The 72089-nt window shown below is 38.5% G+C and overlaps 4 protein-coding genes across 4 annotated transcripts; 2 read left to right on the forward strand and 2 right to left on the reverse strand.

Annotated features, from left to right (window-relative positions):
• The first annotated feature begins 2938 nt into the window (after positions 1 to 2938).
• On the forward strand, positions 2939 to 3812 carry LOC133793835 (uncharacterized). Its single transcript, XM_062231093.1, has 2 exons — positions 2939 to 3382; positions 3470 to 3812. Exons 1-2 carry the CDS (start codon positions 2961 to 2963, stop codon positions 3636 to 3638), a joined length of 591 nt encoding a protein of 196 aa, XP_062087077.1. The 5' UTR covers positions 2939 to 2960; the 3' UTR covers positions 3639 to 3812.
• A 14614-nt stretch (positions 3813 to 18426) lies between these two features.
• LOC133797515 (trehalose-phosphate phosphatase A-like) lies at positions 18427 to 21149 on the forward strand. Its single transcript, XM_062235435.1, has 9 exons — positions 18427 to 19080; positions 19184 to 19324; positions 19408 to 19479; positions 19571 to 19696; positions 19816 to 19872; positions 19958 to 20062; positions 20163 to 20240; positions 20344 to 20484; positions 20570 to 21149. Exons 1-9 carry the CDS (start codon positions 18991 to 18993, stop codon positions 20708 to 20710), a joined length of 951 nt encoding a protein of 316 aa, XP_062091419.1. The 5' UTR covers positions 18427 to 18990; the 3' UTR covers positions 20711 to 21149.
• A 19377-nt stretch (positions 21150 to 40526) lies between these two features.
• LOC133795505 (uncharacterized) lies at positions 40527 to 57116 on the reverse strand. Its single transcript, XM_062232954.1, has 10 exons — positions 56407 to 57116; positions 56002 to 56061; positions 55430 to 55536; positions 55157 to 55296; positions 54893 to 54961; positions 54747 to 54788; positions 53970 to 54150; positions 53610 to 53658; positions 53189 to 53268; positions 40527 to 40562 (listed from the first exon to the last, which is right to left on the reverse strand). The coding sequence occupies exons 5-10, from the start codon at positions 54946 to 54948 to the stop codon at positions 40527 to 40529; spliced, it is 444 nt and encodes a 147-aa protein (XP_062088938.1). The 5' UTR covers positions 54949 to 54961; positions 55157 to 55296; positions 55430 to 55536; positions 56002 to 56061; positions 56407 to 57116.
• A 9749-nt stretch (positions 57117 to 66865) lies between these two features.
• LOC133797516 (large ribosomal subunit protein mL43) lies at positions 66866 to 68731 on the reverse strand. Its single transcript, XM_062235437.1, has 4 exons — positions 68454 to 68731; positions 68126 to 68205; positions 67434 to 67540; positions 66866 to 67319 (listed from the first exon to the last, which is right to left on the reverse strand). The coding sequence occupies exons 2-4, from the start codon at positions 68203 to 68205 to the stop codon at positions 67147 to 67149; spliced, it is 360 nt and encodes a 119-aa protein (XP_062091421.1). The 5' UTR covers positions 68454 to 68731; the 3' UTR covers positions 66866 to 67146.
• Positions 68732 to 72089: the final 3358 nt, after the last annotated feature.

Raw genomic sequence — 72089 nt, forward strand, 5'->3', positions numbered from 1 at the left:
AAGTAAATAATCCAATACAAATTGAAGAATTTAATAAAAAATTACAAAATGGAGATTAATGTATAATTAAATTAATTTTAAATTAAAAGTAATAAATAAGTAAATGTTAAAGTAGACTAGTCAACGGACACGTGGCAGTACATGATTGATCTACATTGTTATTATTCTTAAAATAATTTTTAATTTATTTTTTATTTTAACAAAAAAGTAAAATTTACATTTTTTTTAAAAAAATTCAAAATTTTTGTCAACTTAAGATTAAGTATGAAAAATACATGTTTTTTTAAATTTAATTTTATATTGTTAATATCATCAAATTTTTTAATTTATTATTATTATTATTATTATTAAAATCTTCCTATTTATCATTTTGTCTACTTGTTTGCAATTAAAGATTAAGTAATTTTGTTTAAAATCTAAGCAATAATTTAAGATTAAATATTTTTTTTACTTAATCCTAAATAATTGATTAAAAGCAGCAAATTTGATTTTTTTTTTTTTTTGTAAAAAATGAAAAAAATAATAATTTTTTGTTACCTTTAAATTGGAAAACAATAAATTGGATTTTTTAAAAAAAATAAAAATATAAAATGATTTTTTTATGAAAAATTATTTAAAATAATAATAATAATGTGTACCAATCATGTGGTGTCACGTGTCATATAAGTGTTAGTAAGTTGTAAGTTTGAGTAATTTAGCCGCAAATATCTCTATAAATAATTATTTTTGCCAGGGATAGGATATTATTATCAGTTAGTGATAATTAGGGAGACAAACAGTCATGAAATACTTTGACTATCATTTCCCTCATTTTAAGACAATTATTAATATTTTCTTAATTATTTCGCTTAAAGATGGCGAGCGACAGGAGCTGGATGAGTGCGAGGAATCGTTGGTCTCTGGAGTATAGAAATGGTGTTAAGGAGTTCTTCGATATCGCCAAAAATCAGTTGAACGATCGGGGTTTGGTTCGCTGTCCGTGCAAGAAATGTGGGAATGTTAAGTTCCAGCCTATAAATGCAATTTCGATGCATTTATTCAACAATGGCATCGTACAGTCCTACAAAGTGTGGCATTACCATGGAGAGGCGCTGCCGTCGCCACCAGCTGTGGTACGATATCATGATAGAGATGAGATAGCGGATATCTTGGAGGATGTTTACGCTGAAGATGACGTTCCCGTTGGAAACTATAATGATCCTCCCCAAGATGATCCTCAACATCGCGACAAGTATGACAATTTATTTAAGGAGATGTCAAGTGAACTGTACCCGGGTTGCCGAAAGTATTCCGCGTTGAACTTCTTGGTGAAGCTGATGCATCTCAAAGTAATTAACAAGTGCAACAATCATTACTTTGATGGTTTGCTGGAATTGTTAGTCGACGCTATGACTGACGGAACAATTTTACCTAAGTCTAACTATGAGGCGAAGGCAAAGTTGCGGAGTATTGGATTGGGATATGAGTCCATCGATGCTTGCAAGCATGACTGTGCACTGTTTTGGAAGGAGAATGCGAATTTGGAATTCTGTCCGGTTTGTGGTGAGTGTCGCTGGCAAGATAATCGTGGGAACGGGAAGAAAGTGGCCCATAAGGTCATGCGGTACTTTCCGTTGGCGCCGAGATTGAAAAGGCTGTACAGTTCCAGATATACTGCAGAGGATATGAGATGGCACTATTCTAAAAGGCCAAGGGAAGATGGTGTGATGAGGCACCTCGCTGACAGTAAGGCGTGGAAGCACCTTGATGAGCTGTACCCATCTTTCGCAGCCGAACCTCGAAATGTTAGGCTTGGGTTGGCTACAGATGGTTTCAATCTTTTTGGGAACATGAGAAACTCTTACAGCATGTGGCCTGTGATACTTGTCCCATACAACTTGCCGCCGTGGAAGTGCATGTAACCACAGTCATTAATGTTGTCTATTCTTATTCCAGGTCCTTCTTCACCTGGAAAAGATATCGATGTCTATATGAGACCTTTGGTTGACGAGTTGAAGGAGTTATGGATGAATGGTGTCGAGACAAGAGATGCATACAATAGTACCTTGTTCAATATGCGTGCAGCAATCTTGTGGACCATTAACGATTACCCAGCTTATGCTATGATGTCTGGGTGGAGCACAAAAGGGTACAAGGCGTGTCCCACATGCAATGAAGAAACTCCCTCTGTAGGGATTAGAAGTAAAATTGCATACATTGGCCATAGGAGATTTCTTGATATGGATCATGAATGGAGGAGCAAACGAGCACTATTCGACGGTAACAAGGAACTCGGGCCACCATCGAAACATTACTCCGGTGATGATGTGTTGAAGCAATTAGAGAATTTACTGATTAGACATCCTGGGAAACACAAAGAATTTGGTGGTGTGAAACGCAAAAGGGCTCCGATTGAACTTAATTGGTCGAAGAAGAGCATATTTTTCGAGCTTGATTATTGGAAGGAGTTATTGTTGAGGCATAATTTGGACGTAATGCACATTGAGAAGAATGTTTGCGACAGTGTCTTGGGAACTTTGTTGAACTTAGAGGGAAAATCTAAAGACACTGACAATGCAAAACTTGATCTAGCAGACATGAAAATTATGAAAAAACTCCACCTCCGCAAAGAGGGAAACAAGTGGAAGAAACCGCACGCCAGTTACACCCTCAGTGTCCCGGAGCGTCGAGTTTTCTGTGAATTTGTGAAGTCAGTTGAATTCCCGAACGGTTTTGCTGCAAACCTTTCGAAGAATGTCAATGTCAATGATGGCAAGATAAGTGGGTTGAAATCACACGATTGCCACGTGTTGTTTCAGCAGTTGTTGCTCGCCGCAATTATGTCGTTTTTGGTTCCGGAAGTTCGGAAGCCAATTATTGAGTTGTGCGGTTTTTTAAAAAAACTTTGTGCACGGACTTTGAATGTGAAAGATCTTGAGAAGATGGAGACAGACATTATCACCATTTTATGCAAGTTGGAAATGATATTTCCTCCAGCATTTTTCGACATTATGGTGCATTTGGTTTTGCACCTTCCGAAAGAGGCAATTCTTGGCGGTCTCGTGCACTTTAGGTGGATGTATCCCATTGAACGTTCAATGGGAGTTTATAAACAGTATGTAAGAAATCGTGCACGTCCAGAAGGTTCAATCGCAGAAGCTTACGTGGTGAACGAGGCTTTAACCTTTTGCTCAATGTACCTGCGGGGGGTTGAGACTCGATTCAATCGACCTGAGAGGAATGACGATCGCGTTGAATCCCAACCAAATCGGGAATATTCTATTTATAAGGCTGTTGGTCGTCCATTTGGTAAGAAATCAAGTATGCTCCTCAATCCGCAGTTAAAGCAAAAGGCTGAGTGGTATATCTTGAACAATTGTGCCGAAATTAAGGAGTACCTTAGGTGTGTTTTCTAGTATTTTTTCAATAATGATGTTTGGTTTATATACCGAGTAAATGCCAAAATCATAGTTTTTTTGTTCATTTGTAGTGAGCATATGGATGAATTAAGAAGACGGGGGGGCTCGAATCTTGAAGTTCAACAAGAAACTGATTTTCCTCAGTGGTTCAAAGAAAGAGTATGTATATTAGTCAATTCTTTTCTGAAACCCCACTTAGTCAATCCAAAACTAACTTTCAATGTTAATGTTGATAGGTGAACGGTTTGCATGAGTCAACACCTACTGAAGTGAATAATGAATTGTATGCTCTCGCAAACAAATCAAGCGGCACCGTGTATTCATATCCAGGGATGATAGTGAATGGTGTGAAATTTGTGACTCGTGGTCGTGATATGAAGCTTAAAACACAAAATTGCGGTGTAATGGTGCCAAGTGAGGAAGGAGTGAACTACTATGGAGTTTTGGAAGAAGTAATTGAATTGTCCTACTTGATGGGTTACAGTGTTGTCCTATTCAAGTGTAGATGGTTCAATACAAGTAGAATTAAAGTGGAATCCAATTTTACGAGCGTATATGTGAAAGAAGAATGTTATAAAGATGATCCTTTCGTTCTCGCATCTCAAGCGAAGTTGGTGTATTATCTTCGAGATGTGGATGATTGGAGGCTCGTTAATGAATACATTCCAAGGAATGTATGGGATTTCTTAAATTCTGATGTTGATGATACTGAGACCACAAATGATATACCAATATTGCAAGAAGTTAATTCTTCTTCATTTCAGTTGTGGGTAGAACTTCCAATTTTTGATAATCTTCAGTATGATCGGGTTGATGTCAATGCCACTGAAGTGCACAACGTTGATGATTTGGTTGGCGAAGGCTCAGATGAATTTGTTGTCGATGATGAAGTTGAATTTGAAGAGGACACGTTGGCCGAGTATGAAGACGATGAGGATGACGATAATGTTCTAGTTGATAGTGATAGTGATAGTGATGTTCGTAATGATGGTGTAGTTAGTGATGATGAGGACAGTGATATGTAATTTAAACAAGTGTATGTAACTTTTTATTTAATTCAATGAAAACTTTATTTATTATCATTAATTAATGATAGTATCAGATATAGGTACACACGCACCTATTGGATGCTTTGGGGATAGTCAATGTATTCATGTACTGGTACTCATTTTTTCAATATATTTGATGAAATATGTTGAAAAAATGGGTAGTCGCACATGTCTGCTTACTATCTCTAAGGGATCTATTAGGTCGGAATAGGGTAGGTTGGGAAAGACAATGAGTAATAAAATGTTAATTCAATAACAAAAAACAATAGTGATGCACCTAGTGGATGCCTTGGGGATAGTCAATGTATTCATGTACTGGTACTCATTTTTTCAATATATTTGATGAAATATGTTGAAAAAATGGGTAGTCGCACATGTCTGCTTACTATCTCCAAGGGATCTATTAGGTCGGAATAGGGTAGGTTGGGAAAGACAATGAGTAATAAAATGTTAATTCAATAACAAAAAACAATAGTGATGCACCTAGTGGATGCCTTGGGGATAGTCAATGTATTCATGTACTGGTACTCATTTTTTCAATATATTTGATGAAATATGTTGAAAAAATGGGTAGTCGCACATGTCTGCTTACTATCTCCAAGGGATCTATTAGGTCGGAATAGGGTAGGTTGGGAAAGACAATGAGTAATAAAATGTTAATTCAATAACAAAAGCACCTAGTGGATGCCTTGGGGATAGTCAATGTATTCATGTACTGGTACTCATTTTTTCAATATATTTGATGAAATATATTGAAAAAATGGGTAGTCGCACATGTCTGCTTACTATCTCCAAGGGATCTATTAGGTCGGAATAGGGTAGGTTGGGAAAGACAATAAGTAATAAAATGTTAATTCAATAACAAAAAACAATAGTGATGCACCTAGTGGATGCCTTGGGGATAGATAATGTATTCATGTACTGCTCCTCATTTTTTAAAAATGTTTGAGAAACATTTTAAAAAACTGAGGAGAAGTACATGACTCCTTACTATCTCCAAGGGATCCACTAGGTCGGAATAGGGTAGGTTTGGAAATACCATAATGAATAAATGTTAATTTTATAACAAAAAACAACAGACATACATAATTTGAATTAGTTAATTAATGAATATTTTAATGTAGAATGGCCGAAACAAGTAATGATATAGGTGGTGGCTCCAAGAGAGGCAGGGGAGCTTATTACGGTGCCAATATCGAGAAGGAGCTGGCCATAAAAAAAGTTAGTCATTTGAAAGTAGAGTTTGATAAAGAAACTGGAAAAGCTATTCAAAAGTACGGCAAGTGGTTCAACAATTCCATGGCTCGTTATTTGCGTAGCACCGTACCCCCAACTACACTAGCTTGGGAACAAGTAAAACCAGCTGATATCGAAGTTATTCGAAAGAGACTATCTGTAAGCATTCTTTAAACCTTTAATAACTCGTTATTAATTTTGTCTATCTTCATAATATTTTAACAAATTCCAATTTTAATTGTGATTTTAGGAAAAATTCATTTATCCAGAAGACAATCTAGTAATCAACGATGCCATGGTAAGACAAATGCAAAAACATCTGACTGATTGGCGCCACACGATGAAGAAACACTGGGTAGATGTTGGAGGAGAGGTGGACAATGAGAGAGCGAAGTCAAAACCTTTTGTGTCGATTACTTCTTCTGATTGGGCAATTTTGTGTGATTTTTGGACTTCTAATTCTCACCAGGTATGTCGTAGATTTTACATTAATTTTTAATTATAAAATTACAATTTAGATTAATGAGTACTGTTTTCTTTTTGAAGCGTATATCGAAGAAAAATAAAGAAGCTCGAGCTAAAATAACCATACCAGGAGGACACGGTTCCAAATCCATCGTTGCCCATGTTTATGATCACGTAAATTATAATACCTTATATCCTTACATTTACGAAAATATTATAAATGTCACAAAGTTTAAATAATTTGTTTTTTTAGATGGACCCATCTACTGGCCAGCTCCCGAGCATGATCGACACATTCGAGCACCTGCACAAGAAGAAGGATAAGTGGATTAGTGATGCAGCGGCGACAAAACATGTAAGTTGCATAACCTTAACTAATTTATGATCATTTAACTTTAAAAAAGTTTAGTAAATAATTATTAAATATTAATTATTAATTGGTTGTTGTCAATTAGTAATTATTTATTAATTATTAATTAAATTTTTAACAATGAAATCTTTATAATCTATGTGCCAATATTTTTATGATTAATGATTGTGGACTAAGATAAAAAAAGAATGTAACTAATGTTGTCCCCGTATCAGGGAGCTTGCGGGCTAAAGTAAATTTGGTCATGAAAATCCATTTCTGATTGAAAAACATGCAAATGTAGTTGATGTATATGTTTGGAGACGTAAATTCCCCATTAATGGAATTAACTGCACCTACCGTATATATCAATAATATCTTCATGATTTTCAATCAGAAATGGATTTTCATGACCAAATTTACTTTAGCCCACTTGCTCCCTGATACGGGAACAAAATTAATTACATTCTTTTTCAATCACTGGTCTGCAGTCATTAATGACAGGATGTTGGCAAATAGATAATAAAGTTATATTTTATATGTTGTTATATTAAAAATTTATAAGTTAGGTTTTCAAATAATGTTATATTGGAATTCGAAATACGTGCTTTTTATTATGCAGAATGAGATGACCGAACGTCGAGCATCGCAGAGTACGGCCCCTGCATCATCTGCTGCTTCTTGTGTCGGCGATAATGTCGACGGTCATTTCCCGCCTGATATGGATATTGTCACGGATGTCCTTGGACCCCGCTCGCGTTATAAGAAAGGGTTTGGGGGGTTGCCTAGGTTGAAGGCAATTGGCGCAAAGAGGACAGCATCTTCGTCAACTTCTCAAATGTCCGGGCAATTGCCACCTGAAGTGGACACCATTTTGCAGCAAAATCAGGACATTATGCTAGAAAATCAGAACCTAAAGAAGCATGCGACTAAACTTGAGAGTCGTCAACGGCGTCAAGATCTCCTGCTCAGTGCTTTGTTGAAGCAGGTTGGTCAATTGGCTCCTGGTTTTACTGTTGACTTACCAGACCAGGATTCGGACGAGGACGATGATGCTGACGGGGGCGGGAATGATGAGGCGGCCAGTACTCATTAGTAGAACTTTTTTCTATTTATTTAAAATTTAATTTATGAGACATTTATTTTACTAAATTACTTTTATATTTTAATGTTTGGTGGAGACAATAAATATTAATAGTTGTAATTTTTTATTTATTAATTTATAAAATTTTAATTTTAATTTTATTTCTAATTAAATAATATTACTAAAAAATTAAATAATTATTAATATATTAAAATTGAAAATTATTAATTAATATTAATATATTGAAAATAATATTAGTAATTTAATCAAAATTATTATTTTAAAAATACTTTTACCGGCGCAAAATTACGTCGGCAAAAAGTTTCAATCTTAACTTCACATATACATCTTTACCGGCGCAAAAATGTGCCACTAAAAAATTAAACTATTGCCAGCGCATTATTTCGCCGCTAAAAGTGTTTTCCACAATATCGTGACAGATTTTTTTACTGGCGCATTAATATTTTTACCGGCGTATTTTTTCGTTGCCAAAAAAGGCCATTGCCGGCGCAAAACTGCGTCGGCAAAAACTCCATGGGTTTTGCCGGCGCAAAACCATACTTTTGCCGACGCAAATTTGCGCCGGCAAAAGTCTCCTTTTTTGTAGTGTTTAGAAAGGACAACCACATATTTTTTTTGTCTTTTGATAATACATTTTTATAAAACCACATTACAAATATATATATATATATATATTTATATTTATAGATACATATATTATATGGATAAAGACCTCGTCTATATATATAAAAGAAGTGAAAAGTGTGGAATACACATGCATGAGTGAGTCTCTCATAGTGTTTTATGCCACGTAATATTGCTCTTCAAAATTATGTGAGATTGAATTTTATAAATTGTTTTTATCAATTTTCAATTATAGCTAATAAAATACAGACATATATGCGCATAACTAACTTAATTATTGCTCACAAAATATTATAAGTTTTAATATATTATATAAATATATATTATGTTATATATATAGCAACATATACCAAAACTAAGAAAGCCATCGCCTCATGATCAGCTAACCACGTTGCTTTATCTACATGTCTTCAAACAAGCAAGGGCAAGTCACAATTATTTTTATTTTTTTGACAAACACAAATTCTTCTTATTTAACTTCAAAGAAAATATAAAACAACGATTAAAATAAAGAAAAACAAGATCATCTTATAAAGATGAAATCATACCTAAATTTACAAATTCTTTAACATATCTATATTTTTCTTGAGGGTACACCACTAGTAGTAAAAAAAAAAGTATTATCTAAGAACCAAGGAGCAAGGAGAAAGACAGTGAAGAAATAAAGCCAAATAAGAGAAAGATAAGGTGGATATGTAAGGTCTTCAAATTATTGAATATAATTGATTGAACCATGTTATTATTAATTTTTTTTATCATATCTTTAAATAAAAAATAATTAAAAAAAAAAGTAGAATTCTTCAACACTGTTAATTAGTATAAGGCCTTGAGGGATTCTTACAGTTTGGTTAGCTGAACTTTTGTTTTAATTTTTAGCTTTCTGTAAAGTTGATGAGATTAGCTTATTTAAAAAAAAAAAATAGAACTAAAACCAAAATGCATTGAAAACCAAACCAGTGTGAAAAATATTTTTAGCATTTCAAAAGCCAAAGAGTGGTATTTTAAAGCCCAATCAACCAACCCCTAATCATCTCAAAGATCAAATATGTTGTTTAAAAGAACACATCGCAATAAGTGCGAGATTTACGTATCTTTTCCTTTGCTCTTTGATGCTTGATGACTTAAAGCTTGAAGCAGGGTGACCAGAGAGGAATGAATACTAAGACCTTGGCGAGTAAAAATTATGTTAACAAAATCTTCTCACACATCATATATTTGATAAAGTTAGTAAAAACTACTCTACAAAATTTTGCTAGTTAATCATGCTATTAAATAAAATTATCTTTGCCCCCTTTATGATTAAAAATTATTTTTAGTTTGGTCCAACAATGGACTTGTACAAAATATTACTCACTATGGAATTGTCGTTTTTATAATAAAAAGCATGCAAAGGACGTTTTGAAAAGGTCGTGGCTTCTGTCCCACTTACTTATTACAATTCATTAACCCATCTCCATATGCACCCACCATGAATAAATAAAAAAAATACAAGCCAAGGTCGGATTAATTAAAGAGTAGTAAGTGATTTGATCGTTCAACTACCATTGTTATACTATTTTTATATACATACATATATAATAAAATATACTACCACTATATTATATATATGTGTTCTTTAAAGTTATTTGAGCACATATGGATACCTTGGAAAGATCATAAACAATTTTGCATGGTTATGGTTGTGGGTTCATAGAATTTTTTGCTTTTGAATTGGCTAGAAAGTTCAATAATATTATTATAAGGAAAAAAGTACGTGTGCTTATAATTATAAGAATAACCTGAGAGATCGGTGGTGACTGGTGATAGGGGTAGTTCAAGTGCTTTTTATGTGTTCTTTGAGTTTAGTATATATTGTAAGAATCATGTCTATAATATATATTAGGTAGAAGCAACTTGCAATGCACGTTTGCCTAGTTTTAAAATTGTAAACATTATCTATAATGTTAATATAAAAACTAATTCACTGTTTTTAATGTATATATATATATATTAGAATGAATTATAGTTCTATAGTATATATAAATATTTATATCAATAATCTTTACATATATGACATCTAATATAGATATATATTTACACAGTTAAATGACATAAATAAAATACAATAATATTTAAAAAGAGATTAATAATAGAAATAAAATAATAATAGAAAAAGTCATAGTAGGGTAAACAATAATATACATGCATAAACTATTTTTAGTTTCTAATGTATCTTACAATATCTTTTGGTGTGAATTTGATGAGGAAGAAGATATCAAATCACTTGATAAAAAACAAATTATCATACAAATTTATAAGATAAAAAAATGATGTTGGCCTTTATTATTTTTAAATAAATATGATTTAATTATTTAAATTATCATAAAATATTTTTAAAATATCCTATTTTAATTAATTAATTTATTTTTGTTTAAATTTATATTTGTTCTAGTTTTTTTATTTGACAGGGACAACAAAAGATTATATATTATATGTTTAATATAATATTAAGTTTAAATTTAATTAAATTTTATTTAAGTTATAGAATATATGGTTTTATTATTTTTAAGTAATTATTATTGTAAAATATCTCAAAAATATCATATTTTAATTTGTTTAATTATTTATTTATTTAAGTTTAAGTCGTGTTTACAATCTACCGTTAAATATAAGAATATTATGTTAAATATAAGAATATTCCGTTAAAATTAACAGAAAAAAAAACCGTTAAAAGCAAGAATTTATGTTATCTACACATTTTTTATATAGAAGATATATATTTTTATATATATATATATATTTGGAAGGATCAAGTGTTGAGAGCACTATATAACTTATTGGGATATTTGCGGCAAAATCTTCTATTATTTTACAAAAGTTGCGATAAACCCCCCAATAAAAAAATTTGGTGGCAAAACCCTCTTCTGTTAATGGTTTGTTGCAAATTACTATTTTAGTGTTAAATGACATGTAAACAAGTTAAGTGTCAACTAAGATATATGTAGTAACATTTTATAGGGTCACATGTCAAAAAATAAATAATTATTATTTTTTAAAAAATAAATTTAATTAATAAAAAAATAGAAAAATAAATTTTAATTATGTATTATTATTTTTAAACACTAAAATATTAGAAAAAATAATTAAAATACTAAAGCAACTTAAAATTAAAAAAATTAAGAATTTTTTTCAAATAAATTTAAATTTTGAAGGGAATAAATTTAAAAACTTTTTTCAAACAAATTTAAGTTTCGAAAAAAAATTAATTAATTTTTTGTATTTTAAATTTTGTTCTAGTGTTTTAATTATTATTTTCTATTATTTCAATATTTTAAAATAATAATAATAACAATAATAATACATAATTAAAAGTAACCATAACTTAAAATTGAAAAAAAAATATTTTTTATATGATTTTATTAGTTAAATCTATTTATTTTAAAAATAATAATTTATTATTTTTTGACATGCGACCCTATAACGTATTGCCACGGGTATCTTAACTGACGCTTAATTTGCTTACCTAATTTTTAATACCTAAAAGAGGTAACTTATAACAAACCGGAAGTCAGTTTTTCCACCAAAATTTTGGATTGAGGGGTTTGTCACAACTTTTGTAAAAAAATAAAGAGATTTGCTGCAAATATCCCTAACTTATTCTAGGGTTTTGCCGGATATAATATATATACTAATTGACATGAATTTGTACAACTTTTAGAATTATGTATATAATATAGTTTATTTGAGATGGAATTTGTTATATAATTTTAGTTTGTGTATCATGCATCCTTATAAATTGGCCACTAATTAGGTACCAACATCGATGATACACATTTTAATTTATTTTATATATAGATCTTGCCTTGGAACACTGATGGTCGGTTAGTGCACAAGCAAGAAGCTACCAGTTCTTTTAGTAATAGCTCCATTATTTAGTATAGGTTTATATATATATATATATATATTTATATATATAAATGCTATTGGAGCTCCCACAATGATCAGTGTCGTTGTACTTGGTAATGAATATATTTTTCTTTGAATGAATTACAAAAAGACAAATAGATAAATATATGAAGTAGTGGAATCTCTATAAGCATACATTTGATAGGTTATTTTTATTGAGTACTATATTGAAAGAGGCCCAACACAGATGAATAAAACTACTCATATAATAAGTAGAAGAATCATGAGTAGTAGTAGTCAACTTTCTCACTGTCAACCATGTGCATGGGATCAATTTTTGAAAGGGATATGATATATATATTTATAGACGTGACATTACATCTTTTAAATACTTTCATTCATAATTAATTATGAATAAATCTACACAAATAGTATTGTATATTAGTATAAAATTGGTTCTGAAAGGAACTACATTGAATAAAGACTAATTATATTAAGCAATATAAAAAGTATGGAAAATGATATATATTGTAGGTAATAATGCATATATATGTATAGTAATATTTTCAGCTGGTCCCTGATATGAAAATTCTTTTGGAACTTTACCCTAATAATTGAGGCAGCTTAATACTATTATATATATATATATTCCTATTAGCTAGGATTTATTGGATTATTATCAAATCTTCTATACTGATCAAAAGAAGCTTCATCATATATATGCTATAAAAGTGCTATAAATTATAGAATTTGAAATTGAATTACCAAAATCTTCTAAACCAAAACTTAATTAATGCCCAAAAATAAGTACTACCAATAAGTATTTATATATGTATGTTTTTACGAGATTACTTTTTTATATATTGTTTATTAGTGATTGTGATTGCAACTCTGTTGTGCTTGAGAAACATAAATAAAAGAAGACTGCGTAGGAGGAGGAAGAAACCATGGCCAGGAGCAGGAGCTGGAGCTGGAATGTTCATGTGGCCAAGTACTATTCCTCTCTCTGGGAATGAAATAAAAAGGAGAAGGAGGGACCACGCTGACTATATATATATATATATATATATCAACCCCACTATCATATCTGCAGGTTAATTATTGGGCTGACCAACTTAATAAAGTCGCTATATATAGTAGTGCACCCCACCCATCCATGGCCATGGCCATCCCATCCATGGCAATGACCCTGGCCCATCCAATTTTCTTACCCTTAACCCACTTACCACGATGCCTTTCTCCATTATCACTATCACCTTTTTTTTTAACTCTCAAGCGTTTAAAGAAGCTTAGTTAAACAGGGTTTTATTATTATTATTATTATTATTATATATGGTGAATGAAAAACAAAAATTTAAATAGAAAGCAAGAAAAAGATATTCTAACTATTACTTATGCTGATTAGGATATTATTATTATTATTTAATATTGGAAAATCAAGTAATAATTAGAATATTATGTATCCATGGGATATATATCTTTTTCTTGTTTTCTATTTAATTTTTTGTTTTTCATTCACCATATATAATAATAGGGAAATTTGAGTTTTTATGCCTATTAAGGTGTATTAAATCAAAAAAATGCTAGGCCTTCTAATTATTTTTAAAAAATACCAAATTTTTTACAATGCCCAAAATACTCCTTCCATAATTTTTCCATCAACTTCCTTTTCTCTCTTCCCTCTCTCTTCCTCAACCCACTCCTCTCAACTCTCTCTCTAGAAAAAAATTCATGGGTAAGGTAAAATATAATAGAACTGAATGTAATAGCAAGTATTCCTTACTTAGAACGCTAAAATATTGCATTTCGAACAGATCTGGATATGATTTTTGAGTTTCTTTTGCGATTTTATTTCAGATCTGAAACTTTGAAATCTACAAAAAATCAACGTGGTTCGATGGTGCTCGATGCCAGCTCAATGGGGCCTTCAAAATCAAGATTTTCATGAAGAAATCGATGTTGCTCGATGGTGGTTCGATAGAGGTTCGATGGTGTTCGATGCGATTCTTGCAAGATACGTAATTTTTCACTCGGGTATCCGTTTTGGGTGATTTTTTTTTTATTGTGAGTATTTTTTCAAGATCTACATATTTTAGATGTGTATATACACATTTGGGAAATATAAATCTTGAAAAAATGACAAAGGCAAAACATACCTCATGTTCAAGATATGTTTTGGTATGTTTTCAAGTTCTAAACTTTAAAAATGTGTATGTGAACATCTAAAACGTGTAGATCTAAAAAAATTCCCAAAATAAAAAAAAAATATCCCAAACGGACACCCGAGTGAAAAATTATGTCTCTTACAAGAATCGCATCGAACCACCATCGAGCAACCATCGAGCAACGTCGATTTTTTCATGAAAATATTGATTTTCAAGGCTCCATTAAGGTAGCATCGAACACCATCGAGCAACCATCGAGTTGGGCATGATTTTTGAGTTATTTTTCATATCTGAAACTCTGAAATATGTAGAAAATTGACTTTGCTCGATTGTTGCTCGATACCAGCTCGATGGGGCCTTCAAAATCAATATTTTCATGAAAAAAATGTCGTTGCTAGATGGTGGTTCGATGGTTGCTCGATGGTGGTTCAATAGTGGTTCGATGCAATTCTTGTAAGAGACATAATTTTTCACTCAGGTGTCCGTTTGGGATGATTTTTTTTATTTTGGGTATTTTTTTGAGATCTACACATTTTAGATGTTCACATACACATTTTCAAAGTTTAGAACTTGAAAACATACCAAAACATATCTTGAACATGAGGTATGTTTTGCATTTGTCATTTTTTTCAAGATTTACATTTCTCAAATGTGTATATACACATCTTAAACGTGTAGATCTTGAAAAAATACAAACAAAAAAAAATCACCTCAAACAGACACCCGAGTGAAAAATTACGTATCTTGCAAGAATCGCATCGAACACTATCGAACTACTATCGAGCAACATCGATTTTTTCATGAAAATCATGATTTTGAAGGCCCCATCGAGCTGGCATCGAGCACCCTCGAACCACCATTAAACCACGTCGATTTTCTGCAGATTCCAAAGTTTCAGATCTGAAAAAAATCGCAAAAAAAACTCACAAAACATGCCCAGATCTGTTCGAAATGTAGTATTTTAGTATCATAAGTGATGAATATTTGTTGCTACATTGAGTTCTATTATATTTTACCTTACTCATGAATTTTTTTTCTAGAAAGGGAGTTGAGAGGAATGGGTAGAAGGAGAGAGAGGGAAGAGAGAATGGGAGATGGATGAGAAAAATTATGAAAATGATATTTTTGGTATTGTCAAAAGAATTTACATTTATTTTAAATGATGTAAATGTCTAGCATTTTTTTTTATTTAAATAACCTTAAGCATAAAAACTCAAATAATAATAATAATAATAATGTCAGTAGTATATAAAGACACTTTATATCATGTGTATTTTTATTGAAATAAAAACGAACACTTGTCAGTAATATGTATCCATTGTCTACGAGGATATAATAAATAATAATAATTTTTTAAAATAGAAAGTGTGCATTTTATTATATTTTTCGAAAACAAAAGTGTCTTTTTTCTTCTTCTTCTTCTTCTTATTTTTTTTTTATTATTATTATCGGGCGAGACAATTGTGGAAGATAATAATTGGATAAGATATTCCTAGAATCCATCAATATATTGGAAAGAAGATAATTATATCAGTAATATGGGAAGGGGAAACAGTCAGAGAATATGTATATTAATTATCCTTTACGACAGGTAAGTAATCTTAATAAATATAAAAACGCAATGTGTAAAAGGTTGTTTACATACCATATATATATATATAAAAATATATATAATTCGATATTACATTCATTTTTAGTGGCCGTACGACGTGGACACCGGTTATAAATATATGATTTCATTGAATATCTTTTATTACCCTTCTTGTCAGTGTACACATAACATCTATCGTTTCTTTTAGTACTATTATTCGTTTCTTTTGTTGGAGATTTTGAATCATAAAAGGAATTATGAGTGAGTGGATTGGCCCTTTACATTTTCATTTGCCAAGAAAGTAATTAGACTTTCCTTCGTCTCTCTCTATATATATAAATATATGAATTTGATCATAATCAAATTTACATATTAATTATATATGTCTATATATAATAACGTACACTTATTTATCCCTTATTGCAAGCAAATTAAGTACATACATTAACTATTCGAATTTACGTCTAAATACATTATTGCAATAATCAAACGCAAAGTTCAAACTTTGAATTGGTAAACCAAAAAGGGCTATATAACTAATTAACTATAACATTGCTATAAAAAAAAAGATCGTCGCTATAATATATTAGTGCAACGCGAATTTAATGTTTTATTTTTATTTTAACTAATTCTATATAGTACCACATTCATATCGATTATATATCATCAAGCCAAAAATATATGTTAATAATTAGATGAACATATATATAATTAAAATGGTATTATATAAAGCGTAACCTTTTTATTTTATATGAAGGTTGTGGCAATCGACAGGGAGCTGACTCCGTATACTTATAAACACACACAGCACAACACGCTTTTCCATGTATAAACATTAATTTTTATATAAAAAAACTTTAATTATTATTACTTTAGGAGGCTAATATGGTCAGATTAGAAATAATAAACTTTTTTTTCGTGGTCGTGGACCTTAAATATTGGAATCATCGCAAGTATCTCGTGACTATGGCATGCCTTATATAAGTTTTCGGAGAGAGTAATATAATTAAGCCGCCTATAAATAACCAAGCTCAATTCATTGTCTTTTCTTCATTTCTTCTAATCTCTTTATACATATATCTCAACCAAGCTCTTCTTCTTCTTATCATCTCTAAAAAAAAATTCAAGGTATGATTTTCTCTTCTATTACTCCTCTCCTCTTTATTCGATATATTCCATTTGATTATTTATATATGAATACATATATATAATGCATTATATTGTCATATATAATATATATGCATTGGGCTCAATTTCAAGGTTGATCATGATATATATCGCCAAATTCAACGTCAAACACAGAAATCATTAAGACTTTTGGTTATGTTGAATTGTTTTTTTAATGTGTTTTCGTTAAATATTTATTTCCGGCGAAGAAAACCACCGTATTTTTCATATATATTATTAGCGGCTGAGAGTGATATGAGGCCCAAGATTTTTCTAACGTGCGCCGTTATTTACAACTCGAATTGGATTGCTCGGGTCACACCTGGCTTGTATAACTTATTTATAATTACGTCTTAGCGCATGTTAGCAGTGTTTTACGGCTGGATTGGTGGCGGTCAATGCCCAGTCAAATTTCAAGTTAGTTTAGTTCTCTACCATCCAAGTCCCACAAAGCACTTTAAGCGTTTAAAATGACCATATTGCCCATGCCGTAGCCCCTTTAGTTTTCTTGTCTAAGAGGGCAAAAGGGTAATAAGCTACTTAATTTTGTTTCGGTCTTGTCTAAAAGAATTTTAAGTTTACAAACTTTTTGGCTCACCTTTGTGTTTTATATTTAATGTATATTTATATAATGATAAACTTTACGTTTTGTTGTTTTTAAAAGTTATGTAGATAATTAATGGTTTAGGCCAATTAATGGCAAATTTCACCAATTCTGCGGTTAATTATTTCATATATTTATTTTTCCTTATGTTGTCCGGATTTTCATACACGTACCCTTTTTATCATTAATGATACTAAAACCGAATCATATCACTATTTTGTTGCCATGTACTTAGGGCATCAACATATCACTATTTTTTTCCATTAATAATATTAACAAACCCCTTTTAATTATCATATGATAATATAGTATATATATATTTATATATCATATAACATCGCGAGATCTCCATCACATCTTATATTTTTGGTCACATCTTTAAACAACTTGTAAGCTTATTGCAGTGTGTATTGGTTGGTTTAGTTTGATTGAATAAAACTCTTCCTTTCTTTCAAAAAAAAAAATTGTAGTTCTATGAATTCTATTATTATACACACCCCCTCATTCAAATCAAATTTCATTAGAGGGATTTTCGCTTTTGGTCACTTTCTCATTTTTTAATTGAAGGCATGTGTTAGTTTTTTATGATGAATTCTTACACACTTTAGCTTTTTTTATTTATTTATTAACTTCTTTCCCACAAGAGTGAAAGAAAAAGTTTACCCTTTATAAAGTTCTATATATTAATACTATAAACGATCTTCATTTCATTAATTAAGTGGTTGCTTGGTCAAAGAGCTTCATGAAAAATAAAGCACTGATAAACATATGGTATAATGCCTGTACTCACATGTGTATACAATATAAAAGCACATGATTTGAACATTTTTTTCCTTTTTCTCAAAATGGTTCTCTCTCGTGATTTGATTCTTCTTTTTTTACATTTCTTTGGTCAGTATTCTTGGTCATCCTAGTTTGTCATAGATCGCAGTCCTCCTTTTTTTGGTCACTTTCAATGAGTTTAGAGTACTAGAGCATAATTGTGTGGTTTGAAGGGTACAACAGAAAGGACTGTCAATTGTTTCAATTTTCTGCTCTGGATTCTGAAAATGGGAGTTTTTGATAAGATTTGTGTGAAGGATAAGGATCTCGTGTCTAACTTGCTTGCTTTTCGTGAACAAATATAGAAAATTTACCAAGTTGGAATCTGGTTCTGAAAGGCCTACTTTAGAAGCTATAAAAAAGCTTGTGATCCTTTTGTACTATTCTCTCAAATGTCTAGTACCTTCAACCGTTTTTAACTGTCACATTATAGTATCATTGAACATATTGTTATATGAAATACACTACAATTTATCATGATAAATGATAACAACTGCAGGTATATTTAGCTGGATTTTTTTTAATCTGAAATGGGATATCAACAAACTCCGGAATCCATGTGTAAATCAAAATTTGATGAAGCTGGAGAGACTATTATAGGTTCTTATGCTTCATGGCTGGTAAATACACGCTATCATGTGATGAACCATGTCATGTTTTTCAACCATTTTAGCATATTATTTGGTGAATTTTAAGCTTGAATTTCTGTCGAATTTTTTGCAGGCCAAACATCCATCTGCTTTGGAAAATTTTGATGAGATGATGAACAAGGCCAAGGGAAAAGATATAGTAGTCTTTTTGGACTATGATGGGACTCTCTCCCAAATTGTAAAGGAACCTGATCAAGCATTCATGTCCGAAGCTGTATGGAGCCTTTTACTCTCTTTTTTAATAGCTTTTGAGAAAAATATCATTCAAAATTTTCACCATAATGTTCAAATTTGCAGATGCGTTCAGCAGTACGTGAAGTTTCTCTATATTTTCCTACTGCAATCGTTTCAGGAAGGCGTCGAGATAAGGTGATTTTATCATATACTTATCATCAAGAAATAAAGAAGAAGAAAAAAAAGACTTGGGCCTTAATTTTGTGAGATTTAACAATGTTTACAGGTGTTTGAATTTGTTCAATTGGAGAATGTGTACTATGCTGGAAGTCATGGGATGGATATATCAACTCCATCAGGCTCCAAAAAGTATAGTGATCACAAATTTCAAACTAGAACCACTGACGAAAAGGTTAGTATAGTGTGTTTACTATAATATTTTCTTAGCTATATATGATCTTAATCACTGAGAGGTAGTTCTCCTGATTTTTTTTCATCTTTTATTTTTATATTTTCTTGACCTTTTTAAAGGGGAATGAAGTTGTTCACTTTCGTCCAGCTCAAGAGTTTCTTCCTAAGATTCAAGAGGTAGATATTGACATCCTTCACTTGTAGCTTTAACATGAGAATTTTTGAATTTTTTTTTAAATGTTTATAATGTGTTTTTTTCCAGATACTAAAGGCTCTAAAAGATAAGACCAAAGGCATAAAAGGGGCTATTGTTGAAGACAACAAGTTCTGCATCTCTGTTCACTTTCGACAAGTAGTAGATGAAGAGGTTAGTTATCTAGTGTTTTAGATATGTAAAAACATAAAATCAATTTATTATAAAAAATAATAATATGCATAATTTGTCAAATGTTTTAATCAAAACGTAGGATGTTTACATACTTAAAGAGATGGTGGAAAATTTGATAGAAGCTTACCCCAACTTCAGAATTGCTTCAGGGAAAAAGGTATGGAACATAGCTTACATAAACTTAGTATCCTTGTCCTTGATATTGGTATAACCTTATTAGTTTTGAACTTTTTTTTATTTGTTTGTATTATCTTGAACAGGTCATGGAGATTCGTCCGAGAATTGATTGGGATAAAGGTCGTGCCCTACAATATTTGCTAGGCACTCTCGACTTAGGTACCTCTAATAATGTTCTCCCAATGTATTTAGGAGATGACAAAACTGATGAAGATGCTTTCAGGGTATGAAGACATAAGAATAATAATCTTCTTTCTAAACTTCCATATTTGCCAAACTATCATATGTTAATCTCACCCTTTTGTGTAGGTTGTACGACGTGGACAAGGCTTTCCTATTGTCGTTTCTTCAACCCCAAAGCAGACTAAGGCTGCATACTCTCTGAGAGAACCAAGTGAGGTCATGGCCTTTTTGATACGGCTAGTGAAGTGGAAAAAAAGTGTTTCATAGAGTCAAGTTCATTGCCTAAAATTAATTACTAGAGAACGAAAAGCTGAGCTATTAATATGTTTATATAATGGTTAGTGGTGATGATGATGATGATGATGATAGGTGATTATTGAACTTGCCTGTGTTTTTTGATTTGGCAATTTAGCTGTGTTTGCTCCTCACTTGGGTAAAAGTGATGGTGTTGACATGGCTTTGATGATGATTAGTTCTTTTGCAGAGTAGTTATCCTAAGATCAATTTTAGGTGACATATTTATTATAGGGGAGAAGAGAACTATAGAAAGCATATGATTCATGTTCTGGACAACTACTATAGTGTTGTCTTTTCAATTATAATAGATCAAAGTAGTGATCGATGCTTTTATAGCGATTATGCCTTGTTTTGAGAGACCAAAAATACTATTTATATATTTTCATTCTAGTACTATTTACATTTCTTTTTCGGTGCTTGATTCATTCCAGAAAAGGCACATACCTGTTCTTTAACAAATTTTAACTGGTGTCATATTGCAAAACTATATTAACTTTCTTTTGCTCCAGTATTCAGAACAAAGAAATGAGTGACTTTTGACTATATCACATATATGAATTGAAACAACTAAAATAACTGTTAACTATTGCGATTTGTTCTTTTAAGGACTCACTGAACCACAAATTATATGTTAAAAATTGAGAAAAAAAAATACTTGTGCGTGAGAAGGAGAGGGAGTGAGTTTCTAACGGTTAAGAAAATGTTATTTGTTCACGGTTTATATTATTTGAGGAATTATGTGAGCAGAATCACAACACATCCGAATTTGTCCCTCTTCGAATTATTATAGATATGAGAAAATTCTCATACTTTTGCAGTGTAAATTAGGGGGAAAATCTTCTTATTTATCACTTGGGCAAAGAAGTTACATATTTATTAATAATTGTCTTTTTTTTGACAAATTATTATTAATTATCATTAAGATCAAATATATATATATATAAAAATTAGTATGCACTAAAATATTACAAATTACATGTCTATTTAATATATTGGGAATTCTATCTTAAATAAATATAATTGTTTGATAGAATAGTACTTTTCTATACACCACCTTTTTTCTTTTCGTTGACTGCGTTTTTGGCCAACAACGTGTGGACATCAAGAACGACAAAATCCTTCAAGAGAAATAAACGACACGGACGATTTTTATAGTGGTTCAACCCCAATGTGTTGGTAATTGCCTAATCCACTTAGAGTTGTGATTATAGATCTGCACTCAATATCAGATAAACCCGAGTCAACTGAGTTTCTTCAGTGCAGATTACGAGAATACAAGAAGTCTCTCAAATACAAGTACTCTCTCTCTAGAAAAATAGGATTCGAAAAAGCTCCAAAAGTCCTCTTTATGATGCCATAAGCCTTGTATTTATAGGCTCAGGATCGTAAAGATGATATCCCCCATATTCGGGATATTTTGTTATTCTTATTATATTTAATTTACAATAATATTCAAAATATAACAATACACTAAATTTGTGGGATAAACTGAGAGATTCCCGCGCAAGCCAAGACCGATTCTTGTTGAAGCCGTTTCTGGGAATCTTGACGTAGCCCTGCTTTATTTAGTCGATCCATATCATATTCAGTTTGGTCGGCCAAACCTTCACTCGGCAGACATATACCTGGCTGGGCAGACATGCACTAGACTGGGCAGACATGCACTTGACTGGGCAGACATGCACTTAACTGGGCAGACATACACTTGGCTGGGCAGTCATGCATTTGACCGGTCGGACATTGTCATGACTGGTCGGCCAAGGTCATGCCTGGGCAGACAAACATGTGATGTCTGGTCGGTCATGACACTGGACTGGTCGGACAAGATCATGCCAGGGCAGACAAACATGTGACTGGTCGGACAAGGTCATGCCTGGTCGGTCATGACACTTGACTGGGCAGTCAACATTCTCCACTGGTCTACTGGGACACTCCTAAGCCAAATCACCCAACCATTCCTTGTCATTTGTCATTTCTATTACCACGTCATCGCTTTCAAATTTTGGGGATAACATTTGCCCCCCAAGTTTATTATATGATGCTCTCACATAATAAACTTTATTTCTCCACATCTAACGGCACAATTAAAAATCAACTGTTCATCTTCCCGCCATGCAACAGACCACGACTCCACAGACCACGATCACTGCAATTAACTGCTCATAGTCGTGGGGAGAAAAAATATCTCAGGAATTCCAAGGGTCCAAAAATAAGTGGCAATTCCCACTTTTTTCCTTTAAATAGACCCTTGCACTCTCACATTTCCACACACACAAGAAAGCAAAAAAGAAAAATACTCTCATCTTCTTTCTTTTCACTCCTTTGGCCGAAACCCCCTTGAGTTTTTCTTCTCTTGGCCGAAACTTCAAGGACTTTCAAGGAAAAGCTTCTCATTTCTTCAAGCAACTCAAGGGCTCTTCAAGGTTGGGTAAGTCTTCTCCTCCATCTTCACTTATGTTATCTTTCTTTTTTTTAAAACCCCATGAAAAATACATGTGATGGCCGAAACCCCATAGGGAATTTTTTCTTGAATCTATGTGTGAATCTTAGAGATACAATGTATTTTGTGGCTGTTTGGATGTTGTTTAGGTTATGGGTAACTCAATTTTTGCTTCAATTTCATAGAAATTAAAAGAAAATTTTTTTTTATCCTAAATTGCTTGTATGTGTTTATGGGTATTTGATGGCATATATGGTTTCAAGAACATTGGAAAACCTTTCAATTTCCCCATTTTGATCTTGTGGTTGTGTGTTTTGGATGAGAAGTGGTGTTTGTGCTAGATAGAATTTAAGGCTTTATTTTTCAGAATGGGTTTATGGTATGTTGGGGTATGGCCGATTGGTCATTGCTCATGCCATTTTGAAATTCTAGTTCGATCGGACCATACCACAACCACTCGGACCATACCTAAGTCCCATCCGATCGGACTCTTGGCTTTGGGCTCGGGCTAGGACCTCATGCTCGGACATGCACACTTCGGACAGCAGCTACCTAGACTCGGCCTCCCTTGGCTCCTCGGACATAGTGTCCGCTCGGACACACACAGCCCTTCGGACCAGGCGCAGCCCCTCGGACACATGTGCGGCAGCAGCTCGGATGGCATGCCCAGCCTCTCGGAGGACACGCCCTAGCGCCGAGCCTTGCGCGCATCCGCTCGGAGGACACACACCTTGCTCGGACGTCTTGGCTCCTCGGATGCTTGGAGCTGCTGCTGGTCGGATGCACGCACCAGCCCACCTGTTGCGCCCCTCGAGCCTTGGTATCCGCTCGGACACCACGCCTCGATTCTCCTCGGACACACCCCACACTTCGGACACGCTGGGCCATCCTAAGGTGTCCGCTCGGACACCACGCACATGGGCCACTTTTTAGGCACTTTTAGGTACTCTTAGGCACCTTTAGGTACTCTTAGGCACTTTTAGGCACTTTAATTATTTTTTTCTTTGTGCATGCCAAATTTTACTACTTAGATAAAAAAAATTTGTAAGTAGAAAAAATAAACACTGCTTTGTTGATTTATATTTGTATGGTTACTCACCTCCCCATTTTTATTTTTTGTAGAAGAATCGCTTCGACTATAGGGGAGGTGACAACCACACGAATTTTGATACGTCCGTCCCGCAGTTGATCGACACCCCTCAAAGCAGCGACTCCTCGTCAAAGTCTCCTAACAGTCGCACTCTTGAGGATCGCCTCCGCCGCTTCAAGAAGATCCTTCCTTGTTTAGCTTTATACTTTCTCCATGAAGAGCAGTTCCTTCATCAAGCTGAACAGTCGACAATGAGGGTAAAAAAGTCAAACAGACTCCCGCAGGACCAAGACCCTGAAGTAGCCCATAGAGCGGTACAAAAGGTGGTGGACCGCAGTGAGGTCCGAACTGCGGCTTCTTCGAGACCACCACACCAGACGCCAAAACCAAACAAGCCTCAGAGAAAGATTACCCAGAAATTTGCCACCGACATCCAGCGTCTGGCCGTCCAAAAACCAAGGAAGGAAGGAGAGGAAACACCTTCTTGGTTTACCGCCAAGCCCACGAAGCTTAACCCTGGGATGTTTAACAAACACATCCAAGCATTGGGCTAGAGAAGGGTGAATGTCATATGTCTGCGCCCTCATCAGAGAGCTAACAGGCCTAGCGGACCATACTGTGCTTGGTCGAGGCACCATATATATGCAGGAGTGACTATCCCACTGCACCCCTTCTTCCGGTCAGTAGCGGATTACTTCAACGTCTCCCCTTTCCAGATCGCTCCTAACGGAATTCAGGCGTTGTCTGCTCTGTTCATCCTGTATTTCCTGCAAGGCTGGGATCCGCCTACTCCTCATGAAATACATTACTTATTTGACTTCAGGACTAACCCGAGCCATAAGAACACGGGTTTCTTCCACCTTTTTCAGAGGCATAAAGGGGTTAAATACCTTTGTGGCATCGCTCACAAGTCAAACCCTGGGAAATACTATACAGAGTATTTTCTCACCTCGGACATCAAAGCCAACAACCTGGCTTTCACGCATGCGGGCCCATTCAAGCAACCCTTGCCCACAAAAGACATGTTTGATCGAGCAGAGGAGTTGGCCAACATGTGCATTGAGGATAAGGATGTGAAAAACTTGGTTACTGTAGACAATCTTCAGATGGTGGGCCTGCTACCAAGTAACCAAAACATCACAGTGGAGAGTACTACTAAGGAAAATAATGCAACTGATCAGTCTAACGCTGGCACTGAGGTAGTGACTGACCAATTTTCTCCTGGACCATCTCCTCACTCCCGCAGACCAGGCGATCTCATAATTAGGGAGCCCCAGCCAGAGGACCAGCGCAGACCTGCTATTCCCACACAGCCTGGGAAGGGGAAGGCAATCCATCTTAAGAGGGACTTGAGCTCATCATCCGACGACGAGGATGACTTCCTCGACCAAATCCTCAACTCAGGTCTAGTAGCCATAGTGAGATGTTTTAATAACTTAGAATATGGGATTTATAGAACTGTCTAGTAGTAGTAATGTACCATCCACATATTACTTTATTGTTATTATTTTTGTTTTACTAACAAATCTTGTGCTTTCTCTTTTCCAGACTCAAAGATGTTTAGGCATTTCAACGCCCCTCCTGCCCCGAAGAGGAAATCCAGAGAAGGAAGCTGTAACGCCCTGGTTGCCCCAGAACAGTTACGGTGAGCGATGAACCGGAAATTTGACTCGCTACCCGAGTCATTTGGTTAAAAACATGATCTAAGTGTTATTATCAGGTTAAGGTGAAAAATCAGTAAAAAGGAAAGGATATATTTTATTAAGTACATAAAAATGTTCATGAGCTTATCAAAACGTTTACAAGTTATTTACAACTCAAAATGGTCATTACAGTTTCAAAAGTATAGACCCGCCGACCTAAGCGGCAAAAATAGGGTAAACCCCCTAGTTCCTCTGAGAACTCCTTGGCCGTGATGGTCAAGCGACCGCATATATACACGTCACCACCTAAGCTCTCCACTCAAGGCTGGGTGAGTTTTTCTTTCCCTTTACCTGCACCACACAGCACCCATGAGCCAAGGCCTAGCAAGAAAACACAATAAAGCATGATATAATATCAACAATGATCATAATAACCATTCAGGACTATCAGTCCAAAACAGATAGGTGACAGTAGCAAAATTCACAAAAGTGGGTACAGCTCCCTCTAGCCATGTGACGATAGGGTCACGAGGGCTTAACTGATAAGTGATCCTTTCATAAGTTTGATCAGGATAGGTGTAAGGTGAATAGTCACAAACATAACCTTCCTCATGACCATAGAGTCATAACCCTGGAACATCGTTCCCTAGCCATGTGACAACAGTCACCGGGCCTTATGCCCTGGCTCTGAGTACTAGTCTTAGACTAGCCAAGCGCTTATAAGTTCATCGACTTTAGGGTCGGTCCAGCATTAATGCCATAGATCCATTCAATGCTAATATCGATTAGATCTAATCATTAAAACACCCCGAGACTCACCCCGAGCCCCGAGCTTAAGCCTGTTATGACCAAACCGATCATTTATATTTAAAGATCGTCTCATGCCGAATAACTCGAACCAATCCACATTATAATGTGGCCTCACAATATATCATTAACATGCAAACAAATATACAGTTATGCCCTCAACGGGCCAAATTACCAAAGTACCCCTGTAAACAAATATGGACCCACGTGCATGCATTTAACATCATATTATAATATAATTCTCATAAACATGCATATATTCATTTAATGACATAATTAAACAAGTATGGCCCTCCCGACCTACTATTCCCGCCATTAAACACATCGGAGAATTCAGGGCATTACAGAAGCGGCTCCACTCCACTGAGTAAAGTCCCGAGGACAGTGCCGCCCAGCCAAGGAAGACAACCCGAGGGGTCAATTGCACTCCCGCAGTTGACTCTTTCCTTGATTCCTCCCTCTGCGAGCCTAACTTTTACCCGCTCGGCTAGTTCGAGTGAGGTCCTCTGCATTGCTAGTGGCCTCGGAAAAGAACTACTCGAGGAGACTGTCTGTAATGCCCCGGATTCCCTATTATGGTTAATGGCTGGATTAGTAGGCTGGGAGGGCCATAACTGTTTAATTATGCCATTAAATGTGTTTATGCATGTTTATGAGAATTATATTATAATATGGTGTTAAATGCATGTATGTGAGTCCACACTTGTTTACAGGGGTATTCTGGTAATTTGGCCCGTTGAGGGTATAATTGAATATTGGTTTGTATGATAATGATATATTGTGAGACCACATTATAATGTGGATTGGTTCGAGTATTTCGACATGAGACGATCTTTAAACATGATTTATCGGTTTGGTCATAACAGGTTTGAGCTCGGGGCTCGGGGTGAGTCTCGGGGTGATATTAATGATTATAGCGTTACCGGGGATTTTAGGGTAACAGGATATAAATTATTGGTGTTTGAGGATATTGAGATTAGCGGGAATTGGGAAGCGTTAATTATGATTAACGGGTTTAGTGGAATGTACCAATTTTGCCCTTGAGTCGGTTTAAAAGGCTTAGGATGACACAAGGGTATTTTGGTCTTTTTGGGAGGATATATGTGACTTAAGTGGATTGGAAGGCTGTGGAATAAACAGAGGAAAAATAGGGGTTTGCTTCCTTCATTCTCGTACCTTCCCTTTGCTTCATCTTCTTCACTCATTCTTTGAGGGTTTTGTGTTCTTGGTGGTGATTCAAGCTAGGAAAACTTAAGGCTGGGTTGGAGCACTTGTGTTAGCATGTGTGGGCGATTTAAAGCTAGTCTCAAGGTGATTTTTGGCCATTAGTTACAGCTGGTGCTCTGTTTTGCTTATAGTTTTCAATTCATGTTTTTGATGTGGGAAATGAGAATCAAAGGGGGTTTTAGTGTTAGTTTGATTGGGGTTTGGTGTGAGTGAGCTAAGGGTGTTATTTGGGGGTTTAATTACATGTTTGGAGGAGGTTCTATGATGGTTTGAGAGGTTGGTTTGAGAGAAAAACGCACAGGGGGAAATCTGGTTCGAGCGTGGGCTTGTTGCTGAACTGGGCTGGGCGCCGCAGCGCAGCAGGGGTGCGCCGCGGCCCTTGGCGTTTGGCAGGCAGGGAGCCTCTCTGTTTGGAGGCGCGCCGCGGCGCAGCAAGGGGGGGCCGCGGCCCTTAAGGCCAATTTTGCCAAAATATGGTTTTTAGCTTGGGGATTCAAACCATAGGCCTCGGGGTTGGACCTAGTACCCGGTGGGGTAGTATTTGAAGTCTCGGGGGCTGGGTTTTGGTTTGGGAACCCTCGGTTATCATTTTTATTGATGAATCCTATATTTTGGTTATGACCAGGTGACCGTCAAGGAATATAAAGGTTGATCGTTCTCAGGGGTTGTTCATATAATAATTCTCACTCGAACCAGAGGTAAGAAAACAGTGTATGAATACAGTTGCACCCTGAATAGGTATATGACATGCATGGTTTGATATTGAGGCATGTTGGTTGATTTATGTGGACATGGATTGCATGTTAAATGCTAGTGAATGTTGATTACCTGTTTGAGACACTGACTAGTCAGGGACCGACTCTAAAGTCGATGATCACGCATTGAATGGCTCTATGGCATTAATGCGGGACCAACCCTAAGATCGAAGAACTTATAAGCGCTTGCCTGGTCTACAACCAGATGACTATAGCCAAGGTATATGACCCCGGTGACCGTTTGTCACGTGGCTAAGGGACGTTGTCCATAGTTTCGACTCTAGAGTCGTGAGGAAGGTTATGTTGGTGACCAGTCACCATGCACCTGTCCTGAACAAGCTTATGATGGAAATCACCTATCAGTTAAGCCCTGGTGACCCTATCGTCACATGGCTAGAGGGAGCGATGCTCATTACTGTGACTTTTGGCTATTGTCACCTATTTGTTGGACTCATAGTCCTGAATGGTTATTATGATCGTTGTTGATATTATATCATGCTTTATTGTGTTTTCTTGCTGGGCCTTGGCTCATGGGTGCTATGTGGTGCAGGTAAAGGGAAGGAAAAACTTGGCCAGCCTTGAGTGGAGAGCTTGGGCGATGTGATGTACATACAGGGCTGCTTGACTGCCACGGTCAAGGAGTTCTCAGAGGGACTAGGGGTTTACCCTATTTTTGCCGCTTAGGCCGGCGGGGATTGTATATTTGGAACTGTAGCAACTCTTTTGTAATATAAACTACTCGTAAACATTTTAAAAGGCTCATGAGCAGTTTATTTATTTAATGAAATGTACCCTTTCCTTTTTATTGGTTTTTCACCTTAACCTGTTAATAGTACCTAGATCACGTTTTTAACCAAAGGACTCGGGTAGCGAGTCAAATTTCCGGTTCATTGTTCACCGTAACTGTTCTGGGGTAACCAGGGCGTTACACTGTCCATGACACTTCAATGCTTCAAAGCTTCAAAGCTTCAAATCCTTTCCTCGGCTTAGCGTTGAAGTCGTCTTAAGAAGAGGGCTTGCTCAATTGATGAATGTAAGTGTTTTATCTTAAGACAATTTGTTATTAATATTTTTAATTGTAATAACCTCCTGTTTTCCATGCAGTCGCTTGTCACCATTAGTCACGCTCAGCTCCGAGCAGTTGATTATAAGGAGTTGATCAAGGTCCTAAATGATCAACTAGTGGACGCCCAAGCTAAAGTGGAGACTCTAACTGCTTCAGAGAAAGACTCCAAATCCAAGCTGGAGCAGGCAGAGAGGACCGTGGCTGAGCGGGATGAGTCTCTTAGGAGATTGTCTGATGAGAATCAACAGCAATTTCAAACCAACAAGTCCCTGACTGATCAGCTGGAGAAGCTGTCTCGTGAGAACGAGGAGTTGACTCGCGAGAATGAGGAGCTAAGGCGGGAGAAAAAAGCCGATCTCATTCGCTACGAGGACATCTGCTTCAACTGCTTTTACCAGGTGTGGAAGCTGAACAAGCCTCTCAACCTTGACTTTCTCACAGAGGAGATCAAGGCAGAGGAGCTTGCGAAATGTGAGGTAAGGGTTGCCGAGGAAGCAGCTAATCCTGCCGGCACTACATCTGTTTCCCCCACGCTGTCATTCCAACCGGAAGGTGCAGCTGATGTCGAGGAAGGGGTTGATCAACCCGCCAGAGCCGACCAATGATCCCTCATCCGACCAGAAAGGCCTCCCTTTGACCAGTCAGGCTGTCATCCGACTAGCTCTTTAGTAGACTTTTGTTTTATATTTGTATTTTGGTACTGCACTTTTACTCGTATGGCCGAGCTGTTGACATTTATACTTTACTTTTTTTGGCAAACTTAAAACATTCTAAGTCTTTTTAGACTTAAAACATTATAAGTTTACTGTGAATAGCAAAAGTCACTCTGATGTATGCCTTATATTTTCGCATGAGTACTTAGTTTTCTAACTTAGAAATTCTATACATTTCATAAGTCCATACTAAGTATACTTTCTCACACTCTTATTGCTCTTAACATTTTATGAGCATAATGTTTATTGTCACACGAATATCTGCTTCTAACTTAAAAATTTTAAAAATTTCCAAGTTACTTAAGCTTTGTCAAACAAGTTAGCTTAATGGCCTTTTTGGACTTCAAAGATTTACAAGTCAGCCTAAAAACAAATATCTTTGCTCGTGCTCTTATTGCCTGTGTTGAAGTGTACGCCAGTATACCCTATGTGCCCCCCAGGTGATTGAGGGTTGAAAAATCCTTGATCACTTGCTACTTGACCGAATTTGTCCGAGCAGTTATTACTCATGAACACATAGAATGTACAAAAATATTTCAGCAGTTAACCACTGCAAAAACATGCAACTATTTAAACGTTGGTCATTCATCTGATGGATACCGACCAGTTGAACACTGCCCAGTATATATTTAGAAAACCTTTTTTGTTTTAAGTTGTAATGACAGTTGAACACTGCCAAAGCAAAAATAATCAACACATATGCAAAATTTGTAGCAAGATTCGACCACGTTGCGCGTGATCTCTTTTATTACTCGTAAAAAAAATGGACAAAACATGTCTAATTACGAGTCTCAAACAAAATAACATTGTTCAAAATAACATGACTGGTTAGCAAATAGCCAGTTCACAAACAAACTTAAATAACAAGTTAAGCACTTGATACAAAGCTACTACTCTGTAAGCAGTATTTATTGATAATATTTCCTCAAGTGCTCGCCATTCCAATAGTTCCTAATCAGCTCTCCATTTAGCCGAGCAAGATTGTAAGTGCCGGGTGGCAAGACTTGCTCAATTTGATACGGTCCCTCCCAGTTTGGTCCTAGTACTCCAGCTGTCGGGTCTTTAATGAACACCTTTCTGAGGACCAAATCTCCGACCTGGAACTTTCGATCTCTGACTTTGGAATTAAAATAGCGCGCCACCTTCTGCTGATGAGCAGCAACTCTCAAGCTTGCTTTTTCTCGTCTCTCCTCGAGGGAATCTAAAGATTCAGCTAGCAATTGGTGATTCTCCTCCTGGTCGTACATGGCTCTCTGATGAGATGGTGGGTCTACTTCCACAGGTAACATGGCCTCATACCCATAGGCCAAGGAAAATGGGGTATGACCAGTTGCTGTCCGGGCAGTAGTCCTATATGACTAAAGGACTTCTTGCAATTCTTCTGCCCAAGCACCCTTAGCTCGCTCTAGACGCTTTTTTAGAGTGTCTTTCAGAGTTTTGTTTATGGCTTCAACTTTTCCATTGGCTTGAGGATGGGCTACCGAGGAGAAACTTTTTGTGATGCCATGCCGAGTGCAGAAATCGGTAAATATGTCACTGTCGAACTGAGTGTCGTTGTCAGACACTATCTTCTTGGGCAGACCATAGCGACATATTATATTCTTAACCACAAAGTCTAACACTTTCTTTGAGGTGATCGTGGCTAGTGGTTCGACCTCAGTCCACTTAGTGAAATAATCCACAGCAACCACCACAAATTGTACTCCTCCTTTCCTTTTGGATAATTTCCCGATCAGATCAATGCCCCATACTGCAAAAGGCCATGTGCTCTACATTTGCTTCAAGACATTCGGAGGCGCCCTTGGCACTTTAGAAAATCTCTGGCATTTATCACACTTCTTCACGTACTCCATAGAATCCTCGTTCATTATAGGCCAGAAAAATCCTGCCGCAAAATCTTTTTAGATAGACTCTGCCCCCCAGCGTGATCTCCACAGAACGCCTCGTGCACTTCAGCTACTAAGTTTTTTGACTGGTCGGGTGCTATGCACCTGAGTAGAGGCAAAGAGTACCCTCTTCTATACAACACCCCATCCATCATAATGTACCGAGCAGCTTGCCTCATAATCTTCTTCGCTTCATTACGATCATCTGGGAGGGTTCCTTGCTTAAGGTAAGCAATGATGGGTGTCATCCAAGTGTCAACTATTGTGATGGGCATGGCTTCTTGATTGCTAATGCTCGGCTCCGCCAAGTATTCCACCGGTACTATATTCAGAGTTTCAGCGTCTTTAGCACTAGCTAGTTTTGCTAGAGCATCTGCATTAGAGTTCTACTCCCGCGGTACCAACTTAATGGTATACTCCTCGAATTGTGCTAGGAGATCCTTGGTCTTATTGAAGTATGCCATCATGCGTAGGCCCCTTGCTTGATATTCCCCTAAGATTTGGTAGACCACCAATTGGGAATCACTATTTACTTCAACCGACCGGGCACGAACATCCCTAGCAAAGCGCAAACTTGCTAGGAGGGCTTCATACTCCGCCTCATTATTAGAAGCATTGAATCTGAACCTTAATGCACAATGAATTCGGTGCTTCTCTGGCGTGACCAATATAATTCCAGCTCCTAAATAATGCTCGTTCGACGACCCATCAACAAATAGTTGCCAAGTAGGAAGCTCCTCTTTCTGCCCAGTGACACTCTCTTGCTAGTCGGGAACATCAGCGATCCCAGTACATTCAGCTATGAAATCCGCCAAAGCCTGACCCTTAATAGCATATCTCGGTTGGTACTTGATTTCGAATTGGCCCAATTCAACCGCCCATTTAAGTAATCGACCAGACGACTCCGGCTTTTGCAAGACTTGACGTAGGGGCTGGTCGGTAAGGACTTTAATAGGGTGTGCCTGGAAGTACGGCCGTAACTTACGTGATGCAAGTATCAGGCAATAGGCCAACTTCTTGATCATGGGGTACCGGGATTCCGCTCCTATCAAGCGCTTGCTAACGTAGTACACCGGATGCTGCACTTTATCTTCTTCTCGTACCAGGGCAGCACTAACAACGTGCTCCGTGACTGCTAGGTACATAAAGAGGCCTTCTCCATCAACTAGCTTCGAAAGAACAGGAGGTTGGGCCAAGTGTTCCTTTATGGCTTGGAAAGCTTGCTCACATTCTATCGTCCATTCAAACTTCTTGCTCCATCTAAGCAGGTTAAAAAATGGGACACACTTGTCCGTCGATTTAGAGATGAACCTACTTAGAGCTGCAATCCGCCCAGTCAAGCTTTGCACATCCTTAATTCTAGCCGGAGACTTTATTTCTGTAAGAGCCCTTATCTTTTCTGGATTCGCCTCTATTCCTCGGGAGTTCACAATAAACCCAAGAAATTTTCCAGAGCTTACTCCAAATGAGCATTTGAGAGGGTTTAACTTCATGTTGTACTTTCTCAGTATTGCAAAGCACTCCTCCAAGTCTCGTACATGTCCTTTAGCTTCCTTTGACTTCACCAGCATATCGTCTACGTACACCTCCATGCTCTTGCTGATTAAGTCACGGAACATACCATTCACCAAATGCTGGTAGGTAGCTCCGGCGTTCTTCAATCGAAAGGGCATGACCTTGTAGCAGTACAGCCCTATGTCTGTTCGAAAACTAGTATGTTCTTCATCAGAAGGATGCATGTTGATCTAGTTATACCTCAAGTACGCATCCATGAAGGACAATGTTTCATGACCAGAGGTTGCGTCTACCAACTGGTCTATTCTTGGCAAAGGAAAGCAGTCCTTTGGGCATGCTTTGTTCAGGTCGGTAAAGTCCACACAAGTCCTCCATTTTCCATTGGGCTTGGGCACTAACACTAGGTTGGAAACCCAGGCAGGGTAATATGCTTCCCTTATAAACATGTTCTCCTTCAGTCGCTCTGCCTCCTCCTTAAGAGCCTTTGCTCGATCTTTGTCAAGCAATCTCCTCTTCTGTTGCACTGCTGGATAGCTTTTATCCACGTTGAGCACGTGACTGATCACAGTTGGTGAGATACCCACCATATCCTTGTAAGACCAGGCGAAGACATCTTGATTCCTTCGCAAAAAATCTATCAGTTGTGCCCTCACTTCTGCCTTCAACTTTTTTCCAACTTTGACCCCTCTGGTCGGGTCATTCCCATCTATTAGGACCTCCTCTAACTCCTCGGACGGTCCCACCTCACTTTCATAATCCCCAAAGCGAGGATCAAAGTCCCTTCCCTCGCTTTGGGCAACGCCCTATTTGGTGACTTCATCACCGGATGGGGCTTTTTGTTATCTTAAACTAAGAGTGCTTTCTTGGCCTAACTCTTTTAACATCTCTTCCTGATCGGTTACGACTGCAAAACTTAGGTCGACATCCATCTCGTCTACCTCCTCTTTCTCGGCACATACAATCATGTTATTTTCCTTGGCTCCCTTCCTTGCTTTAGCTATCGAGGCATTATAACATTCTCTAGCCTCTCTCTGGTCTCCTCGGACGCAGCATATGCCTGCACTGGTCGGGAACTTCATGGAAAGGTGCCATATAGAGACTACTGCGTGCAAGGCTGTGAGCAGTGGTCGACCAATGACCACATTATCAGCGGATGGGCAGTCAACTATCAAAAACTCGGTCATCACTGTCTCATGCTTGGGAGCCTCCCCTGTTGTGACTGGTAACTTGATCGTTCCAGCTGGTGACAATCCTTCTCCAGTGAACCCATAAATGACTTGAGAGCATGGCTTCAAGTCATTGATAGATAGCTTCATCTTGTCAAAGGATGATTTATAAATAATGTTTACAGAACTCCCTATGTCGACCAAGTATCTTTTCACCTTCATATTCACTATTTGGACTGTCACGACGAGATGGTCATTATGAGGATATTTCACATGGCAAGCATCATCTTCAGTGAAAGTGAGAGACTCACTTTCATATCGTGGTTTCTTCGGTGGCCGCTCCTCCACAGCCATAACTTCGGAGGTTGATGTTGCATCCAACTCATGACGAAGGGTGCGAGCATACCTCTCCCTTGCCTTGTTGGTATCTCCAGCCAGATGTGGACCTCCACATATGGTGTCTAGTGTGAAGTCCACGGGCTCAGGTTGCAAAGGTGGGGATCGTTGCTGCTTGAACCCAGGATTGTTGCTACTTCCCTCTCCTTGGGTCTTTTCTGCTCGATACTTTTTCAGTTTTCCCGACCGGAGGAGAAACTTTATTTCATCCTTGAGATGATTGCACTCATTCGTGTCGTGACCATAGTCCCCATGGAAATGACAGAACTTGTTCATATCTCTCTTACTCATCTCCTTCTTGATTGGGGGGGGGGGGGGGGGGGTTTCCGGTAAGGGACATCCTGGTGACTTGCGAGATATATCTCCGCTCGGCTCGCCGAAAGAGTAGTGTAATTGGTGAACCGAGGTTCATACTTAGTTGGCTTGTCGTTTGACCCCGACTTAGCCTTCTTTTGATTGTGGCGGTCAGAGCCGTTATTCCCACGTTTCTTGCCACCACTTTGATCATTTCCACCATTCTTTGGAGGATCAGTCGATCTGCTCGGATTGTTCAGGCCTTTCTCTCCCTTCTCAATCGCATCATCCAATTTCATATATTTGTCCGCTCGGTCAAGGAATTGTTGCAACGTTGAAATTGGGTTGCGGTGAATACTGTCCCACAAAGGACTCCGATAGATTATGCCGGAAGAAATTGCCACCATCTTCCCCTCATCTCCAACTGCAGTAGCTCGGTTAGCTTCTCTCATGAACCTTTATATGTAGTTCTTGAGAGACTCGCTCTTCCCTTGTTTAATATTTTCCAAGTGATTGGCGTAAACTGGAGGGGTCCAAGCAGCACTAAACTGCCTGCAAAACTCATTTCTGAAACTTTCCCAAGAAGTGATGGAATTTGGCTTAAACTTCCAATACCACTCCTGGGCGGTGTCGGACAATGTAGTAGGGAAGACTCTGCATCGATAGTCATCACTCACTCCGAGCAGCTCCATCTGATCTTCGAATTTCCCTACATGCCTTATCGGATCTGCCTATTCTGTATAAATTGGCAGTACCGGCGCTTTGTACTTTGCTGGTGGCTGGGCGGCTCAAATTCGAGCATAGAACGGGCTGCCACTCCTGTGGTCTACTGGATCGATCGCAGAGGGTCGTTTCGACAGACCCTGAACTGCCGCTGTCAGAGCATCAAGCTGGGCTTGGATGCCTGGGGCCACTGCTTGGGACTCCGTCTCGGGACCGCCTGGTCGGGTGCTCCTACCCGGCATACCATCATTAAGTATTTCCACTTGACTGGTAGGTTGGTTCGGATCTCACCCTTCGACCGGGACGGTCCTTCTTCTATCAGCAATGACGTCTCTTAAATCCTTCTGGGAGGTATGCTTTCCTAACCGATCAAACACCGTACTTTGAGTTTTTTCGGAAGGCTTGCCATGCGGAACATGCTCCTTGCCACTGCACTGGTTGGGATGCAGTGGTGGCCTTCCTGTCTGCGCAGGGCGATCTTTTCCTCCTCGATGGTTGTTATCATTCTTCTCCTTCGATTGGTCAGTGTGATGACTATCGGCTTCATCACGACCATGCCCATCCTTGAAGTGTGAAGTTTCTTTTCCTCGAGGAGCTTTATTTTGCTCCTGCTCAGGTGGAGTTTTCTTGCTTCCTGACTTGTGACTTTCGGATCTGGAAGTCTCTGATCGGTGGCTCCTTGAGGGGGTTCTGGAGTTCCCCCTTTGGGTTGAGGCAGTGCCCGATCGGACCCCATCCTCTTCCCTATCAGGCGGGTTACTACTACTCCTGTTTGGCCCTCGAGAGTGTGGTCTATCAGTGTTTTTGCGACCAACTTCTGTGGTCCTTGCTCCTGGGTTGGTTGCTCCTCGTGTTGTGGCTTGGACATTAGCCTGGGTCAGCTGTGTAGCTGCCTCCAGAGCGAGTGCAGCCTCGCGATGTCGCCTATCGACCTCCTCCTGCTGTCGCCGGATCTCCTCACTCTTAGCGTCCATCTCCCGTCTTTGCTGCTCAAATGCGGCTTTCTGCCTAGCCATTTCTTCAGTGAACGCCTCCTGCCTGGCGTTGAATTGTGCCATTTCCTCCTGGAAAGCTCCCATGGCCTCCTGGAGTTGTTCAACCTCTGGAGTCACGTCCTCGAGCATGACTCTAGGCTCAGTCTCATGGTCGTGTGGGCCAGGACCTTCTGATCTGGTAGGCTCTTTAGAGGAGCCCGTCTTCTTGGAGGCAGCATTGGTGTTCTTAGGTGCCATCACGCTACAGGAATCGTCTATCTTTCTCTTCAGGCTCTCAATGAAAGCACCAAAATGTTGACTGCGTTTTTGGCCAACGACGTGTGGACGTCAAGAACGACAAAAACCTTCAAGAGAAATAAACGACACAGACGATTTTTATAGTGGTTCAGCTCCAATGTGTTGGTAATAGCCTAATCCACTTAGAGTTGTGATTATAGATCTGCACTCAAGATCAGATGAACCTGAGTCAACTGAGTTTCTTCAGTGCAGATTACGAGAATACAAGAAGTCTCTCAAATACAACTACTCTCTCTCTCTAGAAAAATAGAATTCGAAAAAGCTCCAAAAGTCCTCTTTATGATGCCATAAGCCTTGTATTTATAGGCTCAGGATCGTAAAGATGATATCCCCCATATTCGGGATATTTTGTTATTCTCATTATATTTAATTTACAATAATATTCAAAATATAACAATACACTAAATTTGTGGAATAAACTGAGAGATTCCCGCGCAAGCCAAGACCGATTCTTGTTGAAGCCATTTCTGGGAATCTTGACGTAGCCCTGCTTTATCTAGTCGATCCATATCATATTCAGTTTGGTCGGCCAAACCTTCACTGGGCAGACATATACCTAGCTGGGCAGCCATGCACTAGACTGGGCAGACATGCACTTGGCTGGGCAGTCATGCATTTGACCGGTCGGACACTGTCATGACTGGTCGACCAAGGTCATGCCTGGGCAGACAAACATGTGATGCCTGGTCGGTCATGACACTGGACTGGACGAACAAGGTCATGCCAGGGCAGACAAACATGTGACTAGTCGGACAAGGTCATGCCTGGTCGATCATGACACTTGATTGGGCACTCAACATTCTCCACTGGTTTACCGGGTCACTCCTAAGCCAAATCACCCAACCATTCCTTGTCATTTGTCATTTCTATTGCCACATCATTGCTTTCAAATTTTGGGGATAACACTACTCATTCCAAATAATGTTATACTTATTTTTGGCACAAGACTTGGCAAATGACTGATGTACAAAGTAAGCTCATATCAAGAAAAGTTTTGTACAAAGTAGGCCCACCTCACCTCAGCTAACCCCCTTGCCTCAGCAAGGCACCTCATCTTAGGAAGGCACCTTGCCCATTTCAAGTCAGCAAGCCACCTTGCCTCAACGAGGCACTTCGTCCGCTTCACCTTAGCGGGACACATTCCCTTAGGGAAGCACCTCGTTTGCTTCGGTGATAGAACTTCACTTCATGGCAGTCCACACCCAACTTGTTCAAGGTGGGTGTGAAGCTGAAACTTGTCAGATGAGGATCATCACCACCTTAAGGGCTCAAGGGCCGCCTCCTCCAGCATACTTGGCCAAAAATCGACAATGAATGATTTATTGAAGCAGCCAGTTGGATTACCATTGTTTGGAGGAATACAGAGGCCTGAAATAACCTCGCAGCTCACTGGGATTAGCCTGATCGAGAAATGGACTGTCACCGTCAACTCCACCCAACTCCTCCAATATAAATACGACAATGTAATTAGTGTAAAAGGTTCAAAAAAAACTCACTACAAGAAAATGGGGTATTTACCTACCAATTGTAAGTGTAGGTAAAACTAGTCTAATGGTGGGTAATATGGTTTACCTACCAATATTGAATTGATAAAGATTGGTAGGTAAAAGTTAGTGGGGAAAGAGTCTTTACCTACACTTGTTAACACTGGTAGGTAAAAGAATCAGTGGACCCCACTAAGTTATAAATCAATTGATGAGTCATCAAATGACGCGTTTGATGACATGGCATCCTACGTGTATGCTGACATGGTTTTTGTAGTTTTACGTGTCTGATGACGTGGCATCCTACGTGGCATCATATGTGGCATCCTGCGTGGCATTCTGCGTAGCATCATATGTGGCATCCTACGTGGTGTCATTTTATTAGCCCACATAGCATTATTTTATTGGTTTGTTACACAATTTATATTTTGTTCAAATTTAATGGTTATGTGTAGGTAAAAGATAATAACAGTTATTTATAAATGTTATATATTAGAAATAAACTAGAAAAAAACCATTCAATACTAAATTGTTTAATAATGCTAAAATTCTTTATAATGTTCAATACTAAAATAAGTCATAAAGTTGTCATTTTAAGGTTACCCCTACCAAAATAAAAAAAAAACTTCATAAAGTTCATTCCTTAGTAAATTAATGTAAATAAACTAAGAATCATCTATTATTGGATTCTAAATAATGATCAACGGCTTCTTTCATAGGAAGTAGAGGTGGAACTTGCCTAGTCCTTAGTTGAGCTTCCACAATAGTATCATTAAGTTCACTGAAATGGAGAAACAAAAAATGACACTAGATTAGAATAAAGCCTGAAAAAGAAACACTAGCTGGTATGAACAGATAAATATTTTTGCTTCTTAGAACAGAAGTGAAATTTGAAATCCTAGAATACATGTCAATCTCCACATTGAGAAGGTTTCATTATCTATAAATCATGCATGCTAATGTTAATGTTATATATGAGCATACCTAACAAAGGTTGCAGCCCATTCTTGAGATGTATGAGTTGTTACATGCATGAAATTATGTTGATGTCTCTTTTCTCTTTCATCAGCTGGCATATTCAAAGCATAAGCAATGGAAGCAGCAACTTCTGTGATATTCCATGGATTTACTAAAATGGCACCAGCACCGAGCGATTGTGCTGCACTTGCAAACTAAATTTAAATGGAATAAACAAGAAGATGCAAGCCCGAAGAACTATGAAGACAATGCGTTGAACAGAATTCACAACAAAGTATTCTTTTTTTCCTTTTTCTTTTTTTATTGATAATTTAAGCTTTTCTAATGAATTTAACAATCGAAAAAACCTACCATGCAAACTCAGAGAAAATATAAAGTTAAATTACCTCACTCAGAATAAGGACTCCTTTCTTGAATGCTTGGTGTTGACGCGGTTCTTCGGCAACAGATAATTAAGAGAAGAAGAGAAAGAGATTAGTACTAAAAGTAGAACCGTCACAGATAGGAAATCTTTGGGGAAAGAACTAGGTGACTCGAGACACGTTTTTAAGTGGTTCGAAGGTTAAAATCCTTCTACTCCACTAGTCAATATTATTGATATTCTCTGGGTAATTGGTTTACAAAGTATATAGTTCTTCAAAGACTATTTTTTCCAACCCCTATCAACTCCCAGGGTCTCCATATTTATAGGAGAAGGCACCTGGAAGTTGGTAGGGAGGTCATCCCGTGACCTTACCATATATCACATCAAGTCTGTGATATTCATGATTAATTCCTAAACCTGACACACAAGTGTGGTCTAATCAGTATGGAAGGAGATAATGGGCTGCACGGCCCAACTCGTCCGTGGGTGTCTGAATACGCACGTTCCTGCTGCGTGTCCGAGAAGTCAGGGGGATATCGGACACGTGATGGCAGGAATATGCACGTTTATCTTGCGTGTTGACTTCCCATAGGGTCAGAGCTTCCTGGGAAGCTCGCTACCGGAGCAGTTCATAACCCGAGCTTATCCGCCCGTGGCCTTCGGATGTTGTTCCCAGCTCCTGGGGCGACAAGTGCGAGCTGGAAACAGGACCCCCTCGAGCTAGAAAGGGCCCGTCCTGGAAATAGAGCCTCCGGCCTGTGGGAGCCTCGGACTACATCATGTTTAGTCCGAGGCTCGTCCTGCTAAACAGCCCGTGGGAAAACTAGGGCGTACATCTGCCCCCCAAGCTCCTGCTCGTGGTCTATGACGTCAGATATGGGAGACCATAGTAGGGGCTTTTAGACTTCCCCCACAACCCTTCGTATTCCATGCTTTTCGCAGGCGTCTGAAACGTGGAACGCCGTGGGTGGCGACGGTACACTCTACGAGAACCGCATTAAATGGCCTAGCCTACTGTCCAGCCGTCGTTTCACATTTCGAGTGGAGGGTCTCCCAAGAGCCTTTTACACGTGATCCTTCCCTTGTATAAAAGGGGGTGTTCATCCCACGCACGGGCCACCTTACCATTCAAAACCTCTCAAATTTCCTTCTTTTCTCTTTGACCTTCCGAAGAACGAAACCCTCATTTCCATTGCTCTCATCTTCTCCGTTCACGAAGCTTAAGCGTACGAGTTCCTTCAAAGCCTTGGAGGCCACTGTACCAACGAAACTCCTACCAGCGTAGCAACCTCGCTCACCATCTAACCATATACTGTAAGTCTTCTGTCCCTGTTTATTTTTGAAAGCATGCCACTGTAGCTTAGGTAAAAATTTTTACTGTAGCCACATGCAGAGGTTTTCTGGGTCGCACGGATATGGAGGGTGACAGCCCTTCTTAGATTAGGGCACACTTGCCATGGGACATCGTCTTAGAATATGGGTTCCATGGTTCTCTCTTAGGAACAATTTCTGGGTAGGACCCTTGGGAATTTTGGGGTGCAAAAACCGGGTAGCTTAGGGAATACGCCTCAAAAGCGGTTTTGCCACGCCTTGTCTGCTGAAACTTTCCCCCCAAGGCAATTTTTTACTCTGAGTCCTCTGACACACGAATTCCGAGTAATCTGAGATCTGTTGAGGGCATAGGCGCGTGTTCCTTGGGACGCGTGGCACCACTCTCCACGGGCTGGGCTTACCCCAGCTCGTGTACTTAATATTTGCTTCACTCTCCTGCTTGGGTCGTCTTCCCAACAGGATAAAGGAAAGGCGGTGGTGCCCAGCTCGCCAATTCCTCACTTTGGGCCAGCGGTGGAGAAACAAGCCGAGGTGGCCCCTGACGCGTTTTTCGAGGCGAAGAGAATTGTCTCGAAGATAACCGACCAGGCAAAGATCACCAAAATCTTCCTCAACCACAACATTCCCCTGGGGGTGGCCTCCGTGATCGCGCGACCTGCTGCGGATGGGGAGCGGAGCTGCACGTCGCTCGACGAGTCGCACGCGGCCTGGAGCGGTGAACACTTCAAGGCAGGGGCCTTCCTCCCCCTGGATCAGTATTTCGCTGATTTTTTGAACTATGTGGGGTTGGCCCCATTTCAGCTCCCCCCCCAACTCATACCGCCTGCTGGCGGGATTGAGGTATTTGTTCCAAAAGCATGAGTGGGAGGTCCCCACTCCGACTGATATTCTATATTTCTTTTGCCTCAAAGCCAGCCCGGACCAGCGGGGGCGAGGCGACGGGTTCTATTATTTAACCCGCTTCCCTAACACAGCGGCAGTCATCGAGCTGCCGAGCCATCCAAACGACTTCAAAGACCAGTTTTTCATGTCAACTGGGTTTCGCAATTGCGACCATCACTACTTCAACCGTCCTCGTAAGTGATCCTTGATTTAGTTCGCCTTTTAAAGGTTATCTTGTTTTAGCTCCTCCCTTATTCCTCTTCTGATTTCAACCAACTTTGCAGCCATTTACGCGAGGACCGGAAAGTCTGTGACCCTCGGGGGTCAATACGATACACTGGCGAACTTGCCCCCCAGCGAGAAAGACTACCGCGTGCTCGTGACGGACGAGACGATGGTATTCTGCAAGCTGATTTTCCCAACTCAGACTTTGAATTTGAAAAGGCCTCGGGGGCCTCCCCCAGCTCGCGACAACAGACCGATCGTCGCGGAGGAGGTCGCAGACGAAGAAGGCGAGGAGGAAGGTGAGGAAGTTCCTCTGGTGATGAACAGGAAGAGGACCTTGGAGGTCGCCCAGGGGATGAGCGAGGAGAGGGCCCAATCCGGAGCAGCCGCGGGTCCTTCCGGTCAAGGTAACTCTTACTTATTTAAGAACGTAGATAGGGCCACTGCAGACCCCCGGCTGGTTAGGTTCAACCCTAGGCAGCTCGTCCATCGTCACTCAAGGAATCCGGACCTGGACACGCTCTTGCTTCACTGCGTTGACCAGCTCGTGCTGGACAACCAAGAGAGTCGGCCTAAGGGTACCGTAGTAGTAGATAATACCCTAGCCTTTAGGTCGGTCCTTTTTGAGGAGTACGGGACCAACTTACGCACGTGGCCTGCGCTCCAGAGGGGCATCTATGCTCCGGGGATTAGGCAGTACGTAGAAGAGTCCAGCCCCGAGTCAGAACCGGACCTAGAACCTTCGCCAGTTCGCGAGATAATCGTCCTAGGCTCTTCCAGCTCGGGGGGTAGGGCTCCCTTAGTATTTGCTTACTTACTGCCTTTGAACCTTTTGTCTCTATTTCTGCATGATTGCTACCTTGTAATAACCATGTTTTTTTTTTTGTTCTTAGCAGAAGAGATGTATCAGCCCGGAAATAGTCTGCGGGGTGTTGTGTTCGGCGGGAACCCCCCAGCAGGGCCGAGGTTAAAGAGGCTTCGCGAGTCCAAGAGCTCGGCTGGGGCCTCCACCAAATCCCCGGCTAAGGAGAAGGAGAAAGCCCCGCCATCCCAGGTCGCGGGGGCGATCCTTCCTGTTGCCAGGATAGGGCTCATGCACCCGCCACCCCAATGATCTCCATTAGCCGCCCAGGACGGGGTAATAGAGGTCGGGAATCTGGCCGCGGCAGCCCCGGATGTGCGTATCCCGGTCAACCCCCGGGCTCTGGAGAAGATGCCCGAAGCATTCCGGGGTACGGTGTATGAGTCGGCTAGCTACGCCGTCAGCCATTTCTACAATATCAGGGAGAAGGAGCTCCGGGCAATCGAAACAACGAGCCCGGTCTGAGTTATAGAGTCTGCGGTGGACATGACCTTAACGGTAAAGTGCCCCCTTCGTTTAAGGCTTTAGCACTCACACGCCGCCTTTTTCCTTCCAGTTTGTTAATTTAACATTCCTTTCTTGCAGGGCATTGCTGCCGCATACAGAGGCATTGCCTGGACCAAGGCCCAGCTCGAGGGTTTGGAAGCTGAGCGCCAGACCGCCCTCCAGGAATCTCAGGAGGCGAGAGCCGCGCTGGCGGCCTCTAAAGCCGAGCTAGAGAAGATCCGCTCCGAGAACCAAGAGCTTAAAAACTCCCTGGCCGCATCGCGGACAGATCTTGAGGCGGCGAAGACCGAAGCCCAGGCCGCCCTGAAAGCCGAGCGGGTCGTCTCGGAGCAGTCCTTACAAGACCTGTTCTATCACTGCTGGTCCCACAATCCGGACGCGGACTTTTCTTTCATGCCGCCGGACCTCTGGGCATTCTTGTTGCCGCAGCTCCAAGCCCGACTAAATAAGGAGGTTCCTCCATCGGAGACTGGAGAGGCCTCTGTCGCGGCGGAGCAGGATGAGACCGCGACCTCCAAAGGGCCAACTGATGGGGCTTAGGACACTTCTCGTTTAAGTATTTTGAACTCTCTTTCTATTGTAATTCTCTTTTTTATGTGAGGCGTTTCCACCTCGAGACAATTTGCTCAGCCAGTTTGACATATATATATTTTTATGCATTTGGTTACAATTCATCTCTTTATTTTTATGAACTTAGTTCGAGTTAACTTTATCCGTATCCCGGGCTCTTTAAAGAAGAACCGCGTTCAACAAATTTTAGTTCACTTCTAAGTTTTCTGACCTGGTTAAGACCAGGAACTTATTTTGAAAAACTTAGTTCGCGTCAACTTTTATCCGTATCCCGGGCTCTTTAAAGAAGAACCACGGTCAACAAATTTTAGTTAACTTCTAAGTTTTGTGACCTGGTTAAGACCAGGAACTTATTTTGAAAAACTTAGTTCGCGTCAACTTTTATCCGTATCCCGGGCTCTTTAAAGAAGAACCACGGTCAACAAATTTTAGTTAACTTCTAAGTTTTGTGACCTGGTTAAGACCAGGAACTTATTTTGAAAAACTTAGTTCGCGTCAACTTTTATCCGTATCCCGGGCTCTTTAAAGAAGAACCACGGTCAACAAATTTTAGTTAACTTCTAAGTTTTGTGACCTGGTTAAGATCAGGAACTTATTTTGAAAAACTTAGTTCGCGTCAACTTTTATCCGTATCTCGGGCTCTTTAAAGAAGAACCACGCTCAACAAATTTTAGTTAACTTCTAAGTTTTGTGACCTGGTTAAGACCAGGAACTTATTTTGAAAAACTTAGTTCGCGTCAACTTTTATCCGTATCCCGGGCTCTTTAAAGAAGAACCACGGTCAACAAATTTTAGTTAACTTCTAAGTTTTGTGACCTGGTTAAGACCAGGAACTTATTTTGAAAAACTTAGTTCGCGTCAACTTTTATCCGTATCCCGGGCTCTTTAAAGAAGAACCACTGTCAACAAATTTTAGTTAACTTCTAAGTTTTGTGACCTGGTTAAGACCAGGATAGGACTTAGTTTGTGATAACTCTTATCCGTAGATAAAAAATTAACACCTAAGTCGTTAAGGAGACCTGGTTATATCCAGGTACCATATGCCCCCCAAGTAACTGGGAAAGGGTCTTTCGTGGTTACTTTAAAATTACACTTGCAAATAACGAGAAACATTTGATTTTTATTTATACATGGAAGGTGACCTTCTAGGCCTTACAAATGGCTCATTGATAGTATTTCTTTAGGTGGATAGCATTCCAAGTCCGCGGGACCGCCCCTCCACCAAGTCGAGCTAACTTATAAGTTCCCTCTTTGATGACTTCGATGACCTTGTATGGTCCTTCCCAGCTTGGTCCCAAAACCCCATCTTTGGGATCTTTCCCGGCCAGGAAAACTCTCCTCAAGACCAAATCACTGACGCTAAAGGCACGTCTTTTGACCTTAGTGTTGAAGTATCGAGTGATTTTCTGTTGATAATGGGCGAGCTGGAGTTGTGAATCCTCTCGCCTTTCATCCACTAAGTCTAAGGAGTGGCATAGGAGCTCGTGGTTCCCGTCTTGGTCGTAGGACCGGACCCTGTGTGACAGGACCTTCACCTCCACGGGGAGGACTGCTTCACTTCCAAAGGTTAGGGAGAAAGGAGTGTGACCCGTGGGAGTCCGATGTGAGGTCCTATAGGCCCACAGAACTTGGGGGAGCTGTTCTGGCCAGATCCCCTTTGCCTCATCTAGCCTCTTCTTGAGGCTTGCCTTCAGAGTTTTATTGACCGCTTCGACCTGGCCGTTCGCCTGGGGATAGGCCACGGACGAGAAGCTTTTCACAATTCCGTGCCTCTCGCAAAATTTGGTGAACAGATCGCTGTCAAATTGAGTACCATTGTCGGAGACGATATTTTTAGGTAGGCCAAATCGACATACGATGCTTTTAACCACGAAGTCTAGCACCTTTTTCGATGTTATTGTCGCCAACGGTTCTGCTTCGGCCCACTTGGTGAAGTAGTCAATGGCTACCACGGCGTAACGGACCCTGCCCTTTCCGGTGGGCAGGGCGCCTATTAGATCTATCCCCCAAACGGCGAAGGGCCAGGGAGACGAAATCATTTTTAGCTCGGTCGGAGGAGCTCGGGCAACCGCAGCGAACCTCTGACACTTGTCGCACTTTTTTACATATGAGATCGTGTCTTTGGACAGAGTCGCCCAGTAATAACCCTGCCGGAGGATCTTCAAGGCCAGGCTTTGCCCCCCAGTGTGATCTCCGCAGAATCCGTCATGAACTTCTTCCAGGATGGCCTTCGCTTCACTTGGAAGGACGCACTGGAGGAGAGGTAAGGAATGCCCACGTCGGTACAGCACCCCTTCGACTAGCGTATACCTCGGAGCTTGATAAAGGACTCGTCGTACGTCATTGCGCCCTTCGGGTAACTTACCCTCGACGAGATACTCAATAATGGGAGTCATCCAGGTCGGCCTGATGTCAATCATTTCAATATCTACTCGATCTCCGTCTATGCTAGGTTTCTCCAAGAACTCAACTGGCACCAACCCCAGGGTTTCTGTCTCTCCCGAGGTGGCGAGCTTGGCGAGAGCATCTGCGTTGGCGTTCTGCTCCCGAGGTATCTGTTCGATCGACCCTCGCCCAAACGCAGACAGTTCGGATTTTACCTTTGCCAAATAGGCGGCCATCTTGGGACCCCGCGCCTGATACTCACCTAGAACCTGATTCACCACGAGCTGGGAGTCGCTGAAGCATTGGACAGAGCTTACCTTTAGCTCACTAGCTATCCTAAGTCCAGCTAACAAGGCTTCGTACTCTGCCTCGTTGTTAGATGCCTTGAATTCGAACCTTAGCGCCGAGTGGAATCTATGCCCCTCTGGGGATATCAGAATGATTCCGGCTCCGGAGCCGTTCTCGTTAGATGAGCCATCAACGAAGATCTTCCACGATGAACTTGAGGAGGCGACCTGAGGTGAGTCTTCTGATGGGATCTCATGAAATCCCGCGCATTCTGCCACGAATTCGGCCAAGGCTTGACTTTTTATGGTAGTTCGGGGAGTATAGAAAATCTCGAATTGACTGAGTTCGACCGCCCACTTTAGCAAGCGTCCCGACGCTTCAGGCTTTTGCAAAACCTGCCTTAAAGGCTGATCGGTCATGACGTGCACAGAGTGGGACTGGAAGTATGGCCTGAGTTTTCGTGAGGCCGTGATTAGGCAGAACGCCAGTTTTTCCATCAATGGATACCTTGACTCAGCTCCGAGGAGTCTCTTGCTGATGTAATAAACTGGTTTCTGAGCCTGGTCCTCTTCTCGCACCAGAACAGCACTAGCTGCGTCCTTAGTGACGGCCATGTAGAGGAAAAGAGGTTCTCCTACCTTGGGCTTTGATAGCACAGGCGGTTCAGCCAGGTGCGCTTTTAGGTCAAGGAATGCGCCTTCGCATTCTACTGTCCATTCGAACTTCTTGTTTCCCCAGAGCAGGTTGTAGAAGGGCAGGCACTTGTCGGTCGATTTGGAAATGAACCGGTTCAGTGCAGCCACTCTTCCTGTGAGGCCTTGGACATCTTTCCGCGACCTGGGGGAAGGAAGTTCGAGCAGTGACCTGATCTTGTCGGGGTTTGTCTCGATTCCTCGGGTATTGACTATGAAACCCAAGAATTTCCCCGATGCGACACCGAAAGTGCACTTCTGAGGATTGAGCCTCATGCCATATTCTCGCAGTATGTTAAAGCATTCTTCCAGATCGGTGACATGGTTGCTGGCAATCTTAGACTTGACAAGCATATCATCAACATACACTTCCATATTTTTCCCGATCTGGTCTGCGAACATTCTATTTACCAGCCTTTGGTAGGTAGCCCCGGCATTCTTAAGACAGAATGGCATGACCTTATAGCAATAGACATTAGTCGGAGTCATGAAGCTGGTATGTTCCTGATCTGCTGGATTCATCGCGATCTGATTATAGCCTGAGTACGCGTCCATGAAGGACATAAGCTCGTGCCCCGCCGTGGCATCCACTAGCTGATCGATCCTTGGTAATGGAAAGCAATCCTTGGGGCAGGCTTTATTCAGGTCGGAAAAGTCGATACAGGTCCACCACTTCCCATTGGGCTTTGGAACTAACACGGGATTGGCAACCCAAACAGGAAATTTGGCTTCGCGGATAAAGCCACATTTTTTTAGCCGGGCCACTTCTTCTTCAAGGGCTTCGGCTCGGGTTGTCCCTAAACGCCTCTGCTTTTGAGACTTGGCAGGGACGCTTTTGTCTAGGTGGAGCGTGTGCATGATTACGCTCGGACTGATCCCTATCATGTCCTCGTGCGACCATGCGAATACGTCCAGGTTCTTCTTCAGAAACGTAGTTAGCTCCGCCTTTCTTCCGTCGCAGAGGTTCTTTCCGAGCTTAACCGTCCGTGACGGGTTTTGTTCATCGATGCTTACCTCCTCGAGCTCTTCAATAGCTTGGAGCTCGGACCTGTCCTCGCCTACTCGGGGGTCAATGTCCCCGCTTAGGGCGAGCTTTTCGCCTTCGGGAATCCGAGGTTTTTCAATCTCGGGGGCCTCCTTGGGTCCCCGAGATTCCTCTTCGTCCTGAACGGCCATCGTCACCTGCCCGGGTTTAGATTTTCCCTTCATGGAAATGCTGTAGCATTCCCTGGCAGCGAGCTGATCGCCCTTGATAGTGCAGATCCCTGTCGGAGCAGGAAATTTCATGGCGAGGTACCGGACGGAAGTGATAGCCTCGAAAGCAATGAGCGTAGGTCGGCCCAAAATGGCGTTGTAAGCAGCGGAGCAGTCAATGAATACGAATTCGAGTAGTTTGGACACTGTTCGGGACTCGTCTCCTAGGGTGATCACTAGCTCAATCGTCCCTATCGCCGCTGATCCTTCTTCTGAAAAACCATATAGCATCATCGAGGTTGCCTTCAGCTCGGAGACGGTCAGACCCATTTTTTCTTAGGTGGACCGGAATAGGAGGTTCACCGAGCTCCCATTGTCCACCAACACCCTCCTTACTCTCCGGTTGGCGAGCTGGACTGCTACAACCAAGGGATCGTTATGAGGGAATTGGACATGGCTTGCGTCTTCCTCCGCGAAGATAATCGGTTGTTTCTCTAATCTTTGTTGTTTTGATTGACGCTGTTCCGGGACGAACTCCGCTCCATTGTGGGCCTTCAACTCATTCACATACCTCTTCTGGGCGCCTCTACTCGTGCCATCCATGTGTGGTCCTCCAAAGATGGTGGAGATCTCCCCCTCGACCACGGGGGGAAGGACGTCCTGATCTACCCGAGGTCCAGGTTGACTGGCTGGGATCTCCGGAGCGGGTCGACCTGTCGGGACCCTGTTCCGCGAGTATTGTGCCAACGGACCTGCTCGGATGAGAGTCTCGATTTCATCTTTGAGGTGCCTGCAGTCGTCGGTATTGTGCCCGACGTCGTTATGAAAACGGCAGAATTTGGAAGCGTCTCTCTTTCCCTTAGGGTGTTTTAATGGCTCCGGCCTTTTCCAGGGGACTCGCGTAGCGTTGGCCAGGAAAATATTCTCTCTGGTCTGAGTGAGCTCGGTATACGTTGTGAACACGGGTTTGAATTTATCCACCGACTTATTCTGCGTGACGTCGGGAGTCGCCACTACGATCTCTGTTCCAGCCCCAGCGGGCTTCTTGAGGACCTGGCTGGTCCCTGCGGCTGAAGCTTCAGCTTCTTCCAAGTTTATCCACTCTTGGGCTCTGTTAAGGAATTCACTAACCAAGCTGACCCCCCTCCTTTGAATATCCTTCCACAGGTCTCCGCCGACTAGGATCCCGGTCCTCATAGCCATGAGTTTGGAGCTGTCGTCGGCGTCTCTGGCTCGAGCAGCGACATTTGCGAATCTGCTCAGGTAGGCTTTTAGCGTCTCTCCAGGTTGCTGTCTCACGTTAGCTAGGGAGTCGGCCTGGACCCTGGCGGCCTGAGAGGCGCGGAATGCCCTCTTGAAGTCAGCCGAAAAGGTCTTCCAGGAGCTGATTGACTGCCTTTTACTTTGCTTGAACCACAGCCTGGCAGGTCCAGTTAGGGTGGAAGGAAAGATCAAGCTACGAAGCTCTGGTCCGATGTTATGAGCCATCATTAGGGTGTTGAACATCCCTAAGTGGTCAGATGGGTCTCCATCCCCGTTGAACTTTGACAAGTGAGGCATACGAAAGCCAGAAGGGTATGCCGTTGCTGCTATATTGGGGGCGAAGAGTTCCATCTCATCCCCTGAATCATATTCGTCTTTTTCTTTTTCCGACAGGAGCTTCTTCATCAGCTCCTCCATCTGAGTTAAGCGCTCTAGGGTTTTGTCCTGAGATCCTGGGTTATTCCGGGGCTGTTCAACAGCTCCGGACCCGTTGTACATATTAGGCGGGTTGTTGCCCCTCCTATCTTGAGATAGGTCATTTGGGGCATTCCCGCTGTTACGTACTTCGGATCGGACCCCAACTGAGCGGGCCTGGCTACCATCCCTAACTCGATCCTCTCTGTGAGAGTTGAGGCGATCTCGAAGGTCGCCTCCCTGGGTAGTATGGTGACTTTGTGCTGAACTTAGCCGCTGGCGCAGGTCTCCTCCCGAAAGATCACTCCGTGCACTGCCGGTCCAGTGACTCCTGCTGGACAGACTCGGAGTGCGTCTTTGGCGGCCATGACCTGATCCTTCCCCCGGCACCCTGCTGCGCCGGGAAGGCTCGGCCGATGGCGGGTCTCTCCTATTATTTCCGTAGGTCGGGACGTCTCGGACGGTCTGAGGAGACGGATATCTGATGGGAGAAGGAGGATGCCTGACCGGAGAGGCGATCCTAGTGCCGTCCGGACGGACTAAATTTGGTGGGGGCCTCTCGGCCCTGCCAGCTTGCTGGTTTCGCGCTAGGCGAGCTGGACAAGGAACTGGACGGGCTGACGTCTCTGGATCTCCTCGGCCCTTCTTTGGGAATTTCCTCGATCTCTTCTGGGCGTCCTCGAGGAAGGCTGAGAGCTAGGGGTTGACGTCCTAACCGAACGGCTATACTGCTGCTGTTCGGTCCGAGGCATTTCCCTGAAGTTCGCCTCTTGATGGTGTGGTGAAGGGGTGGAGTTGGCTGCAGGGAGTCTACCTGAACGGCTATGCCTGGATCGATTACTTCGGCGAGACTTAGGAGCCTCGCCTTGCCTCTCTCCAACGTTACCGTTGGTTGTGAGAGGGGGTAGTCGACTTAGAATATCCTGGATTTGCTGACCAGCTGCTGCTAACTGGCTCCTCAGCTGAGCATTCTCCATCTCCACCGCAGTGTAATAACATGGATTCGGATTAGGCGGTCGGGGCGCTGAACTACCAGTGTCGTCTTGGCCCGCCGGCTGCTTTCCTGGCCTCTGCTGGACTACAGGAATTTGCTCATCAGGGAGGGCAACATGGTGGGCCTCCTGCCCATCATGCTGTTCTCCCTCGTTGCCATGTTTGGATCGAGTGGTCACCATAGTTGTATGTTTGTGGTAGTACTAATCGGACTTGCTCTCAATGAAAGCACCAAACTGTTGACGCGGTTCTTCGGCAACAGATAATTAAGAGAAGAAGAGAAAGAGATTAGTACTAAAAGTAGAACCGTCACAGATAGGAAATCTTTGGGGAAAGAACTAGGTGACTCGAGACACGTTTTTAAGTGGTTCGAAGGTTAAAATCCTTCTACTCCACTAGTCAATATTATTGATATTCTCTGGGTAATTGGTTTACAAAGTATATAGTTCTTCAAAGACTATTTTTTCCAACCCCTATCAACTCCCAGGGTCTCCATATTTATAGGAGAAGGCACCTGGAAGTTGGTAGGGAGGTCATCCCGTGACCTTACCATATATCACATCAAGTCTGTGATATTCATGATTAATTCCTAAACCTGACACACAAGTGTGGTCTAATCAGTATGGAAGGAGATAATGGGCCGCACGGCCCAACTCGTCCGTGGGTGTCTGAATACGCACGTTCCTGCTGCGTGTCCGAGAAGTCAGGGGGATATCGGACACGTGATGGCAGGAATATGCACGTTTATCTTGCGTGTTGACTTCCCATAGGGTCAGAGCTTTCTGGGAAGCTCGCTACTGGAGCAGTTCATAACCCGAGCTTATCCGCCCGTGGCCTTCGGATGTTGTTCCCAGCTCCTGGGGCGACAAGTGCGAGCTGGAAACAGGACCCCCTCGAGCTAGAAAGGGCCTGTCCTGGAAATAGAGCCTCCGGCCTGTGGGAGCCTCGGACTACATCATGTTTAGTCCGAGGCTCGTCCTGCTAAACAGCCCGTGGGAAAACCAGGGCGTACACTTGGCAAGCAACAAACTCATAACTCACAAGATTCATTCCATCTCTAAGAGAAGTAACAAGTGCAACATCTAAACAAGGAAAAACAAACAAATAAACAAAATTACATGCATATAAACAAAAATGAAAAATATCTATATTTATTTTTATATATACATATATATATATAAAATTTGCACCGGAAAAAGAAATAACAATTGAGTTACTCATGGTAAACAAAATTAATTAATTGAAGGCACAATTGCATTTTGTTGTTTCACCATATTAATGTATTACATGATTGAGTCACCATATTAATGTATTACATGATTGAGTTACCATAGGAATCACTACAAACTAAGCAGCCTAGGAACAATTTACTTATCTAAAACAAAATTGATTAACGGTTTTGTTACAAAACAAAAATGAGTACCAGTAACAGCATAAAGAGCGCACAATGCGTGAAAGTCAAGAGATTGGTCCTGTACAAAGAAGAGAAAATGGTTTAGCAGTCTTGACATAATCATTGAACAAAATTGTAAGAAAATCAAGTTCAAAGAAAATGAGAGACAAAAACATAACATATATAATATTTGACTAAATTGTAGTCTCAAAACATATATTAATCAAATGTTGTTGCTTAAAAAGACCTGAACTCAGACCTTTTATTCTTCCTTTTGTTTGATTTTTCTTTCACTAAAATGTCTTTAGAAATTTGGGAAAGTGATTAAAACAGAACAAAGATCACTTGAAACACTGTCTCTAATTTACATGATATATAAAAAAGACAAACCAGATGGTGTATGGGAACAGCAGTAAGAGTTCCAAATCTCCCATTAATGCGTCCCACAATCTCATGAACTTGGCTTATATGCTGAAACACATCCAGTTCAAAGATTAAATAAGCTCCAAAGCTTTTTTTTGTGCTTTCTTTCCTCTTTCCCCTCCTGGGAAAAGAACACAAACGGTGCATCCTGCACATCTAAGGTGGCTGTTAGAAATAGTCTTTCTAAATAACAGGAATCATTTTGAAAGATATTAAGTATAATCTTCTTGTTAAAACAGCTCCTAATACAAATATAAATGATGAGATTACTACTATTTCTATAGCCTGGAAGAGATGTCGAGAAATGGGAGCATCAATGAATTCAGATGATGCTAGCTTATGGTGACTCTGCAGGGCCCTGTAGTCTGTTGGGATATTAGGAACACTATGAATGTTCTTTATCAGCTTTTCTAACATTACAGGAAATCTTTTCCTACATTTACAGGAGAGAATTCTGCTGCAAACCAAATTGCTAACCATGGCTTAAAATCAATATATTTTCTTATGGGTCGATTCGTTCTCCCAAGCTCTATTAGTAGTGACATAGAACAAGATAAGATACACTATTAATCAGTAATGTTGTTATTCCCTCGCAATTATTTTCTTCTTCTTATCTTGATTTTAAATATTATTTACCTCTTATTTTTGGAGGACTACTAAAAATCAATGCCACAAGGAAACAATATAAAAAAATGAGAAACAACAAGCTCAGTTATGTATGTCAACAGACCAAGAATTACGAACCTCATAAATTTCAGCCAGACCCTTTTTGCTCTTATTCTCATCCTGCATATCATTAAAAAAAGTTGGAAAAAATTACTTCTTCCATCATGGGAACTCAAAAGAAAGTGAAGAATCCAAATATCAATACCAAATAATAATATGCTTACCAGCTCCTTTTTTTCTCAAGGTGCTTTAGAGGGTAAAGGCAGTGGCTTTTCAACATCTTCAAAATGCCCCTAGGAAAATGCCATAAGATTTTGATGAGATATAAAATTAGAAATGGTGAACAATAAGGTGATATACAATCAGGAAAGAAAACAGTTAAAAAAAATTGTTGCAGAAACTTGAGTTTTATACAGGTTGAAATCTTCAAGTTAAAAGAAAAAAAATATAATAAACAAAATAAAAAGCCTCAAAAGATTTATATGAACCTTTAAGTCCAGAAAAATGGGGTGAGAAAAGGGATGAACATCACACCAATAGAAAGATACAATATCCCATGTGTAGAGTCTGAAAATGATTCCTTCTTCCCATATTTTCTCAGCTGCCAAGCATGTCAACAAGTTGTTCTCTATCAAGAAAATGAAAAATTAACCATGGACTAAAATAAAACATTTGTAATAAGATGAAAGAAGATTTCTTTTCAAACTTGTGTAAAAGTAATTTTAACATAAACAAATGGTAAAAAGGATACAATTTGACACCTTCTCAACGTCTAGAACATCAAGCTTGTCAAAGAGGGCTAAAACTTGCACAACACTTAGGGTATACATTACATGTGGATCATGCCCAATGTTGCCACCAAAACCACCTGTATAAAAATAAATAAATAAGACAGAGAAACTAATTAGTGACCACTTTCTCCATAGCAATAACAACTTTAAGTTTTCTGTCTTAATCCATTCCTCGTCATCTAAAAGCCAATATATATAAAAAAAAATCTTCAAAAACATCTTTTTACAAACCTGACTCATGTTGTCAAGTTATATGTAGCAACTAACTATCCATGTTTTTGCAACTAACTATATACTTCACAGCCTTCTCAACATTAATTTTATTCAACTGATGCACCAATGAAAGGTAGCATATTGCAATATAGGAGAATCTAATGCAATTTAAAGACAAAAAAAAAATCAATGAATACTAACTTCAACAAACCTATATTACTAACACAAAACCATTGAAAAAAATTCAGTTTCAGCATCAAGTGGAAAGAAGAAAACTGGGTTTACATAAAAAAAAATGCTCGACAAATATGTAATAATCAGAACCTAACCTTTTTGCAAACAAAACAAAGAAAAAAGATGAGGCTTTCACCAACAAGTTCCAACCCGAGCTGTCATGGGATCAAAACACATAAGCCAAGCATGACAAATGAGATTTAGATGTAGAAAGCAAATTGGAAAAGATAAACAAGTAATTCAGGTTCAGTTAAATCAATCGTATAATAGGAATCAACTAAATGAAGTTCAAGTCCCCATTAATCTCTGAATAAACCCAAGATGAATTCCCACAAAATCAATAGTATATAACCAGTTTTGCAAAAAAAATAGAAACTGAGAACTAGATTTTGCTTCCAGTACCTATCTGTGTCCCACTAGCATAATTGAACAAATAAGAAAAATTCATCAAAGCTTGAATAACTAAAAGCTCTGAAAATGAAACGAGATAGAAAGCAAACCTTGCGATTTGACGTCTTCAGATTTAAGAGCTTTCATAATTACCCAGATTCTTTGGTGGCTTTTCATCCTCTCGGTGTCCGGAGCACAACCACTCCCTTGGAATCTAGTTTGGACGACGGTGGAGGTCCGAAAAAGCTTCGAAACCCACAACTGCGGTGCGACTTCCGAGCTCCTCCTGCGGCGATCTCCGGCGCGTCAGGTGGCGGGGTCACAGGGAGAGAGGTTTCAACAAACTCTGAAGCCCATGGTGGGTCGTGTGCCTCTGGTCGGAGGCCAAAGGTGGCTCGTCTGTGAGTGGCAGAGACAAGCGAGAGAGTGAAAGAAAGAAGAGAGAGGGAGAGAGTATTTTGCCCTTTTAAATCTCATACTTTTGGTGTATTGAATTTCTGAGAGGTAGTCCATGATTAGAAAGAAATTTCATTTGGTGCCTTCTTACAATTTCATTTGGCGCCTAAAGCTTGTGTATCCTCACTTGTTAAAATAAATTGTTGTATTAGTTTTGGAAACATATGCTTCATATTTTTAATTTTTAATTTTTAATTTATAAAAAAATTAGTTTATTTTTAAAATTAAATTATTTATTAATTATATTTTTAGATTTTTTTTTCTTCACTTGTTTGCTGAGAAAATGTAATGGCAGCCCCAATTTTCGACCACAACAATAGCTTTTTACCTAATTTTGCTTAAAAAAAATTAGGGCTCACTTTAGGTGTCCTAAAAGAGTTTTTATGACACCAAAGTGAGTCCTTAAAAGTCACCACTCTTAAATTATTTATTCAGGTTTTTTAGGACTCACATATGTTTTAAGGACTCTCATTGCGAGTCCTAAAATATGATTTTTAAGAACTCTCAATGAGAGTCCTAAAAACTCTAGAGATATTTTTTAGGACTTACATTTAGGTGCATGTCCTAAAAGGGTGTCCCGTAAAGTGTATTTTGTAGTAGTACACTTTTCTGGGTTTTTAGAAAAGAAAAAAATGTGGGTAGGTAGAATTTTTAGTTTTTATTTTAATTTTAAATACAAATTTATTATAAATATATTTTATTTATATTTTTTCTAACTATGTACACACGTGGCATGTCACATGTTATACAATGTGTACACATCATATTATTTACTCCACATAAGCTTCCAAATAAGCATTTATAATAATAAAATAATATAATGAAAATAAAAAATGGGGGGAAAATTGAGCGGGAATGGTTAAAAAATTTCCCTCCATAATATACGTAGGTAAAGATCATTACCTACTGATATTATTGGTAGGTAAAGCTATGTTCCGAAATATAATATAATGGACTAGCATTTACCTACTAATATTATCTACCAATAAATATTGGTAGGCAAAACATTACTTTCCCTACCAATATATATTGGTAGGTAAAGATCAGATTTCTTGTAGTGACTATTCACCTTTGAGAGAGAATGTACTCCCTTATAATCGCAACTATCCCAAGAATAGAAATCGATTTGTGTAACTATTCTTGCTGGTTGAAAGTTCATTATCAATACAATCTATTGCAGTGAACGTAGCTCTCATTAATGGTCGAACTAAAATAAATTTTTTCCACTTACATTTATTACTGTATTTATTTCTCTATCTTCGGTCATTTTCTCATTCAAAATATTTTTCTTTAAAATTTACGCACAAACAACCCTTACCCTACGTAATTGATGAAAAATCAAGTCAACAAATAAACTCCTTATTTTATTTTTTCGCACATCTTCTAAAAAAAACTTTAGTACTAAATGACATCTATTAGTTAATTAAAAATAAATTTCACATCTATAAATATATATTATTTATATAAAAAAAAAAACATGTTTGACACTCTTAATTTAAAAATAATAATATAAAAATCAATCACAATTTTTAATTTTATTTTACAACTCAAAAAATATAAAAAAAAAATTATAGTTTTATTAACAGCATTACCATTATTAGTATTATTTGAATAATAACAATGTTACTTTTTTATGCTTGTAAACATTATAATTTTTCTTTAAAAGATTAACTAAAAAATAATAAATTAATTAATATACAAGTGATATATTACATATTTTCGAAATGCTAAATAATTGTTTTTTTTCTTAATATTTAATAAGAATATTTAGATTAATTCACCAAAATAATAAAATTGGTAATAATTAAATAATTAAGATGGACAAAGAGAGAAAAATTCAAATGACAATAATCCCATCCTTAATAAAATTGTTTTGCGTGTAATATTGTGTGCGTACATATCATCACCGATAAAAATCCAATAATAAGAGTTGTAACTTCCAAATTAATTCACAATTAAATACAAAATTGAAACTAAAAATTTGGTGTTACAATACTATTAGAGAGCACAAGCATAGAAAAGTAAAATATATGAGAATAACTTTTCAAAGTAAGATCATTTCTAAGGTAGTATTTAGTTTGAGGGAATGGAAAGGAAATGTATTATACCCCAAATTTGAGACGAATTAAAATTACCTCGAAATATAGGATCGGAAAATAATCGAGTTAGGATCAAATATATATATATATTATTATTAATATTAAAGTCACGTAGTCATTTTGGCTCGAAAATGGATAATTGACTCGTAAGATATTAGAGTTCAGTTTATGGTTAATTAGTTAGGCTTGGTTTGTTAGCTTTCTTGGTTTTAACCAATTCTGTTTCTTTTTAGTTAGGATGGTTATCATTGACTTGGACCTTACTCAGCCTTTATTTAAGCTGATTTGGTCCCCTGTTTCCCTCACTTTTGCATATACTTTTTGACTCAATAATAAGTCTTCTTACACTAATATGGTATCAGTGACCATCTAATTTTTTTCCTTTGTTTCCATGGCACGAACAAGAGCTATAGGTCGTCGAAGTACAAGCCCCGTTCCTCCTCTTCCGGAGCCCTCAACGACTGCTACTGATTCTTCTCTTCCGAATCCTGATGCTCCTCCTCAAGAACCCCCAATTTCTAGGGTTCCGAGTTCTCCCATCCATGCCTCGAACCGTTTTTATTCTTTCTCTGTTCTTGATCGACCTGCCCATGAAGATGGTAGTAGTCCCTACTTCTTGAGCACAGGAGATCACCCGGCACTTGTTCTTGCCTCTCCTCCCCTCACCGACTAGAATTTTCAACAATGGAGAAGTGATTTCAAGATTTCCATTCGGGCTAAGTACAAGCTCCCTTTCCTCAATGGTTCTCTCCCTCAACCAACTGAAGATGATCCTCTTCTCAATCAATGGCTTCGCTGCAACCACATGGTAATGTCTTGGATACTTCACTCTGTTTCCCCTGACATCAAAAGTAGCATTCTATTCTTGGACAGTGCTGCGGCTATGTGGAATGTACTAAACAACAGGTTTGATCAAGGCAATGGACCTAAGATCTTTGATCTTCGAACCTCTCTCATCAGCCTTCATCAAGGTGATGACTCTATAAGTTCCTACTTCACCAAACTCAAAGCTATATGGGATGAGATTACTGATGTACGTCCTAGACTTCCATGTACTTGTGCTGCTTCTGCTGATACTCTTGATTTTCTTAACCAAGAACATGTTCTTCAATTTCTCACTAGTTTGAATGAATCTTTTCATGCTGTAAGAGCCCAAATATTATTGATAGATCCATTCCCCTCTCTTTCAAAAGTGTTTTCCATGATCATTCAAGAAGAAAATCAAAGAAGACTTCGGCCATCTCACAACACCACATTCATTGCTGCTGTCCCTCCATCTGTTCCACCTTCTATCTCTCGCACCAAGAAAATGCGTCCCACCTGTTCTCATTGTCTCAAACCAGGGCACCTCAAGGAGAAATGTTTTTTCCTTCATGGATTTCCCCCGGGTTATGGTGATAGACGTAAATCTGATTCTGTGAAGACTAATCAAGTTTCTGTCTCCACTTCTTCACCAAGTGCACCCATAATTCCACCATCTCAATTGGAACTCAGCCAGCAACTTATTTCTCTGTTAAGTCAACAGCTGCATCATACCTCTTCCCCAAGTGATACTCTTCCTCAAGTATCCAATATCACTGGTAAAATTGTATCTTTTCCTTCTTTTTTTTGGATAGTAGATAGTGGTGCCACACATCATGTTTGCCACTCTATCAATTTTTTTATCTCTTTTACCAATAACATTCTTGATAAATATGTTACTTTACCTAATGGCCATAAGATTTTTATACATAAATCTGGTACTGTTCGTGTAAACAAAGACATATTATTAACTGATGTTCTTTACATCCCTGAATTTCGGTTCAATCTTTTTTCTGTATCTGCTTATCTTCACAACAGTCCTAACACTATTCTCTTTGATCATAATGATTGTTTTCTTCAGGGTCCTCAGCTGACTTCAAAGATTGGGATTGCTAAGAAAATAGGCAACTTATTCTTCATTCAGCAAGATCAGTCCTTATTGCATCCGGGTTCTACCAATTCTTCTCTTTCACATATACCTACTGCTGTACTTAATTCTAGTCATAATAATACTTTGAACACCACATGTAATAATTTGAACCAATGGCATTTTCGCCTTGGTCATCCTTTTGTACAAGTTTCAAAAACTATCAATAAAAATTTACAATTTTCAGATGCTTCTCCAGTGTGTTCAATTTGTCATCTTGCTAAACAAAAAAGATTACCTTTCAATCCTCAAAATAATATGGCTGCCTCTCCTTTTGATTTAATTCACTTAGACATTTGGGGTGCATTCCATATCATGAGTTTAGAAGGGTACAAATATTTTCTGACTATTGTTGATGACCACACAAGATATACTTCAGGTTAAGGTGAAAAACCAGTAAAAAGGAAAGGATACATTTCATTAAATAAATAAACTGCTCATGAGCCTTTTAAAGTGTTTACAAGTAGTTTGTAATACAAAAGAGTGTTTACATGCTTAAGACTAAATCTGAAGTTCAAACCATTATACCTCAATTTTTTAACCTTGTTGCCACTCAATTTTCGGCTTCTATTAAAGGTATTTGGACTGATAATGCAAAAGAATTTAATCTTTCTACATTTTATGCATCTAAAGGCATTGTTCATTATCACTCATGTGTCAAAAGACCTCAACAAAACTCTGTTGTTGAAAGAAAACATCAACACATTTTAAATGTTGCACGTGCTCTTTTATTTCAATCTCAGTTATCTCTTACTTATTGGTCATATATTATCAATACAGCAATTTATCTTATCAATAGAACCCCTTCTATGCTTCTCAAAAAGAAAACATCATTTGAATTACTTCATAATAAACTTCCTTGTTATGATCATCTTCGTGTGTTTGGCTGCCTTGCCTTTGCCTCTACTTTAGATAGTAAACGACATAAATTTTCTCCAAGGTCCAAACCTTGCATCTTCATTGGTTACCCTCCCGGAATGAAATCATATACTCTTCTTGACATAGAAAGCCATCAGATTTTTCATTCTCGGGATGTAATTTTTCATGAGCATATTTTTCCATTTAAAAATAATCTATCTCATCATAACATTGATTCTTTGTTCTCTCAATCCATGTTGCCCAATGCAGGGACTAACTCTTCTTTACAGTTGATTTCTTCTCAATCTGAAGATTCACATCAGCAACAAGATTCTCATATTTCATCACCTATTCCTCATTCGTCTACTTCTGGACGTGTTCTATCACGCCCAAAATATCTTGATGATTATGTTTGTAATCTAACTACCTCTACTGCGCATCCCTTACATGATTTTTTGTCTTATGATAGGCTTAATGAATCTTTTCGGGCTGCCATTCTTGCTGCCAATACTATTATGGAGCCCACTAGCTACAAACTTGCCTCTGTCATACCTGAATGGCAGCAAGCGATGGCTGCAGAACTCAAGGCTTTAGAAGATAACAACACATGGACAATAGTTTCTCTTCCTCCTGGATATCACACAATAGGCATCAAGTGGATATACAAAGTAAAATATCAAGCCAATGGCTCCATTGACAAGTATAAAGCTAGATTAGTGGCCAAAGGCTACACCCAAAAACAAGGTATTGATTACAATGACACATTTGCCCCTGTTGCAAAATTTAATACCCTCATACTTGCTCTTGCTGCAATAAAAAATTGGTCATTATCTCAGTTAGACATTAACAATGCCTTCCTTCATGGAGACTTAAATGAAAATGTCTACATGAAACTACCAAAGGGTTATCAACCCAAAATACCTCTACCAAACAATGTTGTTTGTAAATTAACCAAGAGTCTATATGGCTTAAAACAAGCCTCAAGACAATGGTACACAAAACTCAGCACATATCTTATTTCAAATGGCTTTAAACAATCATATTCTGACAACTCTTTGTTCATCAAGAGTACTTATAACACCTTCATTGCTATATTAATTTATGTTGATGATATAGTTATTGCTTCTAACAATGACTCTGTTGTTTCCTTATTTAAACAACAACTAAACTCAGTTTTTCAGTTAAAGGACCTTGGTCCTTTACGTTTCTTTTTGGGACTAGAAATCGGGCGCTCAAATAGTGGTATTTCTGTATCTCAGCGCCCTTTTATTTTGCAGCTCTTAAATGACACAGGTTATATGGGCACCAAAGTTTCCTCCACTCCTATGGAGCCAAATACTAAACTCAGTAAGGATGAAGGTCCTCTCTTATCTGATCCTACAGCTTTTAGACGACTTATTGGTAAATTAATTTACTTAACCATAACTCGTCCTGACATCTCTTTTGCTGTGAATCATTTAAGTCAATTTTTATCTTCTCCTAGAATGTCTCACATGCAAGTTGCCCATCGTATCCTTCAATACTTAAAGGGTACCTCGGGCCAAGGCCTTTTTTTTCACTCTTCTTCCACACCCCACTTAAGTGCTCATGCTCAATCTAATTATACTTCAGATTTCAGTCTTAAAATTTTTTCAGATGCCGATTGGGGATCTTGTCTTGATACTCGTCGCTCAGTTTCAGGCTACTGCATATTCCTTGGCCAATCTCTCATTTCATGGAAGTCCAAAAAGCAAACCATTGTGTCCCGCTCTTCCGCTGAAGCTGAGTACCGTGCTATGGCCAATGCTACTTGTGAAGTAACATGGTTGATTGCCTTACTCAAAGACTTCCAAGTCATTCACAACAATCCAGCTATCTTATATTGTGACAGTACCGCTGCAATCCATATATCAGAAAATCCTGTTTTTCATGAGAGAACAAAGCACATCGACATAGACTGTCACATGGTCCGCGAAAAAATTCAAGAAGGCTGCATCAAACTCATTCATGTCCCTACAAAGAACAATTTAGCTGACTTGCTCACCAAACCTTTATTTTCGGCTCATTTTAAAGACTTAATATCCAAGATGAAAGTTAAAAACTTGTACATTTCATCTTGAGGGGGTCTATTAGTGTTGGTTTTATGGTTAATTAGTTAGGCTTGGTTTGTTAGCTTTCTTGGTTTTAACCAATTCTGTTTCTTTTTAGTTAGGATGGTTATCATTGACTTGGACCTTACTCAGCCTTTATTTAAGCTGATCTGGTCCCCTGTTTCCCTCACTTTTGCATATACTTTTTGACTCAATAATAAGTCTTCTTACACTAATATAAGGTTTAGACCGTGGTCAGAGGTTAACTTCGAAAGATTGATAGCCGACAGCTTGGACAACATTTTAGGTGTCAGGTCGAAAATTATGGTCTAGGCTCAAAAGCATATTTTCAAAAGATATCAGGCAGTTTCGTTTGAGTAATTTAGACCTATATTTGTGGAGTTGTTTATTTATTAGTTAAGGCAGCCTCATTTTTAATATATTCAACATATTTCAAATTTAAAATGTATATTGTTTTAACTTTCCTAAAAATGTGGAAAAGAATATCTAAACTCAGTGTATATATACTTAGATTGTTCACTTGTAAAAGGGACGCTCAATTCTGGTACTCAAAATTCTCTGAAATTGCTTTCAGATTTTGACACAGACAAATAAATAAAAGTGACTCATGGACTAGGTAGATTTAACTACTAAACTATGTAAAAAATCTATGTTCTTCTTTTCTTCTTAATTTATTTATTAAGTTTAACTGCTCTTATTTTCAATTGACGAAAAACATCGTCAACAAAATTAATGGAATGGAATTCCATTTTATTGTTTGGTTGGTAAAATCAAATAGGAAAGAATTTTTCACTGAAAATCTTATTACACATTTTGATGGAATTATTATTACACTCAAAATTGGGTGGAAAATCAATTATATTCCATCATTTATATTATTTACGGGTGTTCGCGGTGCGATTTTTTGTTGATTTATTGGACCGCACCGCATATGTAATTTGAGCAATTTTCCAAACTGCAAACCACACCGCATAGACATCAAACCGCATAAACCACACCAAAAAAATACGATGTGGTGCGGTGTGAACGGTTTATACCTATCGTCAAATAATTTAACAACTAAACGTTATAATTAATAAAGATTCATAATAAATCTCATAACTAAAGAGTGTTTAACAATACAATAAATATACAACAAACTAATAAATTTTTAGCAAAACAATAAAAATATAACAAACTAATAACAAAGAAAAAATGTAATATAGAAGTAAAGGTTTTGATTAAGGAGGAATATATTTATGTTGAAGTAGAATATGTATTAACATCCTATGAAACATAATAATTTTCTAGATATTGTGTATATTATACTATATAAATATAGGGAACGACTACAACGCATCACATATTTTTGCAACACAGGTGCATCTTTTTCTATTTTCGGCACCTACATAGATATAATCCCAAAAAATTTTACATGAGAGTGTACATTGTAGGTATTTAGAATATCGTGCAAATTTTCAAGAAATTCTGAATAGTTTACGAAGCCGAAAAGAGAGTTCAAACGGTCAAATTTTACACGGGTACACAAAAAAACAAGCACGCGTGCAACAGACAGTTTAGACCCTGTTTCGGTACCATAATTTATTCAAAATTTCTTAAAAAATTTTAGAATGTTCTAGATAGCTATAATGTACACCATCATATAAAAAAAATTATATTATAACTATTCAGGTGCCGAAATAGAAAAATGTTGCATCGATGTGGCAAAAAAAGGATGCGTTGTAGTCGCTCCCTATAAACATATATGTATTTAAGTTTAAATATAATAAAATTGAAAAAAATATATATAGTGATGTAATGTGGTACAGTTTGAAACACATTTATAAAATTTAAAACAGCAAACTACATCGCACTGCGCGGTTTGACAAAAATACAAACCGCAACTACCACGAAAGGTTATGAACCACAAATTGTGGTGCGGTCGATTTTTTTTTTCAAATTGGATTCTATATAATTCTAAAATAAAATTAATTTAAACTAAATAAAATACTTTTTATAAATTTGTAGTAAAAAAAGTGTTTATTATACAAAAATATAATATTTAATTATTTTAAACATACATCTTTAATTTAGTAGCCATCTTAATATTTTATATATTTAAAATATAACATCAATTACAAACTATTAAAATTGAAATATATATCTTACTAAAATTTAAATTTAATATAAAATTAGATTTTATGAATTTTTAATAAAATAAAATAAAAAATTCCATCCAGTTAAGTGCATTTTTAAAGTATTAATGATATTTTATTATAATTCTTTCTACAAAATATTTATGTATAATATATATTCTTTATTTGTTTAATTTCTAAAAAATTATATTATTTGTCAAAATAATATAATTTCATTCTGTAATCCTTATTGGCTTATTGATTACAATGTCCCTTCCAAACAAAAGAATTCAAATTCAATTCCATTCTTATTACCATTACCATTACTATTGCTATTACTATTTTTGTTTTCCATTCTTATTACCATTACTATTCTATTACTATTACTATTTTTGTTTTCCGCAAGGTGCCAAATTAGTGATGCATAAAATATTTTAACATTTTTTTTTAATATTTATCTAATGATAGAGTAAACTACCAAATTTTGAACAAAATATGACATTTGTCCAATTTGGCATTACAATAAATGACTTATCTTTTTTTATTTATGGTTTTGCCATTAAATATTTTTTTTTATATCCCATTTATTTATTAATATTAATTATTAATTAGATTTTTTATATAAGATTTAAGTTTTTTTTTATATATTTTTAATAAATATTAAATGAACGTTTATTATAGATTCTCTCTTTTTGTTTAATAATTTGCATATACATATATATATATACACAGTATCAAATATATTATTTTTTATTCTTTTTATGCCAAATTTGATACAGTATTTGCATTACTAGTTAGAAATGGTCCAAGATGAATACAATTAATCGTCCTATTTGAATAAAAATAAAATTTGAATAAGATAAAATTGAGTAAGTGAGTAAAAAATTAGGGGCAAAATAGTTAATTGCTGAAAACAGTAGACCCTTAAACCCTGGAAACTCAGCTCAAGTCTGTACTTGAGTTTTTAATTCAGAGGCAGGAAACAAATAAAGACATCGCTCGTATGATCGTCATCCCCCAAAGCCGCATATGTACTACGATTGAAGTTGAGGTTTTACCTTACATTAACTATACATCACTATTAGTGTCATTTGCGTGCAAATATATTTCTGATATCAGTAACACATATTTTGCAAATGAAAAACATTGCAGATTAATAGCATGCAGTGAGTGTCTTGATTGTGTCTAATTGCACAGCAAAACTCAATACCTCAAACATCTGCACAGGTTCAACATTATTGATACAACAAATCCAAAATAAGCTCTTTCACTTTGATGCTTCACCTCAAAATCTCACCTCTGTAGTCCATGTACCTTGTACACTAGGGTGCTTGGTTATATGCCTAGTCTTCAGTTTCACCACCTTTCTTCCCAATGAATTTCTTAGTTTTGTTGCACATTGGTGAACCTCATCTGAATCCATATTTCTCACACATACCACCCGTTCTCTTTTGTTCTCTGTGAAATTAACAGAAGAATCCTTCATTAAAACATTGAAGGGCTTCTTTATTGCAAAACACATGTTTCATGTTTGTGTGTGTGAGAGAGAGAAAGAAGAAGAAGAAGACTCACTGTAGAACCCCTTCAAATGTGGATGCTGACCACGAATGAGCTCAGTAACTACCTCCAACTGAGGATTCTTTTCTTTAAACGCTGGTAGTTGGGACTCCATAAACGCCCTAAAATATTCACAATATCATATAAGCAAAAGCTTAAGCGCTAAAATTTACCCTTTCACACACATATCCAAGAGTGGGAACTACAAGGAAAACTGGTAGTTGGAACAAGGAATGTCGTGCTCACGCTACAACAACAAAGCACAAGTACTCAAATGCTCAAACTCCAGACTAGTGAATTAACAAGTCTAAAAAGACAGCAATGGTAACGTAATTTTTTTAATAATACAACAGTTACGAGAATTTGAACCCATATCAGTCACCCACCAGACAACCACATGAGCCAGCCTAAACCTCAAGTGGCATAGTAGTGTAATGTAATTTACTAATGATCCTAATTAAGGATTCCAAATCCACGATAAAAAGCTTATTTTCATAAACCTACGTATTCCAAAAATAATTCCCAATTCGAGATTGATTAAGCTTTTCACCTTCATGAACTCTCTTTTTCATCTCACAACTTGAAATTTATCATAAGTAATAAATAGCATGTGAAATTTAGTGAAACTTAAAATTTATAGATGTGAACAATGTATCGTGAGTCTTAATAAACAGCCCGATTCGTAACAACTTGAAAAAGAAAAATACCTGATGCCCCTGCTACTGCCTCCCCAGTCACAATAATTAACTATCAGTTTTTTAAGTTGCCAAACACCTCTCTGAGCCATCTGAAACGTGAAGTAATAATACATACATGTAATCAAAACTCCAAACCCAGAAATAATCGCGATACAATTTCATTAAAAGAATTGAAACCCAAAATCCCATTTGTATCAAAACAAAATCCACAAATAAGCTTAACACGTTTTTTCACTATATCCCAGAACACAAATTTCAAAACTCTAAAAGAAATCCCCCAATATCTAAACCCTAAAACATCACTGATTTGTTAAATTCCATCAAACACATTGATTACCTTTTTTACAGGAAACTTTAGAAATGAAAACCAGAAGAAGCTTCTCCTGGATTTTCAATCGTAGAGCTCTCTCTTGACAAGGCGGTCCGCGACTAACAGATAGATGGAGAGAGGAAGCACAAAGCAATGGGACCGTGAGATGTGCGACAACAAAAGGAGCGAACGGAGAAAGAGTGTTGCGCGGTGGTGCGGTGAGGGACTGAGGGTTGCGACAGTGAGAGTGAGAATCCGAAATAATATTAACAGTAACAGAGGCGATCCAGAAAGAAAGAAACTAAAAAGGGCCAAAGGGTTAGGGTTTTAAGTTATCGTGTGCGTGCAAGCACATGATTACACATTTGAACTCACTAATAAAACTTTTTTAAAAGAGACAATGAGAAATATATATGATTTCTATTAACTTAGAAATGTTGAACACTCAATTCAAATAGAAAATATGAAGACGGTGTTAAAAAAAATGTATTCATTAGTTGATATTATTTACTTAATTTATATTAGTGTCCATAGGGATGGCTCGTGAGCACCGGAGTGTAGCACTTAGTGATGCACCTTTTCCCGTAAGGACTCGTTTCTAATGGGATGGGGAATCCCCGTCTAAATAAGAAACGGAATGGGAACGAAGATAATTTTCAATCCTCGAATGTTAAATCGGGTAGGGGCGGGGATAGCACTTCCCGCTGCAACGGGTCCCGTTTAAATTTTTATATATTTTTGTAATATTTTATATCTTTCTTTATATGTTATTATAGTATATTAGGAACTTTTTTATATTTTAAATTTCATTTAGGATAATATTTAATATTTTAAATAATAAATATTGTGCAATATTTTAATTTACACATAATTTACGATTTTAATTTTAACTTTTTTTAAATATATGGGTTACCCGTAGGGATTCCCCGCCCCAATAAGGGATACCCCTCCCCGCCCCAATAAGGGATACCCCACCCCGCCCCCGATGGGGAATAAGCTGGGATGGGGCAAAGACAGGGATTAAAAACATAAATGGAGACAGGGACAGGGGGAGCACTCCCCGCCAATTCTGCGCACTGTATACATCACTAGCACTAGAGTCTAGGGAAAATTTTGGTATTTTTGTAAAACTTTGCAACTTTTTTGTAGAGAAAAAAAAATATTTTTTTCATAAATATATTTTTCGTTTTTTTTTTTACTTTTTTATGGTCTTTGGTTTTATTTTTTAAAACACTACCTTAGGTTTTTAAAAATATTTATTTTCAAAATGTTATCCAAAAAACAGGCATGGATGACATGGCAAATGTTTAATACACGTGGCTGACATTTGGCAGGAGTCTTGTTCGACCATCAACCAGAGAGATGTCTATGGCGCAACGCTCAATCTTTATATACAACCAGCCTAGTCATATACTCGCTATATTTGGAGAAAATCTTATGCAGTTATAATCATATCTGAAATTATCTTCCATGATTTCCCGAGTATCCGATCATTTAGGAAAGAATATTTGTAACAAATTAATGTAATCTTCCTTGAGCCTATAAATAGATAAAGATAGCTCAAGGGAAGGGAGTTCTTTTTGGCTTTCTAATTATCTGAGATTAGAGTTTTACGAGTGTATTAGAGCTATCATATTTGATATATTGTTTTGTTCTTGAGAGGTTGGTGAAACTCATTGAACCCTAGTTCTTTGATCACTCCTTGGAAATATTATATCAATAACAACTCAAGTGGACGTAGGTTATTACCAGATTCTGGGGCCGAACCACTATAAACTCCTGTGTGTTTTATTGTTTTTGTCATTATTCTCATCTCAACATTTCTGTCCACATCAAGCAATTTTGACTCCGTGTCAGTTGACCAAAATCAGGGTCAACACAAAATTTTTTATTTACAAAAATCCAGTGTAAAAAAGCTAAAAAATAATGATTGGACAACAATTAGACATTAACTCACTGCATACTAACAAGTTCAAAAACAACTAAAAAATAACGATTAGACAACAACTAGAAGTCAACTCACTGCATACAAACATGTTTAAAAAAAATCAAAACATATCTGAAAACAACTAAACATCAATTAATCATCAACACAACAACAAAATAACTATACAGAAACATAAACAACTAAAAAACAATATGTGTTGACTGCCTTTTTCGCTATCAACTAATTAAATCAAGCTTAAAGAAAATGCAAGAAGAACACATGGATTTTACGTGGTTCGGGTTATTAATTAACCATAGTCCACGAGTCACTTGCATTAGGATTTGGGAAGCTTGGGGGTCTCAAGCTTCTATGGAGTTCAAGCAGCTTATTTGCAGTGATCTGAATACAAAAGTGGGGATTCAATCCTAGATCATTTACAAAGTGTGAACTAGCCCTATTTATAGATGGTTTAGGGCAATTAATTCACTTAATAGGGGTTTAAAGCTAATAAATATACATTCCACTTATTATGGAGTTGGTGGGGTTGGGCGTATCTCCTCGGGCCCACTTACGAGGATACAACCCACATTATTTTAGGGTAACACGTCTTGACAGTGTCAGGGGGTAACTGCACATTTTCCCATGTCAGACGGCGTCGTGAGACATCCATCTTGTCTCTCATACGGACTCGATACCACAACTTGGGTAACAGTAACATGTCAGATAGCTGCTTGTGGTCCAAGGTATCTGCGCTTGACACATGACACTACACTCCAGGCCCAGAGGATGGTTCTCGCAAGCTCGGAGAACTGGAGCATAGAGGACAGGGAAGGCATCATAACTGTATTCCTCGAGGTGTAACTCCTCGAGGACATCCTTCTCCGAAGGCGGTGCACGAACAAGATTGATAGGCTTGCCCTCCGAGGAGCTCTAGGCGAGCTCAGTAGGGTTTCATTATCTTTCGTGAAACTTAATTATCCTATAATGATTGGCATGTATCACTTGGTGAAAATACGGACAACAATATAAAAACAATTATATATAAACCAAAACAACTAAAAAATATCACAAAATAAGAAAAACAAGTAAAATCGTAAAAATTTCTTAAAAAACGTAAAATTGAAAAACAAACTTTATTAGTTCATAAAAATGTAATTTTTTGGTAAAATTAGGTGTATTATATAAATTAAAAAAAAACTACATTTTTCAAAATATGAAGCCTTTTTATTTGGGACTCTAAACGCAGGCCTAGTCCACCTATGTTTAAGTTCGGCCTAAGTGTGCATATTTTAAGTGAATTGAGAAAATACTAAAAAAAAATTAGTTACCTGACCTATTTAGTTTAGCGTGTCATTGTATTTAGCCGAACACGACAACAACAATTATAATCAATCTTTAAAAGTTAGTCATGTTTGGTGAGACCATCATTTCTCACCACTTGAAATTTTCTAATATTAATACTAACTTTATTTATAACATTCGAACTAAATCAATGTTTTGTATATTCATAAAAACATATTATTTCATGTTAAATAATTTATTTAATGATAATTTTTTAGTGATAAATATTGTTGACGTAAAATTTTGACTTGGTGTTGTGGAAGAGGACAAGGTCAAATTTTGAGCTTGAACCTTAAACTTCACTTTCAAGGTAGGTTTGAATTTGAACTTGAGCAGGCGCAGTTGCTTCTCTTGTGGGACAAAAATCCTAAGGGAGGTCGGTGCTACTTTGAAAC

The sequence above is a fragment of the Humulus lupulus genome, chromosome 8, assembly GCF_963169125.1.
Source record: "Humulus lupulus chromosome 8, drHumLupu1.1, whole genome shotgun sequence".
In the NCBI taxonomy this organism is placed as follows: Eukaryota; Viridiplantae; Streptophyta; class Magnoliopsida; order Rosales; family Cannabaceae; genus Humulus; species Humulus lupulus.

Excerpts from the sequence above, each read along its gene's own strand:
- LOC133793835 (XM_062231093.1), top strand. The coding sequence starts at position 2,961 with ATGATATTTCCTCCAGCATTTTTCGACATTATGGTGCATTTGGTTTTG. Across the intron at positions 3,383-3,469 it reads GAAATTAAGGAGTACCTTAG|TGAGCATATGGATGAATTAA; the intron begins GTGTGTTTTCTA and ends GTTCATTTGTAG.
- LOC133797515 (XM_062235435.1), top strand. The coding sequence starts at position 18,991 with ATGGGATATCAACAAACTCCGGAATCCATGTGTAAATCAAAATTTGAT. Across the intron at positions 19,697-19,815 it reads CTAGAACCACTGACGAAAAG|GGGAATGAAGTTGTTCACTT; the intron begins GTTAGTATAGTG and ends ACCTTTTTAAAG. Across the intron at positions 20,241-20,343 it reads GAATTGCTTCAGGGAAAAAG|GTCATGGAGATTCGTCCGAG; the intron begins GTATGGAACATA and ends TATCTTGAACAG.
- LOC133795505 (XM_062232954.1), bottom strand. The coding sequence starts at position 54,948 with ATGTTGAAAAGCCACTGCCTTTACCCTCTAAAGCACCTTGAGAAAAAA. Across the intron at positions 53,269-53,609 it reads CGCTCTTTATGCTGTTACTG|ATGTTGCACTTGTTACTTCT; the intron begins GTACTCATTTTT and ends TTCCTTGTTTAG. Across the intron at positions 40,563-53,188 it reads CTTGCCAAGTGTACGCCCTG|GTTTTTTCGATTGTTAAATT; the intron begins GTTTTCCCACGG and ends TTTGCATGGTAG.
- LOC133797516 (XM_062235437.1), bottom strand. The coding sequence starts at position 68,205 with ATGGCTCAGAGAGGTGTTTGGCAACTTAAAAAACTGATAGTTAATTAT. Across the intron at positions 67,541-68,125 it reads GGCAGTAGCAGGGGCATCAG|GGCGTTTATGGAGTCCCAAC; the intron begins GTATTTTTCTTT and ends TGAATATTTTAG. Across the intron at positions 67,320-67,433 it reads ACATTTGAAGGGGTTCTACA|AGAACAAAAGAGAACGGGTG; the intron begins GTGAGTCTTCTT and ends TTAATTTCACAG.